The sequence below is a fragment of the Anastrepha ludens genome, chromosome 5 (genome assembly GCF_028408465.1).
Source record: "Anastrepha ludens isolate Willacy chromosome 5, idAnaLude1.1, whole genome shotgun sequence".
NCBI lineage: Eukaryota > Metazoa > Arthropoda > Insecta > Diptera > Tephritidae > Anastrepha > Anastrepha ludens.
Window position 1 is genome coordinate 34,461,641 of NC_071501.1, and position 72,089 is coordinate 34,533,729.

The 72,089-nt window shown below is 35.3% G+C and overlaps 1 protein-coding gene across 1 annotated transcript; it reads left to right on the forward strand.

Moving 5' to 3' along the window:
* Window positions 1–32,403: 32,403 nt before the first annotated feature.
* Window positions 32,404–39,627, forward strand: LOC128865342 (phospholipase B1, membrane-associated). Its single transcript, XM_054105563.1, has 2 exons — window positions 32,404–33,722; window positions 37,999–39,627. Exon 2 carries the CDS (start codon window positions 38,058–38,060, stop codon window positions 39,423–39,425), a length of 1,368 nt encoding a protein of 455 aa, XP_053961538.1. The 5' UTR covers window positions 32,404–33,722; window positions 37,999–38,057; the 3' UTR covers window positions 39,426–39,627.
* The last annotated feature ends 32,462 nt before the right edge of the window (window positions 39,628–72,089 follow it).

The window sequence follows — 72,089 nt, forward strand, 5'->3', positions numbered from 1 at the left end:
GAAAACGGCCTGTCGAGAAGATTGGAGGCGTATTGCTTAGGAGGTAATGGTCCCTCCCGGACTGTAATGCCAATATGGTTTTGGGCCTTCAAATGTAGTAAAAAGGGAAAACAAATACTTAAAAGTTTATATGGTACATTAGATATCATCTGAAGCACACTATGCAAGTATATTTGATACTTTCTGAAATATATCAAACACTTTTGTAGTGCAATTGGCTTTTCTGAAGTCCATTTAACACTTTCTGAAATATAGCTGACTATATTGAAATAGATGCTATGCGTTCTGAAGTATATATAGAATTTTTAATGTGTATGAGACTGTTCTGAAATATATTTTATACTTTCTGAAGTTTATGTGACGCTTTCTGAAATATACCTGATTATTCTTAAATATTCTTTATGATTCCTGAAGCATATGCAACGTTTTCAGAAATACATCTGACTATTCTGAACCATATTTTTTGCTTCCTCAAGCTTATGTCACGCTTTCTAAAAATTACCTGACTATTCTGAATTAAATTTTTTGCTTTCTAAAGTATATGCAACACTTTTTGAAATATATTTTATTATTTCTGTAGCTTATGTGACGCTTTCTGAATTAAAGCCACTATTCTGAAATATATTTTATGTTTTCTGTAATATACCTAATTATTCTGAAATATATTTTATGTTTTCTGAAGATTTTGTGACGCTTTTGGATATATAAGTGACTATTCTGAGATATATTTTATGATTTCTAAAGTGTATGTAGCGCTTTTTGAAATAAAACTGACTGTTCTGAAGTATATTTTATGCTTTCTGAAGCTTATATGACGTTTCCTTTTTAAATATAAGTGACTATTCTGAAATGTATTTTATGTTTTCTCAAACATGTGATGCTTTCTGAAATACAACTGACTATTCTGAATTATATTTTATGTTTTCTGAAATATGTTTTACGCTTTCTGAAGCTTATGTGGCACTTTCTGTAACACAACTGACTACTCTGAAGCATATAAAACGTTTCCTGAAAAATTACTGCCTATTATAAAATATATATTACGCTTTCTTAACAGTTTTGTACTACTAAAGGGTTTTTCAATAAGGGCGGGTAGATGTTGAAATGGAATAAAATGGCGTTTACTGTGTGGCACGTAACGCCATCCTGCTGGAACCACATGTCGTCTAGGTCCATAGAAAGTTTATTTTTATGCAGTTTTGTAGCTTATTAAATTTCAGTACAATAAAGTGCAAGTTTGATGTTGCTGAAAAATCGCGTTGAATTTTTACAATTTTTTTCTCGGCGGTCCTGTGTATTTTCTCTACATAAAAAAATGTTGTGCGTTCGTTTTATGAAGAAAAGTATAAAGAAACACTACTTCGTAGTTGCTGAAATCCGTACTTGTGCTGCACCAGAAATGTCTTTCACTTTGTAAATTTTTCTCTGCGGGGCACTAGCCGACGACTCTCGCCATAGCTAAGCTATTCAAATGTTGATGCAAAGTTAGCTACATACTTTTGGGCATAGATGTACACAGGCACATTAATTTGTGGGTGCCTTTGTGTTTCCTATGAGTTTGAAAGTAAAGTTGTTTTAAAAATTTTCTATACTTTAATGCTATTCAACATATTCGTATCATACACACACACACAGGCACACGCATGCACGCACCTGCTAACCAGAGAAATTTGTTCATATAAAATCCACACACATGTTTTGCACATTTGCATTTATACATACAAGTAACACCCCGAAAAGTCTACTCCTAAAAGTCATGTCAAACTCGTACATTGTTCAGTGGTCAGTGGTCAGCTGGCTAAACTTGACCTAGAAAAAAGTTTATCTGACACGTGCCCACACACGTACTCGCCTATACAAATAGTACGTGCTTGCATGTGTATGTGTACGCATATGTAGTTGTTACACACACACACAAACACACATGCCATGCGTAGGAATGCTGGTCGCTTTAATGAAGTGCCGTTTCACCTTCTAAAACTTTGTTTTCACATGCTTTGCATATCAACTAAAAACTTTTCGAAACTATTTCGGTAGTTCAGCTGTGAGGTCAGTGTACTTCCAACCTATGCCAGTACAGGGATTTGGAGAAAGACGCAGGGTGGGTAGTGAGGGTAACAGTTTGTTACACAAATTTATATAGTATTTTAAATTTAAATCTCTTGCACCACTTTCCATTTCGTTCACACCCACGCACGTATTTGCATATATTCCGTATTACCATATTTTCAAAACAAGCATTTGGGTTTACTTTCAGTGTTTCGGAATTTTGAATTTTATTTCTTCTTTTGCGTATTAGGTTGGTTGACCATCTTAATTTGATTATAATTCACTGCCGCAGCCGAGTGATATAGGGACTGGTAGTTGATAAAGCGTTAAGTTGTTGAATAGATAGAAAGATTTTTGTAATGACAGTCGCTACCCATTAAGAAAACACAGTCTACTATGAAAATCTGCACATCGTTCAGCTATCGGATGGACCTAGGAATTGTAAGACTCTTCATTTTTAGTTTCCAGAACAGTACGACAGTCTACGGTACCGAAATTGTAGAACAATCGCAACAACAGAGGCATTTCTCAAAAGTGTTTGGCAACGCTCATTTATTTATAGAGACTTGTCAAGAAGTGCACAATTTTTTTTTTAATTTTTCTTTTGAATTAATTTTTATACTTTTGTTTAGCCTGGCCTTGTCTTTTTTCCCAAGAACAGTCTCCAGTGCTGACCTTCTCTTGTTCTCTGATAGCTGCCCAGTCAATCCCAAAATTAAATGACGAAAACTGGATTGGATATACTCCCCATACAGAAAACGACAATATTGCCAAAATGGAACCCACTAGGAAACCGGCGCAGAAGACGCCCATGATAAACTTGGAAGCCCACTTAAAATGAGAGCTTTTCCATCGCCACCTGCAACGAAATTAGACATTCTCGTATATTGGCTGACAGAAAGCGTCGGAAAGCCTTTATTTCCGCCCTATGCTCCGTATGAATATTCTGAATTATATTTTATGCTTTCTGAAATATCTTATGCGTTCTGAAGCATACGTGACGCTCTCTGAAAAACAATAATTGACTATTCTGAAGTATATAAAAAGCTTCCTGAAAAATTACTGTATATTCTAAAATAAATTTTATTCTTCCTAGACATACTCCTATAGCGGCTGACAGAAAGCGTCGGATAGCCTTTATTTCCGACCTATGCTCTGACATGCAGAGAGATGTTTTTTATAGTAGAACTACAGAACAGAAAAATGTCATCTAAAAGTATATTTTATCAAAGAATAAAAAATAGACATTCACCGCAAATTGTCAGCTCTTTAAATAGCTTAGCTTATTTTCGATAGTTGAATGTCGATAAAACTTTTCTTAGGCCTGTGTTAGGACTACTATCCTGACATGTATACACATTTCGCCTCTGGGCGATTCTGTGCCAAGTGATTTGGACATTATTTTAGATTCGTCAACAAATATTTTTTATTTGCGATATAAGAAATAAACTGAAAAAAAATTGATATATGACATTTTTTTATAGAATTTTTCAAAGGGAAATTCTCTCAGCTACAAATAAGATTTTCATATATTTTTTTTTAGAATAAAGCAATCATTGTGCTGACATTACGTCCCCTAAGTATAACAATAGCCTATGTGCTCATAGGCTATTATTTTTTTATTGAATTTTCGGATTCTCCATCGTCGATTTTTATGTGGTCAAAATTTGGTCAAATTCTAGTTCCACAAAGTGCGTCAAAACGTCAGTCAAAAATAATAAATATTTACAGACATAGCGAGATTTGAGTGAGAGCTACTTTCAACAAAAAGTTTGAAATTCATTTTCTCAAAACATCAAAAAATTTATAGGCTATTTTAATACTAAGGGGACGATTAAATTGTGATTTTTATTTAGCAACCCAGTGATCGAACTCAGAGTAATTATTGTGAGACGTTCATAACAATATTTTGGGTAAAAATTTACATATTTTTTTGAAATTTTTTGGGAGGGAAAACCATTTTTCGTTGGAATTTTTGAGAAACTATAAAGGGCTGGGCTTGCTTCTTCTTTATTAAACAAATAGTGCTTGGTGAGCACATGCAATTTTTTCCCTTTTTGCGCGAAAATTCTCTTAGGCGACTGTTTTAAATAGCTGTCATAACAAAACTATTTGCCAAAGCAATCAGAAAATTGTGGTTCGGTTTTTTGTAAGAAGTTTCTTGGCAAAGAAAATACTAGATTTAAGGTGATAACACCATCTTTATTTATATTATCAAATTTTCTGTCTGCTCAACAATTTTAAAATTCCAAAAGATTTACGAGAAAAATTGGAGGAATTTTTTTTTTTTAATTCTTTATCGAAAAATATGGTTGTTCATCCATCGTGCACATTAATTTGACTTATGATGACAGATGAAACACTTCCAAACATTTTTTTTTTATTTGAACCCCGATATCGCGGCAATAACTAAATATTTCCTCCCTTGTACTGTATTTTTCGCAGTTTAAAAAAGCGAAATTTTAAAAAAGTTTCAAAATATTTGGACTGTTTTTATCGGAAAATATGGAAAAAATCATGGAAATTTATTTCCCTTACAATACAACAATACAAAGACAATATGCTTCCAAAAAATATTTTTGTTTTAATTTGAACCTCCATATCTTTTGTTTTCTCTTAGACTAATTACAAGAAAAACTGTTTTCTAAAAAGAAGAATATATATATTTTTTAACACTTATATCTCGAAAATCGCTCAATACTTCCTTCTCCTCCCTTTTGAACTGTTTATGTTTAATTAAGAAAAGTAAAAAATTCTGTACCAAAAAGTTAAAAAAAAATTAAAAATTAAAAAAAAACTTCAAAATTAAAAAAAAACTTCAAAATTAAAAAAAAAAAAATTTTAAATTAAAAACAAAAAAAAAATTAAAAATTTAAAAAAAATTAAAAATTAAAAAAAAAATTAAAAAAAAAAAAAAAATTTAAAATTAAAAAAAAAAGTGAAATCGTTTTTACTACAAAATGTGCTCGAGTTTTTTTTATTTACTCTTTTTTTCTTTCGTTTTTTCTTAGACCGATGATTGGGTTATACAATTCGAAGAAAAAATGTGCTCGAGTTTTTTTTATTTACCCTTGTTTTATTTCGTTTTCTCTTAGACCGACTATGGTTTGGGTATACAATTCGAAGAAAAAAGAGGAAAACCAAAAATCGAAAATTTTTAATAACACATAAGAAGAATAGAAATAGAAAATATTCATTGGGTTTCTCTTAGACCGACAATGATTAGGCACGTAAGTAAAAAAAAAAACAAAAAACTTTGCACCCGGCAACCACTCATTACTTCCTTCCACAGCAGAAATTTCATAAAACAGAAATGGGAAACGGGAATTAAAAAAAATACAAAAAATTTTTCAACCACGAGAACGGCTGAAATTTTATTATCCGAAAAAATCCCATAGAAAACGCACTTCTTTCGTCTCTTAGACCGACAACTATTTTAATATTTTTTAAAATTTTTTAAGGGAAAATCGGAAAACATCTTATAGAAAACATTTATTTTGGGTTTTTCTTAGATCGACAATTGTTTGGCTTATATAATTCAAAGAAAAAACAGTTAAAATAAAAATCCATTTTTTTTTTAATTTATGGCGGAAAATACGGAAGAATTCCTGTAGAAAATATTCATTTGTATTCTCTTAGACCACCGACAATGATTTGGCAAATAATTCAAAAGAAATGTTTTCTAAAAAATAAATCAAAACTTTGCACCTGTATATCTCGGCACACCCTCTCTCACCCCCACAATATTGGTTGCAACTCTTTTGCCCAGTTGAAGCTGCATTAAAAAAATAGAAAAGGAGATTTGTTTTTAATTTTTCAAAACAAAAACTACCAGAAAAACTACTCGATTTTGTATTTTTTTTATCGAAACCTACTCTTAGACCCACAATTATTTGACTTACACTTCAAAGAAACAAAAACATTCAAAATTCACAATTTTTTTGTTTATGTTATTTTTAAGCTTTTGTCAGCAAATGCGGAAAAAATGTTTTAAAAAATTTGTTTCCTTTCTGTGAGACTGAAAACTAGTTCACTTACAACTCAAATAAAAATAAAAACAAAAAATATATTTCGAACTTCTACAAGCCCCTTTTACACAATTTTTGCTTAATTAAAAGAAATAAAAATTGCAGAAATGTAAAAAAAATGATAGATTCTTTCCTTTCCTTTTTTAAATTTTTTTTTCGGAAAATATGAAAAAATGTGTCTTCATTTTGTACACTCCTAGACAAGCAATGGATTTTTTTTACAATTTAAAGAAAAAATGCTTCAAAAAGAAAATAAGAAAATAAAGAAAAATAAAAGCTTTAAGCCGCATAAAATTAATTTTGAACTCCCCTTTTGCACAATTTATGCTTAGTTAAAAGAAATAAAAATTACCGAAATTAATTTTTTTTTAATGTTTTGTGGAATTTTTTGTGGGAAAGAAAACTACGGAAAAAATTCCTTTGAAGATATACTATAGATTCACTGTTAGAGAGGCAATGATTGAGCTTACAATTCAAAGAAATATAATTTTGTTTTATAATTTTTTGTGGGAAAATACGGAAAAAATCTTTAGAAGAAATATATCAGGTATATACCTATGAAATGAGACTTTTTTCAATTTCAAACGTTTATCAACAAAAAAATGGTTACAAATTTAATCTTCAAAATAATAGTCATCGCTAGCGACACATTTTTCCCATCTCTCAGGCAATTTGTGGATGCCGCGCCAAAAAACTTGGCCGTCTTTGGCCGCAAACCAATCACCGAGCCATGTTTTGGCTTCTTCGTGAGAATTGAAGCGCTGGAAAGTGCGTGACCCATCGATGCAAAAAAAATGATAATCGGAAGTAAGCCGCATGCACCAGCGGTTCCCAATCGTACGTCTCCACCAATTCCCGGGTCGCTCTTGTTCGATGTGGCGGTGCATTGTCACATTGTCAGTTCATGCGGCACCCATCTTCCGACCTTTAAAATCATGCCCATGTCTTTCAAACGTTTGGAAATGGTTTTTTGGGTCACTCCCAACTGCTCTGCCATCATTTCTTGCATTTGACCATCATCTTCATCGAACAATGCTTGCAATTCGGCGTCCTCAAACTTTTTCGGTGGCCGGCCACGGTCCTCGTTCTCCACGCTAAAATCACCACTTCGAAATTTTTCAAACCACCTGAAGCACTGTGCTCTACTTAGAGCATGCCCACCATAAGCTTCTATAAGCATTTGATGAGCTTGAGAAGCGTTTTTCTTCAATTGATAACAGAAAATCAACGATGTCCGCAAATCGTAGTTTGAAGGCACGAAATTCGACATTTTTAAGAGCGACAAAAATTCATTGTTGTATGAAAAGTAACAAACAATGAACTGAATATTGTTGACAGATGACAGACGAAAAAAACAAGACATTTGGGAAGGTTTAAAAATACTCCTAGCGACATCTATAAACCAATAGTTGAAAGTCTCATTTCATAGGTATATACCTGGTTCTTTTTCAGACAAACAATGATTTGTCTTACAATTCAAAGAAAAAATGCTTCAAAAAGAAAACACAAAAAAAAAATCAAAACTTTACGCCCCTATATCTCGGCAACCACTCAATATTTGCTGCCCTCATTTTGCACATTTTATGCTACTATCAAATTTTATGCTTACCGAACTCTTCTTAAATTCATTAAAAATTTCATCTACTTGCTACTTGCCTCAATCCAATACTAATCACTAAATACCGCAGACACACGCCAGACTAACCGACTTTATTAAATGAGCAAAAGAAAAACACACAGAAACAAGAAAGGAGAAAAAAATCTGCAAGGCAAAACTTTTACTTTCATTAAAATAAGTTGTTACAGTAGTAGAGAGTACAGAAAAAGAATTAAAATAAAGTAAAATAAAATCAAATAAAATAAAATAAACGATAGCAACTCAAGCTTGCCACAATCAACGACTGGCACTACCACAAGTGCTAGAAATGCCGGTCAGCACGGCAATCAACTTATTTCCACTTGTCTGCACACTACTTTGTTTTACTTACAAGCGCCATTATATACTTATAACTACTCCAACAACTACTACAAAATTTTCAAACACATTTCTTATTCTGCTGTGCCACCTTCGCCTACTTGGGTTGGTTGGCTGACTGGCTGCGGGATGACTGCTTTAGTGTTAGTAATCCTTGAAACCGCATAGTTTCTTCTACATTCTTCTTCTTCTTCTTCTTTTGCAGCATCATCGTCGCCAACGTTGACATAGTTCCTTCTTTTTCCATTTTTTTTTGTTTTTTTGTATGTGGCAAGCAGTGTGAGTGCAAGCCACCTCACCTCCACCACAAGCGCCTTCTTCGAGCCGCTCGACGCTCTATCGTCCTTTGGCACATTTATTTTTGCTATTTTATTTTATAACTATTTTTTTATTTGCTTTTGCATTACACTACTACGAGTATGTATAAGAGTATGTATGTATATGTAACTGCCACATCACACCTACTACAAGGCGCAGTCTAACCGCCCGTCTGCAACGCTGTCTGGCTTTGCTGCTTTTCCTACTTAAACTTTTATTACTGCGCCAACAAGTGTTTTTCTTTCCTTTCAATATTAATTTTTTTTTTTTTTTTTTATAACTTTTTTCTACACACTCTTATTCTTCGCTGCTTGCTTTGGCTGTGGCTGCCACTGTCTCTGCAGTTGGATTTCGCACCATTTTTCTAGCCATCAACTGGCGGTTTCTGCGCGCTTGGTCCATAGACGCCAAGCAATCTCGTGCTTTCTCCTTTTTTCTTTGTGCTCCAACTTAACCATTCATTCATTCATTCATTCACTCACTTATACAACAAATACAAGTTATAGTAGTTTGAATAAAAATTACACAGTATACATTTATTTTTCTGTCTTTCGCATCCTTGTATGCTTAGCGGCATGTGCAGCTAAGTGAATGAAAGTAAATGCACACACATTTTCGTGTACGTGTATTATATGCCCGTTAGTCTATGTCGTCTCCGCCATAAGCTCTTACACACATACACATACATAGAGTTGTATTTGCTGGCAGTTTTTTTGTGCCGGTTTGTCTGTCTCTCGACACTCTTAAGTTTGCGACTGCTGCTACCGCTTCTGTGTCTGCATCTCTGTCTGGTATTTCCGAAGTGTGTCAGCGCTTTCTTCTGTTTTGTTTTTATGAATATATTGCATACCTACCTATATTTATATATATAAATATATATATACGTGTATATGTTTGTATATTAATATTTGTGCCGGCAGCGTCGCTTATCGTATCCTTGTCCTTGTCCTTGAACCTTGACTTCTTTGCCTTGACTCGCTTGCTCGCTCGTTCATTCACTTATCTGTTGCTTGCTTGTCATGGTCGTGGCTAGTTGCCGCTTCCTTGTCAGCATATTTTTATTTATTTATTTTCGAGTAAAATATTTGAAGATTCTCTTAGATCAGTTTTTTTTTTTTTTTTTTTTCATTTGCTTTGTGTGTGTGTGTGTGTATGTGTGCCTTATATTTTTTGTTATTTCTTTGAAGCTTTTCTCATCAAGTGGATTATTCGTTTGTGGTTTTGTTGGCATTTGAAATATTAAAGCGTAAAAAAGTGAAAAATTTAGTAGAAGAATAGTAACAAATGAGTTTTTGGGGTAAGACGTTTTATATTTTGTGGCACCTGGTGTGGGCTTAAACACCAGAAAATCGAACAATTTTCTTTGTATCTCTTATTATTCCTATTATTATGAGGTGATTTAGCACTGCTACCTGAAATATCTATTGTCCCCTTAGTGGATTTAGACTATTTCTCTGAGCCCAATTTTCTCAATAAATTTTAGTATTTGTCCTGATTTATTGAGTTTTATTCCCTTCTCAGTTAAAATATGCTTACGCAGTTGATTGTCCCGCTTATGCATCAGTGCTGCGAATGATGCCAGCACATGCTTGGTGGTTTCATCTTCCTCCCTACATAACCTGCATCTGTATTTTTTATAATAAGAAGAGTTCAATGGGACTAAGCTTCGCATAATGTACAACTCAATTGGGTGACCTCTATTTCATAGTGATCTCTATTTCTCTGTGAACGTATTTTCGCGTGCTTTGTCAAGCAACAGTGTTTCTATGGTGGTTATGTTTGGCGGAAGTTGAATTGGTCGCTCTGCGTTCATACGCCATGCAAAGATATTGGAAATTGATTTTGGTACTTATTAAAAGTAGAATTAGCTACACAACGGAGAAGAAATTAACACCATTAAAAACGTCAGCCTTAAAATTCAATAGCAAATCTTTCTTTCCAAAAAGCGCCACTTTGGATCAAGTAGGCAGTTGAAGAGTAAAAGACTCTCTCGGAGAATAATATAAGAAACACACTTATGATTAAGAAGCAAGCTCATTGTAGTTTAGGGCTCAGACGTAATGACGTGAACGATGACAGCGTCCAATGTGAGGTGGCACTTTAAGTGCTCAAGGAAAAACTTCTGCGGAAGATTTATGAATATTTCCGCTTAGGTGAAGAGTAATATTGTAGACGATGCTATGATAAGCTGTATGCCATTCGCTGACTAAGTCATATGCGTTTGGGTAACTTTCCACAAATGGAGAGATTTGCAATTTTATGCCGCCCCCGAAGGGCAGATGGTTTTTATGAAGAGCTTTTACATAGCAGAAATGCGCTGCGAACCTGCCGAGGGTTAACGGCTATTAGATAAACCTTTTCAAACCAATTTGGGGTTTCGTGTCCGCTGAGGGTTTCGAATACGGCCACTGCTGAATAGTCCATTCGGCTACGGAGACTCGGGTTAACATGAGGAACAACGAACTTTGTTAAAACCAGTTGGGATACCTTAAGCGTATATTATGCCAATAAAAAAGAAAAATCATATATACCTATTGAGTCTAAAAGCGTGATTGCGGCTATGGCTCAAGTAAAAGCAAATGCTAATTTGTGGGTATGCGCTTACAACGCCTGACTTTCAAGTAAGAAAAAACACTGCCGATTTGTGGGTATGCGCCTACAACGTCTGACTTTCAAATAAAAAAAAACACTACTGCAGGTAAAAGTTTTAAAAAACAGTTTGTGTGTCGTCTTCGTCACCACATCTAGTCAGTACAATAAGTTCACTATAATTTTGCTTAGCCATCGCATACATTACCATAAACCCTTTAATGGCGTTGGGTGCGGTATTTCTCAAAACAGGAAGTCTACGAATTGGAGCCATTGCTCTGCAGCCCGATAGATTCGCATTCAATAGCAATCCGCTAAAGATAATAGGTCTATTTATAAGTTCGTGCGGTTTTACAACAGATGGCGTAACTTGATTATTATTCCATCGATCCACATTTCCAAACATTCATTGGAGAGCTACTGTCGTAAGGCACAAACGTCAGTATAAGTTTTTTATTTGAAGCGTAAACAACAATATTTTTACCACACTTGAAAATGTCGAATTTCGTGCCAAATAATGTGTTTTTGCGGGGAATTCTTCTTCATTATTTTAATATGAAGAAAAAAGCAGCCGAAAGTCATCGTATCTTGGTGGAAGTTTATGGTGAGCATGCTCTATCTGAGCGAACGTGCCAGAAGTGGTTTGCACGCTTTAAAAGTGGTGATTTTGGCTTGGAAGACGAAGAACGCGAGGGTGCGCCGCCAAAGTTCATGGATACCGAATTGGAGGAATTGCTCGATCAAGATCCGGCTCAAACGCAAGAAGAGGTTGCAAAAACTTTGGGAGTTGATCAATCAACCATTTCCAAACGTTTAAAAGCCATGGGAATGATCCGAAAGGTAGGCCATTGGGTGCCGTATGAATTGAAGCCAAGAGACGTTGAACGCCGTTTTAAGGCATGCGAACAACTGCTTCAACGGCACAAAAGAAAGGGTTTTTTGCATCGAATTGTGACTGGCGATGAAAAGTGGGTCCATTACGACAATCCAAAACGTCGGGCAACGTATGGATACCCTGGCCATGCTTCAACATCGACGTCGGCGCAGAATATTCATGGCCTGAAGGTTATGCTGTGTATCTGGTGGGACCAGCTGGGTGTTGTGTATTATGAGCTACTGAAACCGAATGAAACGATTACGGGGGATGTCTACCGACGACAATTGATGCGTTTGAGCCGAGCACTGCGAGAAAAACGGCCGCAATACGCCGATAGACACGACAAAGTTATTTTGCAACATGACAATGCTCGGCCACATGTTGCACAAGTGGTCAAAACATACTTAGAAACGCTCAAATGGGATGTCCTACCCCACCCGCTGTATAGTCCAGACCTTGCGCCATCCGATTACTATCTCTTCCGATCGATGCAACATGGCCTGGCTGACCAGCACTTCCGTAATTACGATGAAGTCAAAAAATGGATCGATTCGTGGATTGCGGCAAAACCGACCGAATTTTTCACAAAGGGAATCCGTGAATTGCCAGAAAGATGGGAAAAAGTAGTAGTAAGCGATGGACAATATTTTGAATATTAAATTTGTAACCATTTTACGTCAATAAAGTTTCAAATTTCGAAAAAAAACCGCACGAACTTATTCATAGTCCTATTACTAAATCATCTTTAACACTCAACTTGTGTGTTGTAAATTTATTTATTTTTTCTAACAACTTTAGTTTGATCAACTGCACCTCGGCGCGGTGGGCGAGGATCAAAATTCAAACATGAAACTTTATCTCTCCATAAAAATTAAGGTATCATTTGGAAGGAAAAATCACAAGCATTCATTTAATTAAAACAAAAAATTTTTTAAAATTATTAAAAGTTTCAAAATAAATAACCAAAACAATAAAAAAAATTGTTTGCCAAACAAATTCTGGGAATTAAAAAAAAAAAGAAATAGCAAAATTTAAAAAAATATTAAACAAAAATATTAAACAAAAAAATAAATTGTTAAAATTTTTGTCTACAGTTTTATCAGAAAAAAAATAGATGACATATATTTTGTTCTCCCTTAGACAGGCAGTGATTTGACTTACAATTCAAAGGAAAAAAACCTTAAAAGCAAAAAGAAAAAAAAATTAGTTTTGAGTTCCTATATCTCGCCTAATATTCAGTACTTCTTCCCCAGTTTTGAAGAATTTATGCTTAATAAAAAGAAAAAAAATAATAATGTCGAAATTTAAAAAAAAATGTTTACCAGAAAAGCTACAAATTTCGAAACAAAAAAAATTTGAAACATCGAAATTTGAGAAACAAAATAAGTTTACCAAAAATTAAAAAAAAAAATCTTTTTAACATTTAATCATGTTAACATTATAGGAAAATACTATAGAATACATTTATTTTTTTCTCGTAAACGTACAATTATTTAACTTACAATTCAAACAAAAAAGGCTTCAGAACACAAAAAAATCAGCCGATTTTTCAAAAACTGAGTATTTACTACCCATTTTGCCTAATGTAGGCTTTATAAATACACAAATAAATAATGCCGAAAAAAATGTTTAATTTGTTTGCCAAAAAATTCAAAAAATTTCGTAATTAAACAAACGTAAAAAAACAAAAAATTAAAGAAATTTTTGAATAAAAAAATGTTAAAAATGAAAAAATTGAAAAATCGAATATTAGGGGGGCCTTTTATCAGTCGGCTTCAAAAAATCGATCTTTTTTTACTGCAGTCGATAAATATATTATATGCCCTCAAAATTTTATAGCGGAATTCAAAGTGATTTCGGAGTTACAGGCATCGTGTGAGTATACTGTCTACTTTCTGAAAACTTTGAAATACGTTTTCTCAAAATCATGTTTTTGAAAATGGCGTGTAAGATTTAAAAAACACTACGAATGTTATCGTTTCAAACCGATAATCTATATAAAGATAATTAAAATGATCAACCAATTAACTAGCAAAATACAAAAAAAAAAAATCATTTTTTAATGTTATTTAACACTTTTTAGAAAAAAATAGCGAAAAAAAGCAATTTTTGTCAATAATTAATTCTGTGTTAATTTTTTCATATTTTTATTCAAGTAGTCTATTATATGTGGAAAGCCTTCTGAACAAGACAATATTTTTCTTTTGTGTTTCAGATGAAAACTAAGACCGCAATCTTACACGCCGTTTTACTAGCCTATGTCCGCCATTATGTTTTTTTAATTATGTTAAAAAATTGTTTATTACTCTCATGATTTAGCCTTCAAATAAATGCAAAAGATTATTTCTCTGTGTCGCTTTTTTCGCCTCGAAAACAAATTGAGAAAAAACTCCTTTTTTTAAAGCCACTGATAATAGGCCCCCCTTAAGGGGACAGATACCTGTAAACGGGCATATTTTTCCTGATTTTCATTAAAATTATTTAAAATAAAGAAGTCAATATATTTTTTTTCAAAATTGGCATACAGTTTATTTATACATTAAAATATTATAAATTTTTTTTTTATTTTAATCATTTAAAATGGCGGATGTACACTCAATTCTTCCAGGAAGGTCGAGCGGGGCTTCTCAATCGGCGTGCATTGTAGCATCGACGTCAGTGACCTGAATACAAAAAACCAAAAATGTTTTTTGTTTATTAATGTCATAATTTCTATATGAATTAAAAAAATGGCAAAAAAAAAATTCGCAGAATAAAATGCTTCAAAAAAAAAGAAAGAAAAGAATTTTGGGGCGAATTTTCCAACTATTTTTGCTTCGAAAAAATTATTTTTCGAAAAGTTTACGAAAACTTGTATTCACATAGAAAGTAATATCATGAAAAAGATGTGTGCAAAATTTCAGGGAGATCGGTCAATAACTTTTCGAGTTATCGTGTACGCCAATTCGAAAAATATAGTTTTGAGAAAAACGCGTCTAAGGTTAGAATACATAACTATGTGTACATACCTCTCCAGCGCTCGAACGCAAAGAATAGAGTCGACACGGCTGACGATCTGTAATATAAGAAATACTTAAATTTACGTTCTAAAATTTTTTCACATATTCTTAAAGGATTATATTAACATTTTATGAAAAAAAAAAAAATTTTTTTTTAATAAAAAAATGTTAAAAAGTTTTTTTTTCGAAATTTTACAAGTATCTATCCCCTTAAAAAAATTGTAAAAAGAAATGTGTTTACCAAAAAAAAATTTTTTTTACATGTTTCATCGAAAAAAATTCATTAAAAATGTTGAATGTTGAACCCCTATATTTCGGTTACGCACTTCCCCACCCCCTTTACACAATTTGTGCTTAATTATAAAGCCAAATGAACAAACCCTGAAATCAAAAAAAAGTTTGCCAACAAATTGTTCAAATTTACTGGGAATATGGAATAAGAACTTCTGCAGAAGAAACTTATTTTGTTTTATCTTAGACCCAGTTATTTAACTTAAAATTCAAAGGGGAAAAGGCTTAAACAAATTTTTTGTTTTTTTTTAAGCCCCTATATAAACAAGACAATATTTCCTTACCCTCTTACGCACAATTCATGCTTAATTAAACAAAAACAAAAGAAAAAAAAAACAAAAAAAGAAAACAAAAAAAAAAGAAATCCGAAAGAAAAAAATAAAATAAAATTACAATTTTCGCCTTTTTTACATTCTTTTTATCGGAAAATATCGTACTGAAAAAATATATCGAAAAGAGCAAGCATTTTGAGCTCTTATATCTCGGCCGCTAGTCAATATTTTCTGCCCTCATTTTGCACAATTAGTGCTTAGTTAAGAAAAGAAAATTAAAATTGTCGAATTTAAAATTTAAGAAAAAAAAAAAAATTATCCCGTAAAAAATAGTTATTCTTATTGTTAACTTTTATCGGAAAATGCGGAAAAAATCCTATAGAAGAAACCACTTATTTTGTTTTCTCTTGAATTACAATTCAAAGGAAAAAGACATACAACAATTTTTTTTATGTCAACTCTTTAACTCGCCAATTACTCAATATTTGCCACTACCTTTTGCACAATTTATGTTTAATTAAAATAAATAGAAAAAAAATTTAAAAAGTAGAAAAAATATTTCGACAAGTTTTTTTACCACAAAAGTTGCTCGATTTCTTGCTTTTTTCGATCGCCAAATACGGAAAGCAGCTCATAAACGGCGTTTGCAGAATTTTTACTTAATTAAAAGAAAAAAAACAAGTAAAAAAAAAAATAAAAAAGTTGAACAATTATTTGGAACATTTTTTTTTTACCACACAAATTTATTTTACCGAAAAGTACAGAAGGCAAAGGGCTTTTATTTTGTTTCCTCTGGTGCAATTATTCGGCTTATAATTCAGAGAGAAAATACCTCCAAACGAAATCAAAATTTTGAGCTCCTACATTATGGCTATCGCTCAATATTTATTTCCTCTTCATCTAATTATGCTACTATATAGTAAGTAGAGCTTCTTCATCAAATCTCATCAAAGTCGAATCGAGAAGTTTTTATGCGAATACACGTGACGTGTTTTGCCCCATATAACTCTTTTGACCACTCGACTTCATCTTATTTGAGAAGTGAGCCTCACGGTAAATGTTCAATCGGTTCTGTATCGAAAGAGCTCTTGCAAAAATGTTCCTTAGTAGATTAGTTTTTGATAAAAAAATATTTCTAAAAATCCGTGGCTAATTTTTTAAGCACCTTTAAAGAATTTCACTACTCTGTTTAAAATTATTCTTTATAGCAAGCTTTTGTTACCACTGTTTTTGCATTGCTTATTCGTAAAACATCTGATTCTTTCAAAATTCAAAAAAAAATGGAAAATCATTCATTGGCAGCCACGGACCGGTTTCGCCCATATTTTAGTTACGAGTAAAATCTGTAGACTTTTGCTTCTGAGCAGTCTTTGCTTTTAGAAGAAAAAAAGAAGTGATCATTTTCCTGTTTTATATTATCATATTCTCTACTTCCATATATAATAAAAAATCAGTTACTAAAAACTTATTTTCTTCCTGTTTTAGGTAAGTGGATCGATCTGCCAGAAAAGGAGTTGCATATTAATCGAAATATTAAAAACTTTTACCCATGGAAGTATGTAAGTAAAATATGAATTTATTTTGTACATTACAAGTGTAATGCTTACCCAATGGCGCCTCAACCAACTTCAGAAATTCGCGTCAGTCTTCTGCCAAGCTGTCGTCTATTAGAAACTGCACTTGCAATTTTTTTGATTTTTTGAGTTATCATTTTGTACTCCGCATTCCGTTTGTGCAGTGGCGATGGAAATATCAAGTTCAACACATTGAGTCAAGTTCATGACAACAAGCATAACGATACAAATTTTATTGATATGCCATAGAAGCAAAAGCAACCAAAGCGTATGCGCTCATAATATTTTATATTATACAACAGTCAATGCTAAGTCAGTTTTGCGCTCTTTTTTATATTTCATATTTCTGCTTATTTGCCTACTTTGGCATATTTGTTATTAACATTTGTTTGGGTTTTCTGTTTTCTGTATTTTCTGACATTTTGACACATTGGCACGGTATTTGAATTTATTTTCTTAAACACCAACAAGACCCCTTTCGTGTGGTGCCAACAAATGCCAAATTGCGTTGCTTTGCAAAGTGGCTTCGTCAAAAGAGACTTAAAAACAACTACTTAAACAATTGTTTACACAAAAACTGTAAATGTGCCTGCAATTGAAAAGAATTGAAGTTCAAATACTTGAGGTCTTAATTTCTGCTAATTCACTCGCCCACACACACACACACACGCCAATAGCCGGCAAACTATTTCGCTGCGTAAGAGACACCCCAGCATCTTTTGTGTGGCTACTCCATTAAAGTTCAGTGCAGTAAAGTCAACTGGTGATTGAAGTTGTCTGAATTGAGTGTAATTGATAAGTGTGCACCCACGCACACATACACATGCGTACACTTGCTCACATACCATTGTATTAAAGTAAGCATAGACGCATGAATATATCTACGCATCTCTTTATGATATTTGCATACATATGAATGTGTGTGTATTAGGGTAGGCCAATTTGTATGGAACGATTTTTGTCGATATTGTTCGTTGGAGCTGTGGATTTTACATAAAATTCTAAGAAAAAATGTCTATAGCAGCGCCTTAAAGTAAATTTCGCGCCCCCAGCTATGTTTAATTAATATGAAAATTGAGAGGCAGCTATGACAATGAAGATGGAAAGTAGGAAAAATGCACCTCCAATGGAAAGTATAAAGGATCTACAACCAAAATAATTGTAAATAAGTTATTATTTATTATTATTATAACACGAAACAAAATTATTGTGTAGAAAGAAATTTATAAAAAAAAACATTTTGAAAGATTGTAAACCGGAATTTTTTTTGCAAGTTTTAGATTGATTTATATAACAAAAAAAAACAACATACGAAAAAAATATTGATTAGAAAAAAATTATAAAAATAAATTTTTAAAGCTTTGTAGAATTTAATTGTTTTTGGATTTTTTGCAAGTTTTAGTTTGATTAACATAAAAAAATATATACGAAAAAAATAGTAACTAGAAAAAAATTTAAGTAATATAAATTTTTGAAGCTTTGTAGAATTTAATTGTTTTTGGATTTTTTGCAAGTTTTAGTTTGGTTTACATAAAAAAATTTCATACAAAAAAATATTCATTAGAAAAAAAGTATAAAAATAAATTTTTGAAGCTTTGTTAAATTTAATTGTTTTTGGAGTTTTTACAACTTTTAGTTTGATTTACTTAAAGAAAAATATACGAGAAAAAATTAACTAGAAAAAAATGATAAAAATAAATTTTTGAAGCTACAGCGCACGCTCGATAACGTGAACTAATTTAAACCAAGGCAGTTCAGGTTAACAAAAGTGTTCTCGTTTTGGAATGCCCAAAAAGACTAAGCAAATATATTTGTTCATATTTAAATTCACATTTTATTCCTGTTTTCGTTACGTATTAATTGAAAATTAAGTCATATGATGGTTTTATTTAAAAAAATCAGTCATGTTTTTTTGTATCTTCTGTTTTTCTAAAACTTGAAGCACAGCTTTCTCCCTTAACCGCCTTAGTACACTCATATCATTTTGATCGACGTCTTCATGGCCAGCCCATATTAATGCCTTGTTGAAAATTTCAACTGCTTCAGTCGGCTTAATTTTCTCCAGTTGCTCTGATACGCTGTAATCATCGGATTCGTTATCTTGTTGATGATCGACATTTGCATTGCCCTCCTCGATATCTTCGTTCCATTCATGAATGGCTGGTAACGTGAATTCAATCTGAAAGTTTTAATAAAAAAAGTTTTTTCAATAACCCACATACATATCTTTGAGCATACCTGCGAACACGAATGAACCTCAGAATTAAAACTGCTAAGGAGATCGACGGTGTTGCTCATCAAGGTGCGAAGTTCAGCTTCCCATTTTTCTTTTAAAACCGCCAACGGAACATTATCTTCGGATCATCAGCAAATCAGACTTTGTCGCTGCTATTGAAGCTAGAAGGCTGTTTCTGTAATGCAACTTAGTGATTTTTATTGCATTCTGATCGATCGGTTGAATGAGGGAAGAAACGTTTGGTGGCATAAATATTGCAAAATTTGCCCATTGTCCGTTGTCAATTCAGCTTCATTTGGGTGAGAAGGAGCTTTGTCGATTAGGAGGAGAGCGTTAATTGGTTTGTAAGGCTATGTCCTTTAAAAACGATGTAACCTTGAAAAGCAACCAGTTAACCTTAAAAATCGGACAAAACTTAAAACGAATATTCACCTGCGGAACAAATGACTCATGAAACCATTGCTTGAAAATAGTCGACGTCATCCAGGCGGATTTCAAGCTCTTATAGTCGGTGGGACACTGAAAGTTTTTAAAGCAGCGACGATTCTTCGCCTATCCAATTACCAAAAGCTTAAGCTTGTTGGATCCAGTGGCGTTTGAACAGCATAAAAACGTGATTCGCTGCTTCTCGGAATTTACCCCTGGGGCTCTCTTCTCCAAACTTGACGCGTACCTTTTCTCTGGCAAAAGTCTCCAGAATAACCCCGACTCATCAGCAGTATATAACTGATCGTTGCACAACTCCAATTCGGCCATTTTAGCTTTAAGTTTTTCTTTAAACGGATCCACTAGCTGAGGTTGCGAAGACAGTTTTTCGCCTGATATTTTAAGAAGACGAATACCGTACCTCTTCTTGAATCCTTGAAGCCATCCATCACTAGCGCAGAAGTTTGCTTCATTTTCTTTCAACATTATAGTACTTACTGGCCAGTTTTTATCTCACATTCGGATAAACCAACGATAAAGGGCTCTCTCCATTTTGGGCAACTCTGAAGAAAGCAGAATTTTTCTATTTTCAGGTCCACAATACGTGTTGTTGACGCATTTTAAAATCACTTGCTTTTTCGCTTTAATGTTACAAGTTGTTGATTTAGCAACATTATATTTCTTTGCTAAAATCGTCACAGGTGAGCTTTTTTTTTTAAAAAAGCCGAGAATTTTAGCCTCTTGTTTTAAAGTCAAGCGCACGGGTTTTTTAGAACTCATTTTCACCAGAAAACATAAGACGAAACACTCTTTGCAAAACCAAAACCGCGACTGAAATATTTTACTCCTTACATGCAATTACGAATAAAATGCCTATTTTATAATTAGGGGACTAGCCAATTTCAGAATTACTTGAGATCAATGTAAACTACATTCAAATAATTGTAACGTTTATTGTTCATGTTATAGAGCTTTTTGGGTTTGTTAACGTTTTAAAAATGTCTGTTCACGTTTTGGGGTGTTCACGCATTTAGAGCGTTCACGTTATCGAGCGTGCGCTGTATTTTACAATTTAATTGTTTTTGGATTTTCGGCAAGTTTTTGTTTGATTTACTTATAGAAAGTGCATACACCCTATTAAGAATAATAACACCGTGCAACATTGAAAATACACCTGATAAATTACACACTGTAGGTTGTTTATATGGTCGAATAATGCATAAGAATATTTATATTATATTTTTATACCCTCCAATTTTTTGTACCCTCCAATTTTTATCTATTTATAAAAAACCGTTTTCTCAGACTTTGCGCGGTAATCTACGGATATCTCAGTCATTTTTTCACCGATTTTCAATATTTTATATGTTTTGAAAATGATATTGTCAGACCTTTCAAATGATGTACAACAAGAAATTATTCAAACTAGTTAGTTGTGATTTTTATTTGATTAAACCTGGAGAAAGTGCTTTTTTTATCATTTTTTTAACTTTAACAATTTTTTTTTGGAATTTCATATACATAGAATCCGAATCCGGGAGAACCGACAAAAAATTTACCCACCCTAATGTACATGAATACATACATATGCCCACATGTATGTAACCACAATTGGCGCAGTTCCATTTGTTAACAAGACTTAAGTGCTTTTAATGTGGTTAGTGCGGTGTATTGTTTACTGGGTACTGCACTTATGCACTTATAATTTGTTTATTTTTGTTTTTAAAATTTGCTTCTTTTGTTTTTTCCGCCTTTCAATTGCTCATTACTCCTGCTGATACAATTTAACTTGACAGCCGCAATTATGGTCGTTTATTTTAAAATATGCAAAAAATGCAACAAAAACAAAACAAACATGAGCTGTTAATTTTATGTTTGCCATTTCTACAGACTTTAAATGAAATTGTGAAAATTAGTTAAAAGTGGTGCGTGTGTGTGTAGTCTTGTATCTGTGTGACTATTGTATGCATGGAAACGTTGGTGTTTTTGCGAATGCATACCTAAAAATTAATGATACTTCAGAAAGCTTTAATGCAAGACTGGCACGCATTTTTATTGAGGCATTCCCTTCAAAAATTTAAAGTGATATGATATGCATACATAAATATATTAGAGCACTTAAAATCTGCAACAGTATTTCTTTTTTGACGATCCCCGTCCATTTTTGGATAGATCGCGATTTAAAAATAACTCCTTTATCAAAAAATATTTTCTTCTAGAGGAAATTAATTTGGCTAGATTGATCTAAAAGGGCAAAAAGTAGTATAAAAACGACCCAGTTAATTATCGTTCTATCGGGTGTTTTTAAAGGCTTGAGAACAAAACAGAAATGTTGTTGGAATGAATTATTATACCGAGTGGAAGGAATTCATTGTGCTACACTCTTTTTGGGGGCGAAATGAAACCAAATCGTCCCCTTAGTATTAAAATAGCCTATACATTTTTTGATGTTTTGAGAAAATGAATTTCAAACTTTTTGTCGAAAGTAGCTCTCACTCAAATCTCGCTATGTCTGTAAATATTTATTATTTTTGACTGACGTTTTGACGCACTTTGTGGAACTAGAATTTGACCAAATTTTGACCACATAAAAATCGACGATGGAGAATCCGAAAATTCAATAAAAAAATAATAGCCTATGAGCACATAGGCTATTGTTATACTTAGGGGACGAAATATACTCTAAAGATAACATAACATAACATAAGAAAATAAGGTTGAATAATAACATGACATAACATAAGAAAATAATAGCATAACATAACATAAGAAAATAATAACATAACATAACATAAGAAAGTAATAGCATAACACAACATAAAAAAATAATAACATAACATAGCATAAAAAAATAATAGCATAACATAACATAAGAAAATAATAACATAACATAGCATAAGAAAATAATAACATAACATAACATAAAAAAGTAGTAGCATGACACAACATAAAAAAATAATAACATAGCATAGCATAAGAAAATAATAGCATAACACAACACAAAAAAAATAATAACATAACATAACATAAGAAAATAATAACATAACATAGCATAAGACAATAATAACATAGCATAGCATAAGAAAATAATATTGTAACATAACATAACATAGGAAAATAATAACATAACATAGCATAAGAAAATAAAGCATAACATAACATAAAAAAATAACTTAACATAGCATAAGAAAATAATAACATACATAGGTATTCCTTGTTTCCTTTTTTGGCCATTTTTAATAATCGCATAAAGTTTTTATCAGAGAATATCTTCAATGAAATGCACCAAGGGTATCTACTTGTGTAACCTTTTAACCTTGTAACTTCTTTGTGAGATGATTTTAAAGTACTTGTCAAATAATGGGTCTAAATGACCAACTATATATAGATATATGTATAATTGGTGCGCGTACAGCCAATTTCCTACTCCTATTTGTGGCCTGCATCTTGATGTTGTTCCACAAAATACCAACTAAGACAGATAAAAATGGGTTAAATTGTTTTGCAAATCAATTATTTCTGAATTTTTATTTCATATGCGTAAATATAATATTATATTTAGCTCAGATTGATACTTTAAAAGTTATTTCTAACTACATTCGAGTAGTTTCTCAAGTTTTTTTAAATTCAAATTTTGATTGAAAGCCAAAATTTGTATCTTGAGTTCTTTACAATAAATACTTTAAAAAAAATTATAACAAAAACTCACTTCAAATGAAGTAACAGACTGTAACAATGTATAACAACATTAAATTTAAATAATTAATGCATAATAAAAAACAGCTTAAAAGCCCATCGTTCTGGATAGGAATTTTCTACACCTCTTGCCTTGGCCGTGTAGTTGAAGAAAACCGTTAGCCTGGTCTTGATTTTTGAGCGAGTTTGTTTACCTTGGCACGATGTTTGCTTAATAATAGTTTGTTTATTTCAGGCTCAAGTATACATGGAAGTCTCATTCCCAGTTAAGATGAGATTTATGACCGCCTCTTAATCAAGAGGAAGTCTCATTCCCAGTTATGCTGAGATTTATGACCGCCTCTTAGTCAACAATTTTCCCTTTAAAGGTTTTAAAGCGAAATTTTTTTTCAAATGAACTTCGGTGTTTTTAGAACCTTGACGATATTAGTGCAGTTTTAATTGCTCACAAGAGATACGCGTTGCTATGAAACCAACGATTTTATTTTATTATTTATTTTAGCTTATTCCTTGACAAATTATAAAAATAAATAAAAACTATTTAAAAAAAAAAACCAATGATAGAGAACGAAAAATGTTTTTTTGTATTTTTTCAAACGAGATTTCTTTTTCAAAGCAAGTGAGAAACGAAAATCGCTAATTCACTTTTAAATATTCACAAGAGGCAAAAATAACTATGAAACCAATGAAGATAAAGACATGAAATTTGACACAGGCGTCAATCAGAGCCTCCAACCAACCAACCTCAAAAAAATGTTTGCCCAATCAACATAACGCGAAAGCCACTTTTTACATTTTTTCGTTTCAGTTTCCTATTTATATTGAGTTGTTGTTATACTTATGTACTTGGAAGTGTCAGCGCCTAACGGAAGGTTAAAATCTAGCTTTTTGTCTTGTCATATAAATGACTTTGTTTTAATTAGTCTTGCTGAACCGCAACTAATATCTAACTACAGGTATTTGTTGTGGGAAATAATGAAAAAAAATCGTGTTATGTGAGTTTGCTGTAACAGACTTTGGTATATTAGGCTGCACTGTCTCTCAAATTGTTCTTAATAACAAATCAATGCCTGAGTCAATGGCAAAGAGTCTATATAATATAGACATGCACATGCAAATGCACTCGCACAGCATTATGTGTATATGTATGCTAGTGGTAGGGAGACTAATGAGAAGGCATAGCAGAATATGTACACACATCTTAGTATGACTCTTTCACATACAGGCTTTTGTACACATATATATGCACGTATGTATGTATGTTTCTACTTATGTATTTCCTAATAGCTATACGGGTATATTCTGCGTGTATGTATGGTTGCATTATGTACTCACCAGCAATGAATACGAAATATTCAGAAATCACTAAGATGGACAGCCAAATGAAGAGCGCTGGTATTGTGCATGCATCTAACCTATCAACTCACCCACTAATTACATCCTTATGCACGTATGCATGGATGTACGCACGAATGTATGGTATATGATGCACTCTTGTTTAGAGGCAGTCTAAAAATTTGCTCTGAGTGCTGCCTGCTTGTAGCGCATTAGGATGCAGAAAAGCTGCTGCATGTAAGCGTGATTGCTTGCTGATTTGTTGCTACATCCTAGTACATATGTATGTACATATGCATACTCCCACATGCACACCTAGATGCGTTGCATGCACTCTGCTTCACTGCGTACCTGTTTTTGAAGTGTAATGCGAACAAAATTTTTCATAGCTTCTGTGCTGTACGGTTCTACTTGCAGTCCGTTTGAGGTTAGCTGATGCTCTCCATTACAATTTCAATTCCTCTTCTTCCCTTCAATTGCTGTCAATATAGCGTTGATATCTTGTGCTTGTTGTTGACTACACTACGCTCTTAGGAGCAATGCTACAGTTACTTCTCCTTGTTTTCTCAAACTACTCATATACAGAGGAGGTGGATGCTTATGTGTGTATGTATGTGAGCATATTTGTGCTCCAATTCATCTCCACTTCTCTTGCCTTGCATTTTCATTTCAAATTGTATGCAATGTTTTCCTCTTTTTTTTGTTGCTATGTATCGCTGTTGGTTATTGATTGTTAGTGTATGCCCTCTATTCTCCTACAAGTTTGTTGCTCTCACTCTCATCGCTCTTGTGGTAGGTACATGGCGTATGCGTAACCCTTTTGTGTAGTAAAGTCAAGCGAATTTTAAAGAGAATTTTGTAACCAAATATTAGCACTTCTTGTGAGATCTCTATGTCATGCCAAAAATCATTAAATATTTAGCAAAGAATCAAATACTTATATGTATGTATATATTGACAATAACTACGTGTACGTCTCTGCGTTTTATTGTTGTCGTTGACCACTTCAGCCAAGTCTAAGGCTGACTGGCCAACATTCAAAGCCAACTGCTCGTTTCCCCATTTTCATGTCTCTGAATTTGTGTAATGCACATTCGGTTGTACATGCATGCATACATAAATACATACATACATATATACAAACATGTGTGCTTATTTGCATTTATTTGAGAATGTGCGGCTTTCGAGTTTTAGTAAAGTCCTCTTCCAGTCAGTTATCGACCCGTCGGTTTTCTGCTAAATGTATACAAATATATACAAGTATGCTCGCACGCACATATGTACATACATATATACATACACATGCATATATATGCATATGTATTTCTGTGTCGTGTGCTTCCCATGCATCTGCCGTTTTGCTCAACCTGGCACTGCCATCCTCTGTTGGCCTTCCTTGATTTTGCAAAGAGCTTCACCTCTGTCCGCCCCAAAAGAATACCGGAAGATTTAGTTTTAAAACTAGAGCAATAGGTTAATATACGTACGTTGTTCGTCTCCATATATGTATGTGCGCATGCATGAATTTACCGTAATCATTTATTTTCCATGCATTCATACATACATACACACTTGTATATGCAATGCATGAGTGTAAATAAATAAATGCTTGATCGCATGCTGCAAATCTTTATTCTTGCGTTTGTGTGTGCATGTGTTGGCGTCTAGTAGTTCAAAAATTTCGCACTTGCACTTGAGTTTCTCAACTTGTGTTTACAAAACTTTCTACAGTTGTGGTTATGTGCGTGTGTGTGTGTGTGTGTGTGTGTGTGTGATTTTCAACCTTGAAAGTTGTATAATAAAATTAAAAGAACAAAAATGCCAAAGCACTCACAAACTTTTGCATATAAATAGATATGTGCCTGCTAAAATGCTTGCTGCACACACACTTATACATATTTTAGCGTGCTGTATGCATGTATGTATGTGTTTCATAGCATAAGTTTGTCTATGGTATTCTGGAAAAGTTAAACACTTGGCACATTTTCTCTATGCCGGGTTTTATGCAGACAGCGTGTCTGGCAAGTTTGCATTGCCTCCCCCAACCACCTTCCAACCTCTTTAGTTACTTTCCCTTGGTGTGTGTTTGGCACCTTTTGCGCAAAAGTGACTTCCGTTTGTTTTGTTTTTATTTATGTTGACTTAATATGTATATTTAAGGTTTTTGTTCGTAAAGGTGTGATATATTCCGGTTTCACAGTGTTTTGACTATCTATCGACTTGTGAAATTTGTAGTTTAAAAGTAGCAATAAATTGATTGGGTTATCAAAACGTAAATGCCAATGATATGCTTCATTTATTTCTAGAGCACTGGTGTACAACAAACATTTACTAGGGTAGGTCAAATAGTTTATTGAACGAAGAAGAAGAAGAGATGTGAAATTAAATATGCAATGAAATTTGCTTTTCCATATACTTATTATTCTTCATTGAAGACCAAAAAAAATATAATTTTTTTGGAATTTTTTTTAAAGAACAGCTATTTACTCAACGAGGCTCACTAATCCACGAGGGTATAAAAATTGTATTCAATTAACGGTTGTATGTAACGGCATAAAGGAATCGAGATAGTTGTAGACATATAGTATCTTGATTAGTTCCCGGAATATATTCCGAAAATTCAAAATACAAGTTTATTCCTCAAAAGTAATATTAACTCCTCCAAAGTGCTGCTCCCCATCTACTGCAATGCATTTATACCAGCGTTTGAGTCAGCTGTTGAAACATTTCTGAAACTCTTTTAGCAGTTCATACAGGAAAAAACAAAAAAAAAAAAATCATATCTTTCTGTGTTGCAAAAAAACGATGTTATTTTTTTTTTTATTGATTCATTCGGAGCTCTCCATTCACTCGTTAAGTATCAATCAAACAATTTAAAGTTTGTGCTCGTTGTTAAGGTGACATTTCACACTAAGAAAATTCCTTTGCGGTACATTTTACAGTTTTTTCTTTGATAAAAGCGAAAGTGTAAACCAAGGCGCTGAAATTGTGAATGGTGTTTATGGTGCCCATACTTTAACATTCAATTTTGGTTTCGTCGACTTCGTTCAGGCATTTTTGATGTTACAGGTGTCGAAAATGTCGATAAAATCACAGCAATAAACGAAGTTGACCGGCATGTTAGTAGTCGTAGCGTCGCCCAGAAGCTAGAGATCGATCATAAAACAATTTCAAACCATTTGCACAAAAAATGTATGCAAAAATAATAGATTTAGTTGTCTCCAAACTAATATATTCAATGAAACTTGGTAAACCGGTTATCCAAGATTGATTGGTATTGAAAATGGGGAAATCAGTAAATAGCCACGGTGCCTGCCTACCATTTGACTGTAATTTTCAAAAATTAAAAAAAAAATGTTATAGCTCTGTTAAAAGTGGAGTAAAACTATTAAAATTTGGCGCAAGTGAAAATTATAGACAATAGGCTGTGCCACGCCTATTTTTGGGTATATGTGTCTACCTCGTTAAAGATTTCATAAATCTGACCTAAACTTGACACGTTTTTCTCCCTACTTCAATTTGATCCCACATAATTTTTATTGAGATCGGATAAAACCACGCCCACTTTTTGTATGCTAAATATAAATTTGCTTCTGTTCCTCTTTAATTCTCATTCTCTTTGAGTTTGTTTGATTTCAAAAATGAACACGCAACTCAAATTAAAATTTACTAAAATGTGTGCGGTAAATAAAGATCAGTCCGTTTCGGTCCGAATGTAGCCTTCCTTACTTGTTTTATATATATTATACTTGGTATCACAATAAGTGCGGTTTGATGTATAGAAAATGTATGACAAATAATTTTAATTTAGTTTAGTTTTAACTGCTTTTTCATAAAAATGCCTTTCAAATTAAAAAAAAAAAAATAAGAATAATTGCACAGATTTTCATCGAAGTTTTGCAGTTTTTTACTCAAAATTAAAACAAAAATGTGTATACAGTTTTGTCACCCACTAAATTCTAGTATAATAAAGAATTCGAAATCGCTTCTTTGAATAAACATTTATATCATTTTCGTTTTTAGCAACCCAAAATTATTCTTGAAATCATATTTTATCCAATTTTATTATTTTTTTATGTCAAATTCTATCATCTACTCACCGGCATACAGAAGAAATTTAGAGAAAGCAGCTGACACATGAATACATCCACGCAGCTCGCGAAAAAAATATAGCACCTCAAGATTTTGCCTAGCTTTGAATATTTATATTTGTTCTTTTAAGGCCTTTTAAGTCAGAGACCCGAAAAAATTATGATTTTCAATTATGTTTTTTTATCAATTGCTTTATTTAAAAGAAATAAAAATATAGCATTAATACATCATGTTTCGACTTGACTTTAGCAAAATTAAAAAAAAAAAAAATAATAATAATTGTAAAAGTTTCGCTGTTTGTATGGAGCCTGTTTCTCTAGAAGTCCCTTGTGGTGATCATCACAAGTCCGTGGAAATTCATCTAAAATCAATCGGGCAAGAGAACACAGTTTTACTAAAAGACAATCTTGTGCCTGATCGAAGCTTTTCGTTTTCAAAATCCACATTATGACGGCCTCAGGAAATTTTACATTTAATTGTAAAAAAAATCGAAATTTTTGGAAAAAAAAATTCTCGATCAGGCACGAGTTTTTTATGTTTTTCAAAGCAGTATACATTTTATTGAAATCTACCGAACGGTGTTGAAGTCACCAGTTCAGAAACATAGTTTCGAGAAAAACGAATTTAAAGTTTTGCGAACGCTCCGAAGCGCCCGAGCGCCCTTTGTTAATTATTGAATAACTTGAAAAGTATTTGTGAGGTTCATTTCAAATTTTCACCCAATATTTTAAAGATATTATACTTTAAGAAAATACAAATCAAATTTTTTGAAAATTCTGACTATCCCTAACCCCTTAATGTTCATTACGTTTCTTCTCATTGTCAAACAAACAAAACTATTAATCCTGATTTCAAACTTTATACAAAAATTAAAAAAAATATCATATTTTCATCAGAATTTCGCAATTTTACAATCCATTTATATTTAGTATAATAAATTGCAAGTTTGAAGCTGCTAGAAAACCCATTTGATTTTTTATAATTTTTTCCTTGATGATGGATGCCAGAGTTACTGCACCAGCGAACAAGCGCATTAATTTCTGATTACATAGGAACAAGCTCAGTAATTCTAATCGCAGAAAATACTTCGATATCATCAGTGTATAGAAGATAATTGGCAAACAAGAAGCAGGTACTAATATCATTAATAAATAGAACGAAGAGTAGAAGAAATACAGCCTTGTGGCACCTCTGAAGATGAAATGAAAGATTCCGAACACTCACCCTCAATCATTACCGCACATCATCTATCGGATAAATAAGATTTCAACCATTGCAAGAAAAGAGAATGAAAACCAATGGAGGCTAATGTACGTAATAGAATTGTGTGGGAAACTTTATCACACGTTTTGATTGATAGCTTTTAAAAATATTTCTGGCAAAGCCGTTAACAAATTTTAATGACAGTTACAGGCGTTTAAAAATGTTTGCCATTTGCTAAAGAAGTCTCCAGTAGTGAACACACCTCAAATGAATAGATCAATCAAATTCTGCTGAAATCGACTGAGCACAGCTAGTATTGAGTTATTGTTGGCTTGTCAATTTTTTTTGTTTTGTGTTGGCTTCTAAATTTTTTGCTGTTACTTAAAACTTTGAGGAAGATATTGGTTTTGAGCAAGTCAGTATCAAAGTGTGTGGGCATTTATTTCCGGTTGCAGTAGCTTTATAAGATTTTCGATCATTTTTCGTTTTTTGAGCAATGACATTTGTACTGTGGCAGCCAAAATAATAGCAGCGTAAAATATTGCCGATTTTTGACAATTTGTTTTTTTTTTGTGTTTGCGTATTGATTTCCATATAAACGGCTGAATATTTAATATAAATTTTGACAAAAAAAAAGTGTTGAGATTTATTCAAGTGATCTAAGACTTATGGACATTGCCGAAAATATTTCAGAAAACAGGTTTAGTTTCAAGCTTGAGTATAATAAGAAGTAACTGAAAAAATTTTGAAAAAAAAAATTATAATTTTGAGAAATGTTCAATGTTGAAAATATTGGTATTGAATTGTTAAAGTGAATATCTTCAGTTGTTGTCAACATCAAACAGTTTTTTTTCAATTTTGTTTTTGTTTGTAAAAAAAAAATTTTATTTATTTTATTAGACCTTTTTGTGGAACAGTTTTTTATAAAAAATTTTTGGGAAATTTTTTTTTCTAAAAATTTCAGAAAAAAGTTTTTATTTTTATTTTTGATTTTTGGAGAATTTAGTTATATATGTAAGCAAATAAACTGAAAAAATCTTTGAAAAAAATTCAAAATTTTGAGACTTATTCAATGTTCAAAATATTAGTATTGATTTGTTAGAACTGAATATCTTCAGTTCTTTAAACATTTTTGAAATTCGTTTTTATATACTTCTTAAATACATTTTTTGGAATTTTTTTTTATATTTTTATAAGAAATTTTTCGCGAAAATTTTGTGAACTTTCGTTTGTAAAAATGCTTTGGGGAATGTTTTTAGTTAAAATTTTTCGGAGAAGGTTTTTTTTGTAAAAACAAGCTTGGAGAATTGCTTTTTGTAAAAAAATCTTTGGAACATTTGTAAAAAAAAAAACAAAAATTTGGAGTACTTTTTTTTTTGTAAAATTTTCTTTTGGTGTATATGAGCGATTCCATGTCAAGTGATATACTACATATGAGTAATTGGGGCATTGCCGTAAATTTTTTGAAAATTTTTTTAGTTGCAAGTATAGAATAAGTAGACAGAAAATTTTGGAAAAAAATTATGATTTTGAGATTTGTTGAATATTGAAAATATTGGTATTGAAATTTGAATGGTATTAAAGTGAATAACTTTAGTTGTTTTAAAAAAAATGTTTTTCAAATTTTTTTATTAATTTTTTTTATATACTTAAAAATTTTTTTTATAAGATTTTTTAATAACTTTTTTTGAATTTTTTTATGTATTTAAAAAACAATTTTTTTTTTAATTTTTTTATATACCTTAAACAAAAAAATCTGATTTTTTATATACTTCTAAGAAAAATTTTTGGGGAAAAACTTTTATATTTTTGTTTGTTAAAAATTTTTGGGAATTTTTTTTGTTAATTTTTGGATACTTTTTTTTTAATTTTTGGAGAATTTTGTTTTTCCGAAAAGTTTTCTGGGAAATTGGTTAAATTTTTTTTGGAGAATGCTTTTTCTGAAAATTTTTTGGGTTTTTGTTTTAAATTGTTTTTTGTACATTGTGAAATCCCTTTTCTCCTATCAGATTTTTTTTCTTATTTTTGTATAATATTTTCCTTCGAAGTAATCGAATTATTCTACAAATTCGGACAAAAATTGTGAAAGTTTAATAAAAATATAATTTTTTTTTTTTTTTTTGAATCTTATACAAACTCTCACTCTTTTTGGGGACAGTTCTTGTTTATTTAAACATTTTTGGGGACTATTTTTGTGTTAAAATTTTTGATGAACATGTTTTTTTTTCCTTTTCCTCCATCAATTTGTACAAAAATTTGATTATTTTGCACAAAAATATAAAGCAAGAAAAGAGTTTTTTCTCTTTTCTTGCTTTTTTTCTACAAATTCTGACGAAAAGGTGTGAATTTTTCTTGAAATTTAAAAAAAAAATTTAAAATTTAAATTTAAATTTAGAATTTTTTTTTGAATTTTATACTAGCTCTCGGTCTTTTTGGGGACATTTCTTGTTTAGTTAAACATTTTTGGGGACTATTTTTTTTTCTTAAAATTTTTTAGGAACATTTTTTTTTCCTTTTCCTCTATCAAATTTTGTTCTCTTATCTGGCTTTATATATTTTTTCGAAATAAACTAATTTTTCTACAAATTCTGACGAAAAGGTGTCCATTTTTCATGAAACTTTGTTTTTTAATTTTATTTATTTTTTATTTCAATTGAATACTAGACTTCAGACTTTGAGCTATATAGTGTTTTTGTGGGAGACTGTAAATAACTATATTTTTATAAAAATAAAAGTAAAAATAAAGTAAAAAATATATAGTCAAAACTTTGCTACTATTATTTTTACCACCACTGTACATATTCACTAGAGTAACATTTTTATGCGTTTTAATTTAAAAAAAATTTGAATAAAAACTATAAAAACCCAGTAGCAAGGTAAATTACTTACCAGGCGTTCAATCACATTGAACTCGCAGTAGTCTTTTTGAACTTTTACAGCAGTTTTTCTTACTCTTATTCACTTTTACGCATGCAGATACATTCACACAAATATTTGTCTCAAAAGATTATGTACAAAGTTATCTCATAATTTTAAGGTTCAAGAGCATGAAAGCGAATTTCATTGCACACAAACAAAGTAGCGCGCGGGCAACGCACAATACACTTTTGAGGTGTGCTTGTGTGTGTGTATGTGTGTGAGTATGTATGATGAATGCTCAGATGTGTCCGTAGAATGTCTAGTCAAGTACAATATTTGTGTTGGGTCAACAAATTTTAATTGAAATGAAGTTCTAAGTTAAGTGAGTGTCAGGCGTCGTTAACATGACATTTATGCCATTTAAAGTGCCACACTTGTTTGACTTTTTGGTGGTTAATTTTTTTTGGAATTTTTTATGTAGTTGTTTTTTTTTTTACAAATATGCAATATAGCAACAAATAAACTGTGTAACTAAGCGCAGTAAGGACAGTCGAATGAACTTGCCTTTGAGTACTTGGGGTTTTTATAAAAATAATACACTTTTTTTTGCTGCTTTTGTGCTATTCTGTTTCGTTTTTTCCCCCTTTTTTGCTTTAACATCATTCGGTGAAGCCAAGATTTATTGCTTTTCCGTTGATCTTTTGCTTTAACTAAAAATACAAATTTTTGAATTCATAAAAAATATGTTGACTTATATAGTTTTGCATGGCTTTTCAGCTAAAATACTTTATGCGTTTATTTAGCCATTTCATTTGTTCAACGTACGAGAAAGCGTTAAGAAGTATTTTACAGTTGAGTGAAGTGGTTGTGGTGTAAGTTCTGAATGTTCGGAGTTTGAAAAAGGTACTAGTTGTTTACCTAATATTCAAAAAAAAAGATAGAAGTTGCTTGACTTTAAGTGAAAATTTGAGAACATTGAAGAAAAATATTACTGGCCAAAAATTATTGAAATGCAATTGGGATTGGATTGAATGCATTTAAAAATTAAAGTGTCACATTAAAAAAACAATTTTTTTTAAATGTTGTTTTTTTGATACGCGGAAAGAGACTATTGCAAGGACCTTAAGTGTAAAAAATGCCAAAAATAAAATGAAAAAAAAAAAAAAATACAAACAGCGGCGTAGACTGAGTTCCACTAAATATAATTCTAACTGGTTCGCCTAAGTTTCTAAGAAAAAAAATTATATAAAATTTGAATTTCTAAAACTCTTCAGCTGAATTTTGCAAAATCTTGGAAGCCCAAAATGAGAAGTGAATAAAATGAAGTACAAAAACAAAAACAAAACAGCTCTCTAACATATGGCGCGAGAATATTAAAAGCGCCTGAACAATGAAAACAGCAAAAACAAATAAAAATAAAATAAAATAAAAATAAATGTCTAAAAATTGTCAGCTCTTCAGTTGAACTTTGAAAATTCTTAGAGGACAGCATTTTGTGTAACAAAAAAAAACAAACAAATAAACAAAAACAAACAACACAATAGTTCTCCAACATCAAGGGCAAGAATATAAGAAGAACCTGAAGAATACAAATAGCAAATGAAAATAAACAACCAAATAAAATTCCAGTCTAGACCAAACGCAAAAAACTGATTTATACTAAATGTATTCTAGTTCCATATGATTGGAGCTGATTGTGCAAGCAAAAACAAAAGAAAAAGACGATATAAAGACTATATAAAATTATTATTTCTAAAGAAAAAAACAGATATTCCGATCTTGTAGGACAAAGATGAAAAGTGAATAAAATGAAATATTTTGTGTCGAAACTCAAAGATGTGTATTTCTCGAGCTCTTGAAGGACAATATTTTATGTAATAAACCAAAAAAAAAGAACATGGGTCTTTAACATCCGAGGAGAGACTATTACAAGGACTTCAGTAATAAAATGAAAACCGCAACGCTAGAACTGATTTCCATTCAATATAATTCCGAATGATTAGTGCTGATTTTCCACTACAAAAAAAAAGAAAAGACTCCTACAAATATTACGATTAATTTGAGTTTTGAACGCTAAAAAAACTATTTCGTATAATAAATTACAAAAAAAAAAAATATTGAAAAACAATTAAACAAAGCATGCGCTCTGAAATGTGTGTAGCAACCAGCTCCAGCGCTGTTCTCTTCACAATTTCGACTGTTTTGAACTTCGCACACTACGAAAATGGTATCACTGAACTCGAAAAGTATACGTTGCTATAGCGCCGACTGGGGAGCAATGCCAATACTAGCAGTAATTGTTGATCCCGAAATTGCGGGATTACACGAAATTTATCCGGAAATTTCGGGATCATTGAAGTCATAAAAGAGAATTCGAAGAACACACTCGAGCTTGACTTGTTTACAGTAGCACAGAAAACAAACTATGTGACATACCACGCTGAAATTTGCCATGTAAGCTTATAACAGTCCTACCAAAAAACAAAAAATTTATTTTTGCCATATGTCATCCGCGGACCGTTTTATTGATACCGTCTCGTTCATATTTGAGCAGAAGGTACTTTGTGTAATCGCTTCATTTCGGGACTCGTCCCGATACATACATTTTTTAAATTTGTTAAGAAATTAATGATGTGAATGTTTTTTATTAAAACTTTTTTTTCAAACTGTGTTTTGGTATAGGTTTTAGGCATACTAGGGATGGGATGCCAATGAAATTTTAATCTCGGCATTTCGGGATATTTTTAAAGTAGTCCCACATTGAGGCATAAATTTCTGATTATAAGTATCGAGTAGAAATTCAATAAGCGAAAGCTATCTAAATGCTTGGATCATGAAATGAAATTATTTAAAATTTAAGTCAATTGAAATTACAAACAAATCTTAAAGTTAAATTTTTTTTAAATTTTATTTAAAAAAACCAATTGGTTCAGTAAGGCATACATCAAAAGTAAGACTGCAAATGTAAGTTACTTTTTAAATTGCACAAATATTATAATAACTAATATAAAAAAAAACATTAAGCAAAACTAACCAAAATTTATAAAAACAAAACCTCTTGACATGCATTTCTATTTTACTCCGTGACACAAAACTAAATAATCAGGTATAATTAAAGCCATATATAAAAAATAGTTTATTATTATTCCGGGTGTAGTTTATGCGTAGGAACATCAAAGTATTTCAAGTGGATTCTTCTAATTTTGACCTGCACCCGAAAAGCTTTTATTCTGATCAAATTTAGTACTAAAAAAGTTCTTACGTCTTTGCATTCGCGGAATCTTAAACTTTCGCGAAAATTTTCTATGAACTGCTTTACTTGGCGCAGAAAAATTAAAAAATCGCAATTTTATAAATAAAAGTTGTAAGCCTAAAAAAATTTTTTTTTCAATAAAGGCTGTTTAGTTATAAACAAAACGATGAGCAGTGCATTTACTAAAATTTGAGGCAATCTTTTTATGGCATAAACAGACCTAAAATTCTTACAACAAGCCATCAAAATATTCACTGCTTTCAAGCGAATTTATAGGCTATGAAAAATATATCCTTATTCCGACCAAGCACAAAACACCCGAAACTAGCATTTTCTGTTAAACTTTGTTTTGCCAAAACCATTTTTCATTCAACATTAGGGTAGGTTAGGTTACAGTAGTTGCCTCTCCCCATCAGCGTGTGGAGATATCCACTTCAGCGTGGATGTTCATTCTGATATCACCAGTTTGGGTTCAATTTCCCCCTCTAATTCTCAAGATTTATTTAGTTGGAGCACTTTTCCCAACTTACCATTATCATTACCCTCACTTTGTCAGGCCGATACACAAATTTCCCTTCTCTCAAAGCAAAAGTTGATTTGCCCTTTAAAATTTATAATTCGCTTTAAAGGCAAGTAAAGTGAAGTGTATTTACTTCGGGCGCTGTAAATGAAGAGCCGTTGATTTTGTTCACGCGCGAGTTTTGTAGGTAATTTAACAAAATATTGGGCTTTTACTTCTTCCCGTAGTTGAAAAAATTAAAACAATTCAAAGATACTTTAAAGCATAGAATAGTTTATCAGGTCGGCTAATAAAGTTCACTTGATTGGTTAGAAGAGAAAAGGGCTATGTAACCGAAGAACAGCTGGTTTTGCTTACTAGCTTTAGCAGCCTTGAAAGCAGTTGAACAAACCAGTGGACTCTTACTCCAGTTTTGCCGTAGTTTCGTTAGGCAGTTGAGAAAAGAAAAATAATTAAAGTGCACTTTAAAGTTAGAAATAGTTTATCGGCTCGGTTGGTGAAGCTCATTTTACTGCTCAAATGAGAAAATGGCACATATTGTTAGACTCATCGATGTAAAATTTTCAGTTGGCCCTTTGCCATATCTAGATCCTTGCAAACTCCATTTTAGTAGCTGCTAACCTCATCCACAAACCATGAACGAGGACCTGACAAGGTTTGCGTATTATTCTTACATGAACATAACCAAATGTAACTTTGCTTAGGTGAAACAATTTTAAAAGTTTGAAATTAAGAAGAAAATTAAATAAATGTTTTTCTAAACCAAATTTTGCTACTTTATCTGAAACTTCTTGCTCATTTCGCGAAAGTTTGCTTGCTTCCCTCAAATTTTCCAATTTTATCTGTAAATTCTTGTGCATATCGAGAAGTTTACTTGCTTCCTTCAACATTTTCCACTTAATAGTAGGAGTGTTTCTCGAATATTTTCCCCTCTAAAGTATCATAGCAAAGATCAAAGTGAAATTTTTTAATAAATTTTGTTTTTGTTGCCAAGCAAATACGAATCTACAACCCGAAATCGCGAAAAATGTTTTGTTTTCTTTGCCTGAGCTGATTGACATTTGAGTCTGCCAGCATAAATATCGATTTCTCATGAGTTCAGTGATACCAACTTCTTCGTATTCCTAGTGGAGTAAATTGTTTTTTTTTTTTATTTTTTACCACCAAAGTACTTGAAAAAAAAATAAAAATAAAAAAAAAAATCCAAAGTTTCTTCGTAGTGGATTAAATTTCCTATAATTTTTTTTTCCCACGAAGGTTCTTAAAAAAAATTCTAAAAAGTAAAACCAAAATTACAATCCAGCGATACAAATTTCTTCGTATTCGTAGTGGATTAAGTTTTTTATAATTTTTACCACGAATACTTGTAAAAATCATAAAAGAAAGAAATCCAAACTTACTTATAGATCCAGCTAAAGTAAATTACTAAATTATTGTAAAAAATAAATTTGCTCTTAAATAAAAAATGACGTCACTATTACGTACGCCCGCTCAGTTGGTGCTACTCGTCTTTTGCGCGCTTTGTTTGCAATCCACCACGCATAGCTTCGATTTTTTAAGACGCCTTCGACGAAAGAAAACCGAACGACTATGGACTCACCTCATCGGGCAGAAGACTATGGACGATCTGCATGAAGCCGAGAAAGGCAATGTTCTCATAACTGATTTGGATCGGAATATGCGTCAGCTCTTCGTTGATGTGCGTCGCTATTCAATGAAACGTGCAAATGAGGATATGGAAAAGATCTACGAACAGAATTTGGCCGAAGGCAAAATGCAACCCGTCATACCGCCAACACAACCATTTCCTTGCGATCTAAGTTATGCGCGTTCCACATTCCCACCAACTTCGGTGCATCAGCTGCGACCGGGCGATATTGATGTGATTGCCTCCGTTGGTGATTCGCTTTCTGCGGGCAATGGCATAATGTCGGTTGGTGTGGTGGACATTATGAATGAATATCGCGCATTCTCCTTCTCCGGTGGTGGTTATGGTGATTGGCGCACTTATCTAACCTTACCGAATATATTGCGAGTATTCAATCCAAATCTCTATGGCTACTCTACCGAAAATGAATTGACTATAGACAGTACATCGCACTTGAATATCGCCGAACCGATGATCATGTCACGAGATCTGCCATTTCAAGCACGCATACTTATCGATCGATTGCGTCAGAATCCGAATGTGAATATGGAGAACCATTGGAAACTACTCACCATATTCGTGGGCAACAATGACATTTGCTCCGACATGTGCCACCATGATAATATGACCGATTTTCTGTACCGTCATGAGATCGATATGCGCCGTACACTCACTTTGTTGCGCGATAATGTGCCACGTTTGCTGGTCAATATAATAACCGTACCCAATATGGTGGTGTCAATTTATCCGATGCGCAATGCGCCATTTCGTTGTTTTGTTGTGCATCATCTTGGCTGTCATTGTGTTTTCAGCCATGCCGTAGGTGAGCGAGAGTTACATCGAGCCTATGATTATATAAAAAAATGGCAAGAGGTGGATCAGTATATTGCGCAGTTGCCAGAGTTTCAAACAAATGACTTCGCTGTGGTCTATCAGCCGTTCCTGTCGCATGTAGGCACACCAACGAAGGAGAATGGTGAAACAGATTATCGTTACTTTGCAAGCGATTGCTTCCACTTCAGTCAGTTCGGGCACGCGTCCATGGCGAATTCATTGTGGAACAACATGTTGCAGCCACTGGGTCAAAAAAGGCAGGACATGGTGCCGGCATTCAGCGAAATCGAGTGCCCCAATGAGCAGCATCCGTTTATAGCAACGCTCTACAACAGCTGGCAGAGGAAGTAAAGCAGGAAAGAGGATCAGTTTTGAAGTACCTTTTCAAGCTCGTTGTGTTTTAAATGTTTAGTTTTTAAACTAAGTATTCTTTTTTTAATCTTATGAATGTTTTAAATGGTAATAGAGTAGTTTTAAATATTTTAATGTACAATATTAGTTAGAATTATCTTTCAATAAAAAGTGTTGAATTGGGTCTCAGGGAACTGTTTTCTTCGAGTGGCCAAGAAGAATTTGAATGTGCTTTTGTATTAGAATTGTCTTAAATATGCCCATATTGCCATTCTTATCCTGCTAAACCTGCATATCGAGCTCCAATACTGGACGTTCGAACTCAAATATTAGACGATCAATTCACTTAAAATATGCACAAGTCTACTGCGATTCATCGCGATGATCGAGAATGACGATTACTGATGTCCACTCGGTTGATAGAATGGCATCAGCTGAAAATCCGGAGACAGTTCAAAGGTTTGCTCTCATCAAAATCAGTGGCCCATCCCCACTTGAGCGCTTAACGCTATGCTGAATGTAATACCTATGAACATCACCGGCAAAACTAAACAGATCTAAACTACGCACACTCCAGTACCCTCGGAAACCTAAAGTTCATCATCTTTTCCCGTTCATATTCCCGCAAGCGAGGAGTGGGCGGATTGCTGCCTTTTTAGACAAGGGATGATAAACATGTTGACCGATGGCTCGAAGTGCGAAGGAAGGCTGCGTGGAGTTGTATGCAGCAAGAAGCTCCCCATCAACGTTAAATCTAGGTTAATGGACTACTGTAGTATCTTCCAAGCGGAGGTAGGCGCAATCAAAGTAACTGTTGGTTGATTGCTTACTAGTGTAACTACTGTTATGGAGGTAAACATTTACTTAGAGAGTCCGGGAGTTCCTGACTTTTCTCTCGACTGCATCCGACTACTCTGGGAGCCAAGCCGGTATTAGTGTACTGTACTCCTTTCTGGTTCGCTCGAATTTAGTCGGGGAAATCACGACTTCTCTGTCACCTGATTCCGACTACTCCGATATGATTCTTATTTGTGTTCCCGGCCACAGGTATATTGCGGGAAGGAGCTAGCTAGACGGGGGACCTTTGAGGTAGGAAATCTGTAGTCTACTCCTCGAAAAATAGGCTGCGAATCCATTCAACGAACGTTGGGTAAGTACTCAAACATGCAATGTCGCGAGATCCTTCTGGCCAAGGGTAGATCGAAGGCGCTCGAGGGAGCTTCTAAAGCTAACAAAACCGTTTTTCTTCCTTTCATCCTCATAATGGCCATAATCTATTGCCTTTGCATCTAGGTCCGCCAGCCGATGAGACGACAATTCGCAGTTCTCTCTCTCTGCACAAAGCTGAATATTTTTTAAGCACTATTTAGTTCATCTCTCATTTATAAAGAATGTGACCACTAGATTTTATTTACAACTAGTGCAACTAGGAATTTTAAACCTCATTAAGGAGTCTGAAATTCCTAAGAAATTCCAGTCTTTATGAGTGAGTCTGGATGTGAGTTTACAAGCTGCATGGCTGATCTTTAAATTGTTCGGTATATGATTACCAATGGAATTCTAGTCTGCATTAGGGTGGTGGTCGGTGTATTTGGTTAAAGGTCCAGAAGGGTATTTGGGTGAAGGATCGGCATACAAAGGGTCTTCTAAGTTACATTGTCTCTGCGTTCCCATGATGTGTGACTTTATCTTAAACAAAAAATAAATAAAAAAGTAGCAGAGAGGTGCTACAGGGTGGGTGCGTAACATTGTGCCTTGTGCCCTTGTTTCGTTAGAAACTCTTGCAGAATTAACAGGAAATTCAAGGGTCATAAGTTCGAGCCATTCTCGGCGAGTTCGGAGCGGATACGAAAATTTTTGTGTGCAACTGTTTCAGAACGCCAACATAGAACTAATATTTAATATTTGTCCGGAGTAGTACGCATTTTTACTCATGATAAATTATGCTGCCGATATCGAAAAAAAATTACCAAAGTTGTCTACAACCCGAATCGAACATACTCGCTTTCGCTAGGAGGTCCTCATCTTTTTCCATGCACTGCTGACTTTGTTTGCGGTCCTTAGTGTTGTACTTAAATATCCAGGTCTCATCCCCAGTGACTACCCGACTCATGCAATCTTTACCATCGCTTTGAATGCGGACCACCAAAACTCCGCAGATCACTTTCTATGTGAGTCATTCACTTGAACGACACCGCTAAAACTGTTATCTTTCAAAAACGCGCATACAACGCAAACCAAACCCATCGACTTCGAACTTTGACGAGGAATGAGGAAAGGTGTTTTCTTTCTAGATTCTAACTCAGTATTGCCAGTTGTGGATTAGTCGACTAATGACTAAATTCCCGGAACTTACTTGCAACACCTCGTGCCTCTCAGTTAGTAGAGGAGTCGCAATACAAAAGTCTCAATACGTCAATATATGCGCATCTCGGTATTTGTAGATGCAATATTTGGGTTTATAACCCCTAAATCCATTATCAGTATATCTATGTAGCGAAGCATTTGACGAGAAATTGCTGTACGATAACTTTTTTGTGTTTTTCTTTCTATTTTCCTAAACGGGACAAAACGACCCATATATAAAGTAGCTAGAAGGTTAATATGTAATAGAAAAAACCAGTGTTTGCATTGCGTAGCAGCAATATCAACAAAAGCACTGTTCTGTTCTCGCTACTGCTCTGAATTTGAATTTGAATAGATGAGTAGGCGAGTAAGTAGCGCGAATCGCGGGATCAACTGTTTTGCTCTGCTCCAAACTACGTTTCGTTACTGCCAAGGCGAATTTATTACAGGTGACAGCAAACACATATAAGTAAAACCCTACATGTATTTGTTATTGCGTTTGGTCCAACCATCACGTCAAAATCAGCAAGCAAATGTAAACATACGAATGTAAACATACCAATACATACAAACAAAGCATATCATTTTGACGTAAGCCATACCTACGGTGAAAAATTCAGCTGGGTGAATGCTGTCATCTTAATAAATCCACCTTGGTTACTGCTAATGGCTCAGAGTAATAATGGAAACAAATTTTAACTGCTCTCAGTAGTTGGACTAGTAGCACAGAACTTGGAGTCGGCCTGAGCGCTACTTGTGACATAATTCATGTGTGCTCCAGCAACTGCTACTGGTCTCGCAGTACTCAACTATACTCGACCAACCTGTAATACATAACTTGTGGATTATATTTACAATACAGCACCTGAAAAAAGCACAAAAAATGCGTCCCACAAATCAAAAATTAACGCTGCTCAAGTAGCAGCTATGGGAGTAGCAGCCGAGCAACAGAAGCGAGAGCAGTAGCGGTAGCTGGAGTACATACGAATATTTTCTCAAGTAGCGCTCCGGCCGACTCTAAGTTCTGTGCTACTACATACTTCAACAACAGAAAGCTCTTAATTTTTTTTTGACTATTGCTTTGAATTACCAGCAGTAACGAAACGTAGCTTGGAGCGGAGCAAAACAGTTGCGCGACCTGCTCGCCGATTCAGCCGTTCTAGTTGAGAGCAGTAGCGAGAGTAAAAATGAAAACTAGGAAATGGCGCAGCAATTTCAATTTCTGAAGAAAACATTCTCTCTGCCGAGCGGAGCAAAACAGTTGATCCGTCGTTTTGCGCTACCTGCGCTACCTGCTCTAGTATTGATCTGTTCAAGTTCAGAGCAGTAGCGAGAGCAAAAGTGTAGGAAATAGCGCAATAATTTCAATTCCTGGAGAAAACATCCTCTCTTTATGCTACGTAAAGTGTAGAACATATTTTGTACCTGAGATGCCAAGATCTTGGAATTTCAGGTACCTGAAGGGGAGTAAACTTTGATCAATTCAAATAAAAATCAGACGTAAAATGGAGGATGAAAGTTGGTGTATGAAAGTTGGTCTTCCGTAGCCCGCCTTACAATATTCCGTAGGCAAAAGCTTTTCGTGGTGCGCTGTTATCTGCGGCATCAGCTCGTTTCTCATGCGTTTGCCTTTAGCAGCAAATTATTCCCACTTTTTAATATAACCAAATATTAATTAAATATATATTGCATACATCTCTCATTTTTTTTTCCTATTCCATCAACCTTTCACACTCACTTCTTACGCATTTGACAACGCCCACTGTGATTTTAATTTAAAATGTTTCATACTTTTCAATGATATCATCTTTTTCTTTGTATGTTTTATATTTTTAATTAATCGAAATAAATTTAAAAAAAATGTGCTTATAATGCACAAATATATGCATGGCAACGGCGAAAATGCGGCTGTTGTTGTTATGGACCAGGAGAGGTCATAGGTAAGTGTTAGCTGTTGCTGGCTGTTGTATGATGGCAATGGCAATGGCAACTGCTGACAACGCCCGTCCGGCAACCGGACAACCGGACCCGCCCCGAAAAAAATATCTACATATGCACATACATACATAAACATATGTACAGATTTATTTAAATAAAAAATCATAAAAATTGAGAAACAAAAAAACACAAAAAAAATTGGGGGAAAGATTAAAATTAAGGACGAACGGAATAGTATAAAAAATCCGAAATCCTTGTCATGATTGTGAACAGATAGATATATACCGAAACCATTCGACGTTTACAACAATGCACGCCCACTACATGCGCACATACATGCATATATATATATGTATATGCGAGTGTATGTATATGAAGGCCATATGTGTGCTGCTGAATTCATGTATGCAGCTCATCATGCACGCGTGTGTGTGTGTATGTGCTTGCATGATTAAGGGGTCAAAGCGGCAGAACAGCGGCACATTTTCATGCCATTTATGTATGTATGTATGTACGCTCGCATGCACTTGTATGCTTGTGATGAATATGCACATACCCACACATACCCACACATACATACATACATGCATACACACATACATATGCCACAACGTGTGCTCGTTTACTGAATAAATCAGAAAAAAGAAATTGAAATAAAAAAATCCCACGAAAAAAAGGTATTTAAAAAATGTTGCATGAAATGGAGAAAAAAATGAAATCATATTAAAAATGCAACGCCACGCTGAAATGAATACACACAGTGAAAGCAAAAGAAAAAAAAAATAATAATAAACGAAAAACAGAAAAGTATTAAAAAATGAAAAACAAATGTGAAACGCGAAAAAGGGACACACAACGCAAATTTTGTTGTGCAATAAATGCGAGATGGAAATGGTTGAAAGGGAGATGGAAGAATGTAGCATTGGTGCGGGTAGCGGCGGACAGCTTAAGTGGTAGGTAAGCAAGTGGAAGGAGAAAGAGAGAGAGAGAAATGTTTGTGGACAGAGCATCGCTAGTTGGGGCGGTTGGCTGGGTGCCGGGCTGCAACGATGACTGCCTACCTCCTGCCTGGTGGGTTGGCATGCGGTGGCGTCGAAGGGGTTCTATTTATAGTTGGTGGAACGGTTACATTATGAAGTGTCCGAAAAAAGGGCGCTTGCTGCGCGCGTCAGTACCGAAACAACGACAATAACAATAATGGTAATAACAACAACAACAACACGTACAATAACTGCGCCAGCGAAAGCCATTGCAAAAAATGGAATAATAAAGTTAAGAGGGTGCATTTTTTCTCGCTTGTTAACCAGTCGCGGCAGGTTAGCATACTTACATTTGCACAGCTCTATGCAGATGCTTTGTTGCAGAGCTTCGCACGTGTGTGTGTGTGTTTGTGTGTTCTGATGTGCATATGCGTAACTAACTAATATGAAAATAAAATTGTTGAGCAAAAATTAAATCCTAGAAAAATCGACAAAATGTCCTGTAACTTGTCCCATGCATTGTCATGGCATGACCGAATCGCCATGAAATATTTCACGTTTAAGTGGAACAGCGACCGACCGACCGACTGACTGGCCAACCACCACCTGCATGGATGTAACAATAATATCAAAAACAAAAAAAAAAAAAAAACGGAAACAGCAACAAGAAGCTGCCGTATTATTTCAACGTCAGCGCGACTGTTGTCGCATACTTTTGGGGGCAATCATTTTTTCCATATCATACCATTTCATTCCATTTTTGAACGCAAACAACAAGTCAGCAACTGAAATGAAATACACATTTAACTGCATGTGTGTGTGTGTGTGTGAGAGGATGGCACGTAAGTGCGCTTGCTAACGCGCGATACGATTGTGATGACGAATCTCTGTGTGGCAGTGTGAAGCACCGTTTCGTGTCCAGGCTTACGTGTATCGCAAATGACTACCCGTTTGAGGACCTGCAGCTAGCGTTGACCGCTGCTACGAGGTGTAGTATGTCATATGACACTATGGCAAAACAAAGAGAAACAAACAGAAACAACAACAATTAGCAATCGACAACAACAACAACCACAACCACTGTAGTGTTGCAAGCGCTATTGTACTGAAATGTGACAACAATTCGACGGCAAATAAAAATACTTATATAAAATTAAAATCCAACAGCAGCGCTTTTCGTCGCGCGCGCACACTCACACACTCACACTCGATCATACATAAACTTATGTATATATGCATGCATACAAACACCATTGCAGTTGCGCGGTTTCATATCGCGCGCAACTGTTTTCATATCCGCATCCGTTTGCATGGGGTGTGGGGCAGCGATAGCAAGGTATGACAGTTGGTTGGCGCAAAAAAATCACAACGAGCTCACCAGTAGCCGCTTTTTGCTATCTTTTTTCCTTGTTTTTTTCTTTTTTGTTTTTTCTTTCTCCACATTGTTAATTTTTGCACTTGCTGTTGTTGGTGTTGTTGTTGCTGTTATTATTCTTATTACATCCAATATCGTCAACATCAGCTCCAGCCGTGGCAGTAGCAGTTACAGCAATGAGTGTAGAGTGACAGCACCAGTGGCAGCTTCAACAAAATCATCAAACATCGGCGAATATTGAAAGAGTGGTGGTGGTTGGCAATGGTTTGAATACAATTTTTATAACCAATCTATCAAAATATATACGCCCATTTTTTGCGCAACGCAAATACCTATATGCATGCATACATTCATGCACATATTTATGTGTGTATTTACAATATCGAAATATAAAAATGACTTGAACAAAAATAAAAATAACGAAATTCCTTATACCAAGTGTTTGCATGTATGTATCTGCACCTGAAATGCCCGAATATGTGTGGAAAATTTAAAATTTCTTTAAAAATTTTGATTCCACAGAAAATTCAACTACGCTGAATTTGGACTATAAAATTTGCATCCGAGAGATTTAGACTTACGTATGACTGGAAGTGAAAAATACACTTCACGTATGACTGAATGTGAAAAATACACTTCGTCTTGCGAAATATAAATCTAATTTCACTGCACAACATAATCGATATTTTTCCAAAATAAAAATGTTCCGGAAATGGTTTCTGTTAGAGGGGAACAAAAAAAAAAATGCAGGTCAAAGTTTTCACCTCTTGCACATTTTCATGATAAATCGGCGTATTGCAAAGTTCCAACTATTTATTTATTTAAGTATCCGAATACAAGAGCCTTACAGACTAGAGCCATGCATTTACTTACAGGGTGAACGATATGAAGTGTTACCTTTTCAAAACACTATATCTTTTTGGTGTGAAATTAGTTTTTATTGATTTCAGAAACAAAATTGTTCAAAAATGATTACAATTTTAACATATACATATTCACTTTAGCTCGATATGACCACCTTTTGCCTTGACTATAGCCTTCAAACGGTCAAAAAAAGAGGTGCATGCTGCACGAATGTCATCTTGAGGTAGTTTGGCCCATACTTGTATAATCGCTTTTTTCACCGCTTCCATACTGGCATATTTTTTAGTCCTCACCTAGCTCTCCAAAATGGACCAGATGGAATAGTCCATCGGATTTGCGTCTGGCGAATTCGAAAGCTATTTTTTGGATGAAATGAAGTGTGGAACATGGTTTTTTAACCATTCTTGGTTCACACGAGCTTCATGAGACAGTGCTCAGTCCTGTTGGAACGTCCATGGTCTACGACCGAAATGTTTGCATGCGCACGGCTCTAAAGCAGCTTCTAAAATATTTTCCCGATAATAAGTCGCACTCACTTTGACACCAGGCTCGATAAAAACGATTGGAGAGCGTCCATCAGTGGTCACTGCGGCCCAAACCATTACTTGCGATGAGAAATTGCTTCGAGTGGCTATACGTAGGCTCAAATTCTCGTATGAGCGTTCGGCCAAGTAAACACGATCGTTTTGAGTGTTAATGAACTGCTCAATTGGGAAATTTTTTTCATCAGAAAACACAATGTTAGGAAATACTCCACGTTCGTGCAAGCGTAAGAACTCCTTTGTTCTTTCGCACCCAACTTTTTTTTGCTGGGGTGAAAGATCGTGTGCTTTTTGGAATTTGTAAGCCTTGACCTTGAGCTCATTTTTCAACATTCGTAATATAAAATGCTGCCTTGTTGTATTTTCAGTTCTTTGTCCATTTTTCTTGCACTTCGACGTGGATTTCATTCACGTCGAGCCCTCACTTTCCGAGCCATTTCTGGCGTTGTTGCGGCTTTTTTTGGTCCACCTCCATAGCGTTTTGCAATGCTACCAGTAACGTTTTATAGTGCGATACACAAACATTTTATTCACTTTGAGGTGACTGAGCTCACGAACAATGGCTGGTTGTGATTTTCCAGCCAAATATAACGCAATCAAAGTATTACTTTTGAATTCTATCACCGAAAAAAGCAATTCAACAAAACTGAGACGCAAATGCTTTTGATGGCTTATAAACAATATAGTGAACTGTCATTAGAGCAATTGTGACGTTTATGTCATGAGCTGTTTTACAGATACAAGCAGTGTGAAGTTGGTAACACTTCATATCGTTCACCCTGTATATTTATTTCAAGCCTGGGGATAAAAAATATTCTACAGACCACACAGCTAAAATTAATCTTAGCGTGGGTCAAAGGCTACTGATGTGGCGTGGAGAAAAAAAGTCGCAAATATTTAACCAAAGTGGTCTTCATTGCATATTTAAAGCCCTGAAGACTAAGTTTAGCACAGGTTCTTGATATGGAAGCGTTGGCACCGTAACTATCTCTAAAGAAAGCAATTTTAAAGAATTCTGAGTGAAGAAGAGTTCTATAGGGAATATTAAAAGCAATCATTTCTAATGGGTAGCCAAGTGAGCCAGTTATGATGTTAGTGATAAATGAGTACTCTAAGCTCTCTCCTCAAGTGTAGGACGGTTAATTAGTTGGCAACGAGAATAGAAAAGAAGATAGTGATAGAGAAAAATTTCGTGAGCGGAGAGCAAATTTAAATTTAAATGTGTAGCGGCGAAACGAAAAAAAAAAATCCAGCGTAGAGTCTCTCTTGTCAACAAGTGCTACTTTGGACTAAGTAGGCAATTGAGTAGTAAAGTCCTCTCTTGACGAACAAAACTAACACTCTACAAGACTGTCATCATGCCCGTCCTTACGTATGGCGCAGAAGCTTGGATGATGACAACATCCGATGAAGCGACGCTTATAAGTGTTCGAGAGAAAGATTCAGTGCAAGATTTTCGGACCTTTGCACGTTGGCAACGGCGAATATCGTTGGCGATGAAACAATGAGCTGGATGAGCTTGACGACGACATAGACATAGCGCAGCAAATAAAGATCCAGCGGCTACGTTTGCTGGGTCATGTAGTCCGAATGGATACAAACGCTCCAGCTCCAAAAATATTCGATGCGGTACCAGCTGGTGGTAGCAGAGGAAGAGGAAGGTCTCCGCTGCGTTGGAAAGATCAGGTGGAGAAGGACTTGGCATCACCGAGTGTTTGCAACTGGCACCGGTTAGCACGAGACTGGCGCGCTTTGTTAAACTCGGCCAAAATCGCGTAAGCGGTTATCGCGTCAATCAAGCAGAAGATTTACAGCGTCAACAGTGGATCTGCCTTTTTTGATATTCCCCTAACGGAATCGATCTCGTTCTCGAGGCGGTTATAAGTGATTCGCTCCAGTTCGTTATCTGTAGGGTCGAATTAGACAGATTAGTCTGAAGCTAGACGGTTTCGATAGAAGCTGGCCGGGTTTGGGCAGTAGAACTAGCCTTTGTCGCTTCCACGTATGTGCATGTGTGTATGTTCGTTTCCGTTTTGTTCTTATCGCTAGTGATTTTAATAACTCGGCGCTCATACCTTTACCTGCCAATTAAAAGCAGTTCTTCTCTCTAGCCACTCGGTATTAACGCAGCCAATCGCGAAGAGGTCGCACACTCCACCTTCAGCATCTCTCTCTTTGTAATCAAATTGCGACAGGCACTGTAAATATGAAATTTTAATTTTTTTATTTAATCAAATCAAACGTCCACACCCCTTTTGCTTCCTATTAGTATGCCGCTTGTGAACGCTTTTTCCGCTATTGCTGGTAATTTATTCGCTACAAAAATGTAATAAATAGAAAGTTAATTGTAAACAAAAATATTTGAAATGATTTGAAAAATGTCATTGGGCTTTGTGTGCATTGTCACTTTTCCCCCGCTACATCGCGTGTGTGTGAGCTTTTCATTTCCATAAAATAAATATATGTAATTTAACAATTTTTTTCTAGTTACTCTATTACCACTCGACTGTCAAGTAGCGCTATTGAGCCATAGAAAAGCCTCTGCCAGTCATGCGCCTATTCAACCAAACATCCATTTGACTATCCATTTTTATACAAATACTTACTCGTATATATGTGAGAATGTAACCATTTGTGATCTAACAATATGTGTAAGCATGTGTGTGTGCGTCTGTGTTTGTGTATACGCGTATATCCATCCAATGCTTATAACCATCCATTTAGCGAGTTACGAGTTATGTATCCAGTCATGCCCCTCATTTTGCAAAGTTTGTTCGACACCAACCTCTTCGAACGACCACCGCCCCTCCCTACATCCATCACAACTAAATGACAGTCATTTTTTCCGTGTATCTATTCGCGTTCTGTTTACTTGTGTATTGTTCTGTCAATATACAATGCAAATACAAGTGCATGCACACATACATACATACGTGCATACCCATACTCATACACTTGCCCATAGATATGCGAGTGTGTACATACGTGCATGCATTGAAATACATTTTGCAAAAGGCTCTCATCCGCCACTTCACATTCATCCTCAACAAAACAAAATTTTTATTTCAATGATTTTTTTGTTTTTTTTTGTATTTTTTTATGATATTGTACATATTTTTTTAAAAATCTCGTATTGTCGCCGCTTTGTTTGCAACTGTCAAAAGCGTTTGCTCGCTGCTGGCAGGCAGACAAACAGATAGACAGCCTGACTGAATGTCTACCTTCTTGCCGCCCGCCGTCCGCCTGTCGCATTGTTTACGCTTGCTAGCCGTCTATCTGCCTGCTTGCATGGCTGCTATTGCAATTGCCTTCGGTATAAGCGCTCCCCATTGACTTTGTTTAGCCGGAAGCTTGCAAAAAGGTGGGCGTAAAACGCGCAGATCCTGTTAGCGTGATGTTGACAAAGATGTTGAAGCGGCGGTGTGCAACTGCAAAAGTTTTCCATGGTACATTTATTTTTTGGGGGGCGTGAAAGAATTTTACTGGTATTTGACAGTTGTTGATGTCCCGTAACGAGTCACTCATGCCACATACTCGTATGTATGAGTGTCTGTACGTATGTCCACCTAAGTATACATAAGCCATCTAAAAGCAAGGAATTATTCATGATTTTTCATAAAATCAACCTTTTTCACAATTTTTCACCGATAATACGTCAGACGACCGAGCCTCCGTAAAAGAGTGGGTTTGTGCGTGATTTCAATTCGGTTCGGTTCCAAGCTTTTTGAGCACAGCGAACATGAGTCATCAAACGAGAAAAAAGTATATATCGATCGCCTTTAGGCAAGCCATGACAAGTCTTCGAGTGAATGAAGCTGACTTGAAAAAGCCAGGTGTCTAAGGTTGCATCTGTGTTGGCGCTGCGATAACAACGTAGATTTTGGTATTATTTGATCGAAAAAAATTGTGACGCCGAAGCAGAAATGATAGCAACTACAATACAGTGAGATAAGGGAAGTTGCGAGGTTTGACAGGGAGCGAAAAAGATGGTAATCGGTCAGTGCAAAGTCCGGAGAATACGGCGGATGCTGAAGGACCTTCAATTCAAGCTCTTGCAGCGTGGCTTTGACGACTTTTAAAATACGGGGCCTGGCGTTGTCGTGAAGGAGTATGGTTTGACCACAACGATGGGGTCTTTTCAGTCGAATAGTCTCATTCACGCGGTGTAGCTGGGCAATGTAGAGCTCTTTGCTGACCATGGCATTCTGTTTGAGCATTTCCCAGTGCACCATGCCCTCCCAGTCTCACCAAACTTATATCATGATCTTCTGTCGATGAAGCTCCCGCTTGACTCTCGGCTGTGGCGTATCTCCTGGAGCCACCTACTCCTTTCTCTGCTTCATATAGATGTATAGGCATTTCATCTCCCGCGACGATTCGGTACAAAAAGCCGCATGTTGCTCCATGGTGGGCGAGATGTTGAGAAGCAATTTGAAGGCGACTTTCTTTGCTTTTTTCGATGAGCTCGTAAGGCAGCCAGGCTCCCAATTTTTCGATAAATCCCATTGAATGAATGTGATTGAGAATCGTTTTATGATTGAAGTTCATTTTTAATTTTTTCCGCCAATTCACGACTGGTTTGGCGATCGTTTTCCTTCAAAAAGGATTTGAGGCGATCTTCATCGAATTCAGGAGGCCTTTCGTTTTCATAATCTAAAAATTTTGTTTGAAAATTGCATTCAAATTTGTGGATTGCTCAAAAACTTTGTAGAAAATCTGAGGTTTTGCGGATAATCGATCATCGAGTTTTCTTCGCTCGACCAGTTTTCCTCGCTCTTATCGCAAGTTTTTGTTCACAGCTCTGCTCTTACAAACATAAATACATATCCAAAATGCAGATTTAGAATTGTCTCTGCTATGACTGCAGTTAAAAAAGTGCGTATTTGAGATGCTTCTTCCTCGAACAACTTTTGTTGGATTCAGCTCGTCTCAGAATAGTATTGGTCGATTTCTGTCCTTTTTCCAACTCATGTGCACATATCCAGGATTCGTCATCTGTTCCGATGTTATAGATGTGAACCACCGCGGCTGAGTTTCTTCAACATTTCTTTACATCAATTAAATTGTCAAATTATGCGGTATCTAACGAGAAATATTTTCTTGACGGCCAAATGTGTATGCTATATTGAATATTGACGCATAGCATCGATTGTTTCTGCCACAACCGCTTTTCGATGGCCTTCACGAAAGTCATCCTGTAAGGGTCAACAGCCACAGCGTTTCACAGTGGCTATTTGTGGTGGTTTAACACCGAAAGTGGAAGTAAGTTGATCAACGCACTCCTGTCTGATGGAAATTTTCACCAGTGAATTCCATCTTTTGGACGAAATGAACTTTTGAACCCACTGAAAAAAGACAACTTTATGCTAAAAAAAAAAAAAAATTGGTTGATAAAAATATCGAATTACGGCCTCATCACACGTAGAAATCATACCATTATTGAAATATTGTGATGCCAGCGCCACCTGGTGTGAAATATTTTTGGATTCAAAAAATTCTCTGTTCAGGAAAATAGTCTGACCAGTGGAAAATAGACTTCACAGGAAGTTCGTTTCATTTTTTCCGTAGATTAGCGTGTGAAAAAGCTTTTAAAAATGGTCTTAGCATACATACTATTAATCGGGTGATCAGACAAGAACAATACGAAAATAAATTGAAAGAAAGAGACAAATATCCATTTCTTCCCTCTTCGATGTTGTTAAGCCACAAAAAATTTGTTTAAATCGCCCTAGACCGCGGACCGTGCACAAACGGTAACGGGATCTTCTTCCTCATTTCGAAAGAAATAATTTCCTTTGACATACACCAAACAGGTACTATTTGTGCATAAGTAGATGCTCTCTCGAATACTTGTGGATTTGGCTTGCGCGCTGGGTTTTCTTTGTTGTCATAGCCGCTGAGCCAAAAATGGAACTCGTACGAGAAGATGATTTTTTTTGCCAAAATCTGGATTACCGACCCATATATGCAGCGCCCAATTAGCGAACTAGGAAAGGCACAGGTTCAAATCTCCGTGCATGAAACACCAAAATGGTAAAAAAAGATGTTTTAGGCAATGGCAAGAGCTCCGAGTGTATTTCTGCCATGAAAAAGCCCCTGATAAAAAACCATTTGCCGTTAGGAGTCGGCTTAAAACTATAGATCCCTCAATTTATGCAACAACATCAAAACACACCCCACAAATAGGAGGAGGAGCTCGGCCAAACACCCACTAAGGGCGATGAGGCTATAGCCATCTCGCTAATTTCTAGCGTGAGCGCAATCTCTTCCGGATGTAGGTTCAAATTCAGTCGAAAAATAAGTCGGCTTGACTCTCTAGCGATAGTCAGTTCAGTTGATTGCGACGGGACGTATTGCCTGCGTACTGAAGCCATGTTGGTCCCACGACGAAATTCACAACTGAGCCGGCATTTCGATTTTATTTCTTTAATAATTTCCGATAATATTTTTTGAATTATACGGCAAGCGTGAAAGGTTGCACGATGGATTGGCAAACCTTACTGAATACGAGAGTCGCTTGAAAACTGCGCGAACAAATAAATAGTACTTAATTTTTAGAGGTAAACTTTTGTCATTATTCGTCATAGTCTCCTTTTAGGCGTATACACTTCGTCCAATAGTATTCTAGTTTGTTAATCCCTTCCGAATACCAGGATAAATCCAAGACTGTAAAACATCCATCTGTTTCTGCAATCACCTCCTTATTTGAATAAAACCTCTTCCCGCCAGTTATTTCTTCAAATAGGGGAACAAATAGTAGTAGTCCGAGGGATCCGAGGGAGCCAAGTCTGGAGAATAGAAGGAATGTGAAGCGAGTTGAAACCCTATTTTCATAAATTTTACGTTCACAACTGCTGAGGCGTGAGCTGGTGCATTGTCGTGATGGATAAGGAAAATCACTCCGACTTCCTCGGTTAAAATGAATGTCAAACACAAGGAATACTCTCATTTGGCTTAAACTTGGTTCTTCCAAGAGTTGCTACTGACTAAACATAGCCTCGGTACGAGCCAGTATTATCATCTCTCTGACTTTGCACGCCTCTGTGCCTTTTCAAGCGACCCTTGTAATTCGACATTAACTTTAACTGCTGTTGAAGCATAAGAATTGGAAAAACTATCATTGCTATGTATTCTGTAGCACTCCTTACCTAATCTACTAGAGGGTGATCAATTTAGAGGTATCGGATTTTAAATTGAAATAAACAACGAACATTCAAATTGATTAGGCAATCTTTATTAGGAGCAAAGATAATCTCTTTGAAATGTTGGCCGCAACTGCGCCGTAATTGGGGCATCCGTAAACACCAATTTTGAATAACTCGCTGGAGGACTTCGGTCGATATCTCGGGTAATGTTGGCTTCCAATACCTCAATCGAGGCTGGTTTATCCACAAAGCATTTATACTTTACATGTCCCCACAGATAAAAGTCCAAAGGTGTGATATCACACGATCTTGGTGGCCAATCCACTGGTCCGAGACGAGAGATGAATTGCGCACCGAAACGACGACGCAGTAAATCCGTTGTTTTACGGGCTGTATGGCAAGTAGCGCCATCCGCCGTCTTGTTGGAACCAAATGTTCTGGAGATTACGAGCTTCAATTTCCGTCATGAAAAAGTCGTTTATCATCTCGCAATAGCGTTCGCCATTCACAGTTACATTGGCACCAGCCTCGTCTTTGAAGAAATATGGGTCGATGATTCCTCCAGCCCAAAGGCCGCACCAAACGGTTGTTTTCAATGGATGTAATGGCTGGTCTTGAATGGCTTCGGGTTGTTCTTTAGCCCAAATACCGCAAATTTGCTTATTAGCGTAGCCATTAAACCAAAAATGTGCCTCATCGCTGAACAAAATTCGGTTTCCGAAATGCAGATCTGTGGCGAGTTTTTCAAGAGCCCAATGACTGAAATTATGATGCTTTGGATGATCGGCCGGCTTCAAATCTTGGACTAGGCTGTATTTTATACGCTTTCAAATTATAACCTTTGCGTAAAACCGCTTAAGTAGTGCCATAAGATAGGCCAAGTTGTTGAGATCGGCGCCGAATCGATTCTTGTGGCATTTACAGAATTCATTTCTCAATTTTGCCGATGGTTTGCCGAATAGTGCGTTCGCTAAGATGGTTATGTACACCATAAGTTGGGCGGAGCGCGCGATGAACACTTTTCACAGATCACCGATTTTCGTAATACAATTGTATGATTTGTAAACGTTGTTGAGGCCTAAGTCTTCCCATCATGACGTATCAATAAATACTGAAAAAAATTATGCATTTAGTTCCTCCAATCTGAATTCCCCTTATAATTTTTTGATAATATTACCAATGTACAAATGCGTTGGACCTACAATTAAATTATTGTATGGATTCTTTATTTACAGCACCAATAATTAGTTAAGCCACAAAATAAGTTTGAACTCTTCTCTATTCGCTTTCGGATTTACTTAAAATACTCGAGGCTCGCCACTTGTATTGGCATTTGCACCTTCCAGCGGATGGGACTAATTGAATTCGAATGGTAGTAAAATTTAAATTTTCACTAACATTTAAATTACATCCATGTAAAAGTAGCATTAAATAGCAAACGTTTCAAGCTTTAAGCTATCCAAATTTTACTCGGCTATCTTTACAAGGTTTTGACGTTTGCATGCCCATCACATACAATCAATGCGTATAGAGAATGCCAACAAAGCAGCACAGCAACATGAAAACGCACACTAATTCCGAGCTAATGTTTGCAACTTCAATTTCCAGAACGCATTTTCCTGTTTGCATCTATACATCCTTTTTACTACCTCGACCCGTTCCACTTTGTACTCATAATTTTTTGTATTTTGTTGTTTTTTTTTTAGTTCAATATCGAGCGTTGCTGTGCTATACAGAAACTAGCAAACATATGCAGATAGATAGATTGAAATTTATATACCTACATACATACATATATGTACATATGTCTATGTACGCACGTACCTATGTATGTATATATGGGTGTGTGTGCACATCATTGATGACAGCTCTGTGTACAGGTACACATACTTGTTGTACGTACTATACCCCATTTGTTGCTGCTGTTGTAGAGCTGCTTGTTCTGTTCAATGAATGAAGCACCTGGAAGCGATGGAGGAGTAGTGTGGACTACTTTTTCATTTGTGTAAGTGAATGTTGAAAGGTTATGCCTATGCACGTACATTTGTGCTCCAGCAGGCATTTCATCATCCATCAATTCAATTCTGTTGAACTTTTTTTTCCCTCTGTTTTTTGTTTTTTGTTTGCGGGGTATGAGATGATATTTTCTATTTTATTTCAACTTTGGTTTCTTTACAAAAATATATGAGAGTCTACTACGGTGCTTTCATAAGACTTTCTGACTTGTTCCGAATATTGTTAATAGAACCGTACATAGTTTAGAAATATTTATGCTTTATTAATTTGTATTTCTGCCGTGTATGTTTTAGGATAATAAAAAGTCTTTGAGAAATGCGCTTTTGTAGTATAAAAAAAATGTATGATTTGAAGCTGCTGGGAGGTGAGACTGTGTTGCCAAACGAAATTTAACAGCCAGCTGTTCGCCTTTCAGGTTTCTTTCAGTGTCTTTTGACTACCTCTGTTTAATTACACTTACAATAGTATTGACAGACGGCGACGCCTATTCGTATTACCGGGACAGTTAATGTGATAAAAATTGTAGTGCGACAGACCGATTTTACGCGGATTAATGAACAGCTGATTTGTTTATTGAATAATTTTGTTAGTGAATGAGGACCGCAGGCAACAAATACGGTTATTAGCAAAATTGAAAAAGCTGTATGTGACATTTAAAAGCATACTTTAAGGCTTATAAGGATTTGAAAATCATTATTTTACTACATATTTTTCAAGTTAAGGGGGGCGCCTGGTTTATGAGGTCTAAAAATTGCATCTCTTTGTGATTTTTTTTTTGAAGGAAAAAATTAATTTAGCACTGCAAAGTTTTTTCTATATTTTAATGAACATTTAAAAAGTATAAACAATTTTTGTACTGGTTAAAATAAGTTGAAAAAATGTTTAACATAGAAATTAGTAGAGCGCTGCAACGCTGGAGTTTCCAACTGGCGTACAAGATACAGCTCGTAATTATTATCTAAAGCAAAAAATTCAAATGGATTTCTAATTATCATGATTTTTTATTCTAGATGAACTAAGAAAACTGAGAGAAATTCCAAAATTTCAACTTTTTGGAGGTTTTAAAGAAAAAAATGCCTTTCTATAAAAAAAAAATTCAATTCAACTTGGTATAAAAGTCTTGAAAAAAGTTTTTTTTATCTATTTTGTTAGTTCAAATAGAAGAGAATTTAATACTGAAGGGAACAAACTATGATTCATTTCAAAAGGTTCATTAGTTGTTTTTTTCATTCATGTACGCCAATTCAAAGAAATCATAAAAATGAAAAGTCGAGAAAAGAAGATAAAGTTTGTACATATAGCTGTCCGGTCACAGCGTAACTACCTAACGCTCGCCTACCTTTCGCTTTGTATCTAGGAAAATATTGAGAATTAGGCTCTGGAACTTTGTGTGAATATTCTGAAATATATTAGGAATCGCTTAAAACGAAAAAAAAAAAACCCTTATAAACCAGGCTCCCTCCTTAATGGCATATTGAAGCGCTTAAAATAACTTGTTTAAAAGCATGTTTTGAGTCGTCCTGTTTTTAACGAATTCCTTTTACGATTTCATATGGCATTTTACTTGCATTCAAAATTTGTGATTTTTTATAATTTTGTTTTAATTTTTTTAATTTTATATATTTTTTTTATTAGGTGCGCTAGTCGATTCTAACATAACCTAACCGCCATAAACCAAGCTTAGACATATGGTAAACAAACTGCTTCGACACATTAGTGATTTTGTTTTGGTATCATATACTTTTGGTTTTGTGAAAATGTCTGATTTTATGCTGAATAATCGGCATTTACGGGAAGTATTGATTTTCCTCTTTCATTCGAAAAAAACGGCGGCTGAAGCGCATCGAGAGCTACAAAAAGTTTATGGAAATGCTGCTTTAAGTGAAACAACGTGCCGATATTGGTTCCGTCGCTTCAAAGACGGTGATTTTAATGTCGACGATCGTCCGCGTGAAGGAAGGCCAAAAACCTTCGATGACGCTGATTTGGAGGCATTGCTCAATGAAAGTCCATGTCAAACACAAGAAGAGCTTGCTTCAGTATTAGGAGTTACCGGCTAATCCATTTCCAAGCGATTGCATGCTTTGGAAATGTTTCAGAAACCGGGGACTTGGGTTCCTTATGAGTTTAAACCAAGGAATGTTGAACGTCGTTTTTTCGCCTGTAAACAACTACTCCAGCGACAAAACAGGAAGGGTTTTCTTCATCGCATCGTGACGGGTGATGAAAAATGGATTCATTACAGCAATCCAAAGAAAAGAAAGTCATGGGGACTGCGCGGTTATGCTTCTACGTCGTCACCTAGGCCGAATATTCACGCGGCGAAGGTTATGCTATGTATTTGGTGGGACCAAGTTGGTGTTATTTATTATGAACTATTAAAAACAAGCGAAACCATCACTGGCGATCGGTATTGACTTCAATTGATGCGATTGAGCCGAGCCTGCGCCAGAAGCAGCCGCAATACGCGGAGAGGCATGAAAAAGTGATTCTACAGCATGACAACGCTTGCCAAACCCGTTAAAACCTACCTGGAAACACTGAAATGGGAAATCCTACCCCAACCGCCATATTCTAGAGATATTGCGCTGTCCGATTATCACCTATGCCGATCGATGGCACAAGGTCTAGCTGACCAGCAGTTCCATTCATATGAAGACATCAAAAAATGGCTAGATCCGTGGATAGCCTCAAAAGATGCACAGTTTTACCGCGGCGGTATACGAGATCTACCAAAAAGATGGGGAAAAGTAGTAGCCAGCGATGGACAACACTTTCAATGATTCACTTGCAACCATTTCTTCAGAATAAAGTAGTGTTTTCATCAAACAAACAGCGAGAGCTTAGTTGCGCACCTAATATTTGTTTAATTTTTTATTTAAAAAAGCTCAAGCAGCTCTGAAATATCAAAACAATTAATGTAATTTCAAATTATTTGCGCACTCTTCCCCTTTTGGTTAAGAGCGCCTGCTCGTCCCTCTCCGTCCAGGTAGCACGCTACGTTCTGCTCGTCATCTGAAATTAAAAAAAAAGAACGCATTTTTAAATTTAAAGATGAAACGAAAATCCTATAACACACTTACTCCTGTTCTGTTCATCATTTTGTTTCAGAATTTTAATGCTTCTTGTTCTTCCTTTTAAAAGTTTGAAAAATTGTCATTCATATTAAACGTCAAGTGTCGTTTTTCGGCAGTTTTGCCATCGCAAAATTGCCCTAATCCGCTTGAGTTATGGAAATTAAAAGTCTAATAGTTGATCCGGATTCGTCTTCTGGATTGGTGCGTTAACTGCTTAATCTATTTTGGCCGACGTTAACAAAGCGCGCCAGTCGTTTCTTTCTCATGCTAACCGGCGCCATTTGGAAACACCAAGTAAAGCCAAGTCCTTCTCCACCGGATCTTTCCGATACAGAGGAGGCCTTACCCTTATTTTCGGGCGAGGGCGAAGTTTCTGGTAGAATTTTCGGGCGTTTTCCTGCTGTTGGTCAGCATCTGAAGCTTCTCGCACTCTCATATTTCGGCCTACCGTTCCTTCATTCTGATAATAAGTCTCTCTTCAGCTCTCGGTAGATATCCCACATGGCTCGCATTGCGCCCGATCGCAGCGTGGCCCTATGGGCAGCATCCTTTCTTTCCGCGTCAGCACGATATTACTCGTCGTACCAACTGTTTTTCGGGCTCGCCGGAATCCGATTTCTTCTTTGACGGCGGTACCTAGAGATCGAAAAATGTTGCTCCATTGTTCCTGTATGCCGGTTTGTTGGGTAGTACTCTCCGAAAGCAGAAGCGAGAGCCGAGTGGCTAATCTTCTGGCTGTCGGTAGTGATTGCAGCTTTCCGATGTCGAATATTCTTTGCTTAGGTAGATGTATGTTTTTTACTGCACAGAGGCGTGTGCGTATTTTGGCTGCAACATGGTAGTCATACGAGTAGATGTTGAGTGCTCGGATCGTACGTACATCTAAAGCACTAAAAGCGTGCCTTCCATCTATTGCAACATGACCGTTCTGTTTTGGTGCTTTTCGATCAGGAGACAGCCACGTGGTTTGGTATATTTTTTATGGCGGAATCTGGTGCTGCAGACTACCATGTCTCGAGCCCGGCGAAGTCGATCAACGTCTTTCCGTTAACGAATGTTTCGTTGTGCAGGCTGAATTTTCCGACTGTCGGTCCAAAAACTCCTGCCTTTCCCACTCTGGAATTCAAGTCGCCAAACACGATTTTTATGTTGTGACGAACGTTCCAGGCGCTCGTAGAAGGAGTCTTTGGTCGCATTGTCCTTCTCTTCCGTCGGGGCGAGACGCTTGCCCACCGAAGTGAACGTAAGTACTTTTTGACGTAATCTCTCTCCCACAACATACCCAACACCGAATCTGCGCTTCTTTACATGGCAGCTGTAGTAGATGTCGCATAGTCCCATACTCTTCTTGCCTTACCACGTCCATTGCATCTCTTGAATGACATGAATGAACGGTCATTTATCCTAAGGAAGAAGGAATGCACTTTGTAGAAAAATATAATTTTGAGCTAAAAAAAAAAAACAAAAGAAAAATACTTAGATGAGCTTGACGGTGAGAAATGTTATCTTCGCCTTCTTATTAACTGAGCGTATTAAAAGAGTTTTGAAGTAGCTTCGTTGATGTTCTGACCTGCATTTCAGTTCAACAGAAAGCTCCAAAACGCTTCTTAAGCCACACGTAATAAGATATAGTTGCAGCAGCGGACGATAGTAAGGCTAAAAGTGCGTCAACCTTTCGATGGACGTGGAATGCTTTTTTTCGCCAAGTAAAATCTGGCCCAATGGGGTAGAAATAAATAAGATCAGCTAATAACACTTCCACATAAGAGTAATGCGTAAGAAAATGGGTGGTTTTGCCAATTGTAATGAATGGAGGCCTGGTTTGGTGGGAAGCTCTTCGGAAGGGCTATAATATCGCAAACATGGGGAGGGAGTAAAGGACTGCATGTATTGGCATCACCGGAACGTATAGCAGTTGTCCCAGTGCTGCGCTGTCCTGAATGCCGTTTTGCCCATCGACTTTTACATTATTTCCATCGCTGCTCAAAGTGCAATCACGTTAAAGAAAGTTGGTCTTTGGAGGCCATCTCTAAAGAGAGATTTCAGCATTTTTGGGCAGTTAACATCGAATCTTTCTGAACTTCGGGCAGATCTCTCCATCCGCAAACTGGAGTTTGGGGTCGTGTCAGGGCAATCTGCCTGGTAGGCAGGATTGGGACGAGGGGAAAATCTGCACCGAAGCTGGTACCTCTCTCTTCACTGACGGCTCCAAGATGGAATCGGGAGTCGGAGCAGAGGTTTTCCCTAAATCAGCCAATTTATCTATTTCCTTTTCCTAGCGTTTTTACGGCAGAAGTCTTTGCGATTCTGCTGGCATGCAATATGCTTGGGAGCGCGGGAGATATCAACATTTTCTCCGATAGTCATTCCGCGATCAAGGCTTTGACGAGTTCCTGTAAGGAGCAGATCAAATCTCTTCGGTGTGCAGCTAACATTTCTCTGTTCTCGGTTCCAGGACATACCAACATAGAGGGAAATGAAATTGTTGATGAGCTTGTCAGGAAGAGGTCAACGTAATTGGTTTCAGAGACCTTCTAGCCGGTCATCGGCATTCTCCTGACTGTTGTTAAAGGGGAAATTGCACAACTTATTTCTCGGGAAAGCACAGAAAAGGTGGAGCTCCTTTTCTTCATTTGCTATTTCGAAAACTCTGCGGCTCCGGAATAATACATGAAAGTAGTGGGACCTCCACGACAATTGCTTCGCCATTCCAACTCGTAGCTATGTTTACCGGTCATTGAACGAGCGGCGCAGACGCTGGTCACCATTTAACTCCCTCTGCAGGAAGTGTGGGGACCGTTCAGGGAAGGATACCGTTAAGCAGTTTCTCTGTAGATGTACGGGTTTGACAGCTGGACGATTAAAGTCACTCGATGGTCGTTTCTTCGACAGCCTGAGGCAGTGCGCTCACCTAAATCCCTTCAGTCTTCCTCATTACATCAAAAGCTCTGGCTGGCTGTAGTTATCTGCCTGTGCGAGGCCTCATAGCAATCTCAAACGCCGGTTTAGTGCTACCTTGGCACTTCAACCATTTCACCTAGTATCTCAGCTGCTCATAAATACGAGGGTCGTTTGAAAAGTCAGTGCAAAAATTAAAACTGCTTTATTTTCTGGAGTAAATATGTTTTATTTTTCGACATAGTCTTCTTTTAGGCTTATACACTTCGTCCAACGCTAATCTAGTTTGTTGATCCCTTCCGAATAATAGGATTTGTCCACTTCTGAAAAAATAGTCTTTCCTTTCTGCAATCACCTCCTCGTTTGAATACAATCTTTTTCCCGTCAAGCTGGAGAACACATAGTAGTAGTCCGAGGGATCCGAGGGAGCCAAGTCTGGAGAATAGGAGGATATGTTGGACGAGTTGGAACCCTATTTCCATTAAATTTGCCACTACAACTGCTGGTGGGCTGTGAGCTGCTGGAAAAGGACTTTTGTGTGTGGTGCTGGAAAGGACTTTTTAAAAATCCCTAGACTTCCTCGATTCAACCGAATACCAAACACAAAGAAATACATCGATCTGGCTGATATTTGATGTGTGTTCTTCCAAGAAATGCTACTAACTAAACATAACCTCCATATGCAGGGGCCTTTCGAGCTACCATCGTTTTCGAGGCGTTGCGCCCAATTTTATACTACTCGTTTTTGAATGAAGCCGCCCCCTATTATTGGTTCTAGCCGTATGTATGCGATAACTTATTTTACTTATGCGAACGCGTCGAATGCATCACATAAACCAGGTTCTAGTTTCGTTATGTCTCTGTTGTCTTAAATGTATTTAAACTATTTTTTAAAGGCATATTTCCTTTTGTCTTTTGTTTTTGTGTTAATTACATTCCACATCGCATATTTCTGACAGACATTTTGTTTTTGTTTTCTCATCTACTCCTCTTCTATCCTCTATCATATCCTGTCAATTAATCATTTGTCCATTAGTACGGCAACTCAGCTGCCAAAGATTTCCTTCGTTTTGCTAGTCATATTATTTACTAGCTTGTTTTCCATTTCAGCATCGACATATTTGCGTTTGAATTTGAATCTGACTGAAAAAAAGTTAATATTTTTTCGTACTTTAAAATCGCATAATTTCAATTTCTTTCTGTGAGCCCATCATCGCGCTCTACCCTTCACCGCTGGCACAGCACCAACAGCCCGCAGCACTTTAAAATTGTGCGTTTGCCATTAGAAAGAATCAAAGACAACAAAAAAGTGTATTTTCTGCTTCTTTAAAACTACGCACTTTTTACATCTCTTACATCTCTGCTTCTGCATCATCTTTAATTTCTTCTACTTCTACCATCAGCAGCATCGTCAGTTTTTTCTTCAACACCAGCGTTTTCTTCAATTCAACGCACTGTCATTTCCATTGATCCTTTCAGGTTTTACTTGAGCGTTATTTTTTTGTAGTGTGCTTTTTTGCATCAATTGTTTGCTTTTATTTTTTGCCTCTTCCATTCTCATTTCTTGTTACATGTGTGCTCATGTTATTTCCACACTCTTTCGCTTACTTATGTTGGTTTTTTTTTTGTTGATTCTCAACTTGCTTTGACCATCTCGCATATTCATCATTTTCATTATTGAATTTTTAGCCTACACACAGTCCATGACGCTTGTTGACCAATCTTCGCCTGCCGTGCTTCTTTATCATGTGAGCACTTCACGTGTGTGTTCTTCATATCATAACAAGCTCCCCGCCGCTTGCTCTAAACAACTCTTTCTCTTTTTCCAACAAACCCAATCTATTTTTTACATCAATATAATTTTTTTTCTACGCCTTGTTGCTTTTGTTTTTTTTTTGTTACTTCTTTCTTCGCCGTAGTGTTTTTCTAGGTTTTCTGAAATTATTTTCCATTTGCATGTGTTGCTGCGTCTCGTACATCACAACGCTCATATGCTTTGGCTTACTTCGTTTTCCACACCATCTATTCCCGGTTGTCTAGTTGGCATTTTATAAAATGTTGTAGTTGTAATTTTTTTATTATCGTTATTTTCGACAGCAAACGAATTTTTCGTGCAGTTTTTCGCTCTACGTGATTCTTTATTTTCGCTCGTCGTTCATTGAAAAAAAAAAAAAAAATTAAAAAATAAAAATAAATAAATCTGAAACCCCATTTTTCCATTCTCGTGTTTTGCTTGCTCTTGCCTCCCCCTCATGTCCCGCACTGTCATATGCTTGTAACATAGCATAGTCTAAGCTTTAGCTGGGGATTTATATTTTTTGCAATCTACTGGGGGCATTTTGCTGATGTCGTGATTTTTTTATTTCTCTCACTCTCTCTCTTCCCTCAAACCTCAAAGCACTTTAACCCTCTCTGCATGCGTATGCATGTGTTCATTGTGTTTGTTTGCTTGTATATTTGTGTGGATGTGTGCACAAGGATTTCAAAATTTTTTCGACTAACATTTTGTTATGCATGTTGTTGTTGTTGCCGTTTGTTATAATATTTTTCCATTGCGTTATTTTTGCCTTACCATTTTTTCTATTTCCCATTTGCGTTTGTTTTTTTGTCTTTTAGCATTCGTTGCCATTCGCTCGCTGTCCGGTTTTGGGATGAAATTCCATTTCAATTTTTTCCTTTTATCCATTTTTGTTTTTGTGTTCTTTTTTTTTGCATACCTTATACTTGCCTGCGATTGTACGGTTGCTCTAACTTGATTTTTTTTTGTTTTTGCCTTCGCTGAAATTGTAATGGGATTTCCGCTCTTGCCTGGCTGTAACCAGCCAATGCGCCGTGTTCCTCAGCCCAGCTTATTGCTTGGATTTGCTCGACGTTACGCACATTTCCTTTGACGGGACATCATCAGCAATTTTCCAGTAATATGCTTTTCTTACCCGGCTAATGTGTATATTTAATTTATGAAATTTATATGATCCTTATCAGCGACATGTTACGGCAAATGCATAGACTGTTTTATTTATTTACTTTTTTTGATTTTTTTCTCATTTCTCGTTAGCGTTTGTTTGCGTTTTGTGTTCACGATTTTCACACATCGCTTTGCCTGCGCTCACATATAATACAACAAATATGCAAATCATTGTTTTTCGTTCTTTTTTTGTTTTTTGGTTTTTTTGTGGTTTCCCATTTGTCTAGTTTGTAGCTTTGTGTGGTTGTTAATGTCTATTAAAAAAAACTTTAGCGGCCCACCAAAGTATATTAGCTTCAGTCAAAAGCATTTCAATTGTTTTAAGTATTCTTCAGCATCCATTTAGTTGAGCGGTTTTATATGCTTGCGTATTTATTTTTGGGTTTTAAGCATTTCAAATATTCATGATTGTGGTGTTCGGCTTGAGTGACTTTTTTAATTATCATCAGGCGGAAATTCAATATGGGATAATAGTGGCTTAAAATGGAAGCTGTGGAAGTCTATTTTTGTTTTTTAATCAAATTTATGTCTGTTTTATCTAATTGCGCTTAGGCATTAATCTATTTTCAGGTCTACAGGTCTGCAGGTGTACTTGTCCTAATCACTATTAGAAATTCTTACCCCTACGATTTCTGCTCATATACACCCCATTACAAGTTTATAAATACATAATAAAAATATAGCTCAACAAAAGCCATACAACGCAAAGTTTGAGATTTTCTAAGAAATGTTGCAAAATGTTTCAAATTTTCATCACATTTTAGAACTTTTCTGTCTATGCGGTTGTATAGATCATTTAATTTTAGTATAACAAAGTGTAAGTTTTTTCGCACCTCTTCTGCGTTGGAAAGATCAGGTGCAGAAGGACTTAACTTCACTTGGTTTGTCAAACTGGCGCCGATTAGCACGAAAAAGTAAGGGCAGGCGTGCTTTGTTAAATTAGGCCAAAATCGCTTAAGCAGTTATCTCGGAAATCAAGAAGAAGAGGAAGAAAGTGGAAGTTTTAAGTGGCAGCAAAGTACAGTGCACTCGCGGTAACTCGAATAGCCGCTAAGTCGAACGACGTGCTAACTCGAACACATTTTTTCCCCTATTGACTTCTTTGTAACTCGAACAATAAAAAAGCGCTATAACTCGAACAAAAAAACAAATTTATTTGTACACACATTCTTTTCAAACATGTACATTTTGTACATAGATACATATGTAATAATATAGTATATGTATATAAATTATATGTATACTAGTGTATTGTCCATATGAATATTTCGGCGTTAATATCCCGTTAGTTTTCTGGGAACAACATCTTGCATTGACCAAATTGCTTTAAATTTGTCATTTGTAGTATATCAGTGCACGTGAGTAATGGATCGTAAAAGGTTGAAGTGTTTAACATTAAAAGAGAGGGCTGAAGTCCTTAACAAAATTAAACGTGGACGTAGTGTTACTTCTCTAGCGAAGGAATATGGGGTAGCCAAGTCCACCATAAGTCTTATAAAAAAGAAAGATAAGGCAATTTATGGCTTGCACTAACGCTACCGGCAACCATAAGCTTAAACTTCTCGTTATTGACAAAGCAAGAAATCCTCGTGTTTTCAAAAATTTTAACTGTCCGGTGGAGTACAAAAATTCCAAATCAGCCTGGATGACTTCGGCGATTTTCAAAGACTGGTTTCATAATTCGTTCGTGCCGCAGGTAAAATCCAGATTCATTAAAACTATTTTTTTAACCAAGTTAAATGACTTTAATATTTAGGTAAGAAACAATTTGAAAAATGGGGACTACCTGAGAAGGCTCTTCTTCTAATTGATAATGCCCCATCACATCCCAACGAAATCGAATTAAAGTCCGAGGATGGTTTAATTTTAACTATGTTTATGCCGCCGAATGTGACACCATTGATCCAGCCAATGGACCAAAATGTAATTCGTATAACGAAACTATACTACAGAAATTTTCTTCTGGCTTCCATTTTCAACAATCGATCGAAAAATCGATATCGATGACTGTTTTTTTAACATAGCACACTCAATTGATAAGTCGAACAAATTCGATAAATCGAACAGCGCCTGTTTTAATTAGTTCGAGTTATCGCGAGTGCACTGTACTTTCAACTTTTTAAGTGACAGAATTTTTAAAAATAATATTTAGAAACAATTTTTTTATTTTAATTTTTAACTTTGAACAAAAAAAAAATTTTCCCCAAACATTTTTTCCCCAAATTTTTGCCCAAAAAAAATGTTTTTTAAGCAGATTTTATCCAAAAAATCGGTCGTTTTAATTTACCAAAATTTTAAGAAGAATTGTTTTTTATAATAACATTTTTTTACAAGTAAACTTTTTGTTTTTAATAAAATAAAATTTTTTAGAAACAATTTTTTTTTTTCATATAATAAAATTTTTTTACAAACAAATTTTGTTTAAAGCAGATTTTATGCAAAAAATCTATCTATCCGAAATCTTAAGAAGAATCGAAATCTTTGAGCAGAAACATAAAATTTTTCCCAAACAAATTTTATCCCAAAAAAAAATTTTTTTTAAAGTAGATTGAATCGATTAAATTTACCAAAATCTTGAAAAGAATCGAAAATATCTCTCTTTTTCAAAAAAAAAAATTTTCCCAAACAATTTTAAGTGGCTACAAAGTACTTTCAACTTTTTAAGTGGCAGAGTTTTTAAAAATAATGTTTAGAAATATTTTTTTTTAACTTTGAAAAAAACAAAAAAAAAAAATTCCCACAAAAATTTTTTCCCCCGAATATTTGCCGAAAAAAATGTTTTTTTAAGATTTTATCCAAAAAAGCGTTCGATTTAATTTACCAAAATCTTAAGAAGAATCGAAATTTTTTCACAAAAAAAATTTAATTTTTTTACAACCAAAAAAATTAGATTTTTTTACAAACAATTTTCTTTTAAATAAAATTTTTTTACAAACAAATTTTTTTTAACATAATAAAACTGTTTTAGAAACTAATATTTGTTTTTATTATAATAAAATTTTTTACAAACAAATTTTTTTTAAAGCAAATTTTATACCAAAAATCTATCTATCCAAAATCTTAAGAAGAATCGAAATCTTTGAGCAGAAACATCAAATTTTATCCCAAAAAAAAAACTTTTTTAAAATGTATTAAATCGATTAAATTTACCAAAATCTTGAAAAGAATCGAAAATATTTCTCTTTATCAAATACCATACCAAATTTTCAACGTCGGATAAATCTCCAAACTATTACAATTTTTTCAGTTTATTTCCTATCTTTAAGTCTACATATAAACGAATTTTTGGAAGGATTTACGACAATCTCCAAAATAGTAAAGTAACAAAATAAAAAAAAAACAAAAACAAGAAAAAATTTAGTTGCATGTCTTTTTAAGGTTGAAAAGGATAAGGCCGATCCAGCTCTGATATGAGCTGCCCATTATATGTTATATTTGTTTAGAAGAAAGAAATTTTGTTTCACCGGAAATTTACCTGTAATTCTTAAATCACTGTCACCTTAGAAATGAATTCAAATATTTGTAAAAGGTCTTCTATGAATCTATGAATTGTAAGTATAGACAGAATTCTAAATTACAATTAAATTTAATAAAATAAAAAAATTGGTATAGAGTTTTTCAAAGTGAAATATCTTCGGTTTTGTAACATTTAAATTATTCTCTTTTTAAAATTAAAAAAAAAAAATTTATGAAATATAAAAAATTTTGGTACCGAGTTTTCCAAAATGAAATATCTTCGGTTTTTTTTGTACATTTAAATTTTTTAGAATAAAATGTACTTAAACAAATTTTTAGAAACAATTATTTTTTTTTTCTAATTTTTCCTCAAACTCAATGTAAAATACTGCTCTAGCGGAGCATTAGCGCACCTATTCGTATGTTACGTCCGTTGGCAAATCGAACGAAGCCTCACTACGTGCATTAGTAAGTAGATGCGCAGTATTTTGCCCTGGTTCGGTTTACGTATTTGAATATAACTCGAAAGGTATGGGAATCCAGCTACTCAACTTTCAGAGATTACAGAGCATAGTCTCAGTTATTACTGAAAAGACTAAGAAAAAAGTGAGAGGTGCCTGTTTCTCAAAACTGGCAAAAAAACTTTATTCCTCGAAAATCGAAAAAGAATTTGTATTTTTTTTTTTAATTTTTTCAAAAGTATGCAGTCAAAATTTCTTAACTCGAACTTCTTATACTAGAATTTTCTCTAACCGAACTAAATTGAGTGGCAATAGCCTTTAAAAAGTAATACAGACTCAATTGCAGTCCCATAACTCGAACTTCTCTACCCTGAATTTCTCTATAACTCAAATAAGAATTTTGGTCAATGCTTCTCTAAGTCGAATTATTTAGAGGAAATCCCAAATTATGTGCTTGTTTAGCCTTAGTTTGTCTAGTTTGCCTAATTCATCATCAGAGCAGCCGTCGCAGCAATGGTATGTCTGGAGACTAAAATAAACTGCCCCTCGTTTGCAACCGTCGTCCACCCTGGAACCGCTGTCGCATTTCTTCAGAGTGGCGTTCCTATCTATGTTTGTGTAGTCTCTATATATGTTTGTGTAGTCTCTATATAGTCTATCTTCTGCAAGGTCTATGTTTGTGTATGCCTGCATCCAGGACCCGCTTTTTCATCCGCATAATTTTTTCCGCGAAACCACATTTTCATTTTTATGTGCCCGACTGCATTTTCCAACGTTCAACGTTCTTGTTTTCAACGCATGCATTGGAAAAAGGTGTGTTTAGCGTCATCTTTGGCGCCATCCCCATATATGTATGTATGTGGGTGATCGCATTTCCCTATTTTTGACAAATATTTCTGGATGGCTATTACCCCGAAAGCATTTGGGTTGTATACAAATTGATCTCACCGAAGAAACCTGGCCATCCATCTGCCGCGTGCTTCATTTCTCCAGCGGTCTTGCCATACCGTACGAGGGAGGTTCAATAAGTACCCATTTTTTTCAATTAATAACGCAATTCATGCCGTTTGGCGGTGATAACTCCAGATGAATGTACTGGTGTGTTATCGTGGTGAAGTAACACCTTCTTTTTCGCCAAATGCGGTCGTGTCTCCTTACATTTTTTTGTGAAAGCGGTCCAATAACTCACTGTAGTATGGTCCAGTAATCGTTCTTCCTTTTTCTAAAAAATCGATGTGGATCACGCCGTTCGCATCCCAAAAATTCTTCGCAATTATCTTTCCGGTCAATGGGACGGTCTTCGCTGTCTTTTGACCATATTCTCCGGGAGAAATCCATTGTTTTGATTGTTGCTTAGTTTCTGTTGTGTAATGATGAATCCAGGTTTCATCAACGCTGACAACTCGATGCAAAAATGCCTTCAAATCTCGTTTAAATTACTCCAAACTCTGCTTCGAAGTTAACAACCGCATCGGCTTATTGTTGCTTGTGAGCAATCATGACACCCATCGGGCCGACAATTTTTTCATCGCCAATTTATCATGTAAAATAGATATTAATCGTTCGTCGATCAGCGAGAATCATGTCGTGAACTTTTTGAATGATTTTCTCGGTAACCACGTCTGCCGGGGTTTCTGGTCGCTTCTCATCAAAAACGGATGTTCGTCCACGTTTAAATTCGTTGAACCAATATCTAACTGTATAATATATTAGATGGCGAAGCGTCCTCATAGACTTTGCTTTTTCCTCCACACATTTTTACCCCATCCAAAACAAACTTCTCGTTTTCCTTCTTAGCGAAAATCACGAAACACGTCTTACTCAAATAGCTCCCAAATCCAAACTATCCCATCAACGAGTCTGAAATTTGTTTTTCCGTCGTTTGATAGATGGTAGCACCCGTTGCTAACACCAACTTCCCTCAGGAACTCCCTCTGTCATCAAACACGGGTACTTATTGAACCGTCCTCGTGAAGTGAGTTTGAAAGGATCATTGAAGGCCGATAAGCAACTGCTGTAAAACAAAAACACTTTTTATGCCATTTGAAGCCTCATAGGAATACTGTGGGTATCGAACTCGCAACCGGCAGAATGATGTTCATACACAGTGGCACTCAGCCACAGCGGACGATTTTATCAAATTGAGCAATGAAACTATTTTCTGTATGTGTCGAACTGGAATCCATAGAAACTCATCAAAATTATTTATCTCTCCTTAGCCTTTCGATTTCTCTTTCCCTCTACCTTTACTTTTCTTCCTGCCACAGAGCTCAGCTCTTGCGCTACACTGCAACGGTTCACATTTTATCCATTTATATTCGCTCCTCGTATATCCATTGTTTACACTTATTCCTCTTCGGTTAATTTATTTTAATCCTCTCTAAAATTTCTGGTTATCACTGCCATTTATTTGCAATAATTTAAATACGGCGATAGCCCTTCGATTACCTTTTGTGCAGCTTATTAATGCAAGAGGAAATCCTGCGCCAACTCTCCGCTTTCCCCACTCACCCCTGCTTGTATTTAAATATATATTCTTCCATTTACGGCTGCACACAAGCATTCAATAGAAGCCAACAGAGGTTCAAGATCTAAAATAGA

Bases quoted from the DNA above. Each gene is read 5' to 3' on its own strand.
- LOC128865342 (XM_054105563.1), top strand. From the start codon at position 38,058: ATGACGTCACTATTACGTACGCCCGCTCAGTTGGTGCTACTCGTCTTT.